General features: G+C 37.0%; 4 protein-coding genes and 1 long non-coding RNA gene across 8 annotated transcripts in view; 2 read left to right on the top strand and 3 right to left on the bottom strand.

Annotated features, from left to right (window-relative positions):
• The window catches only part of LOC104448434 (3-deoxy-manno-octulosonate cytidylyltransferase, mitochondrial), a 4,382-nt gene extending 400 nt beyond the window's left edge, over positions 1 to 3,982 (top strand). Inside the window, exons 1-8 of the mRNA XM_010062248.3 lie at positions 1 to 44; positions 1,510 to 1,555; positions 2,246 to 2,332; positions 2,410 to 2,534; positions 2,652 to 2,791; positions 2,936 to 2,987; positions 3,074 to 3,184; positions 3,653 to 3,982. The exon at positions 1 to 44 is cut by the window's left edge and continues 400 nt beyond it. Of these exons, the coding sequence (XP_010060550.1) occupies positions 1 to 44; positions 1,510 to 1,555; positions 2,246 to 2,332; positions 2,410 to 2,534; positions 2,652 to 2,791; positions 2,936 to 2,987; positions 3,074 to 3,184; positions 3,653 to 3,745 (698 nt within the window). The 3' untranslated portion in view covers positions 3,746 to 3,982. The remainder of the gene's footprint in view (positions 45 to 1,509; positions 1,556 to 2,245; positions 2,333 to 2,409; positions 2,535 to 2,651; positions 2,792 to 2,935; positions 2,988 to 3,073; positions 3,185 to 3,652) is intronic.
• An 859-nt stretch (positions 3,983 to 4,841) lies between these two features.
• Positions 4,842 to 5,777, bottom strand: LOC108960647 (probable disease resistance protein At1g61310). Its single transcript, XM_039314353.1, has one exon. It carries the CDS (start codon positions 5,775 to 5,777, stop codon positions 4,842 to 4,844), a length of 936 nt encoding a protein of 311 aa, XP_039170287.1.
• A 10,677-nt stretch (positions 5,778 to 16,454) lies between these two features.
• On the bottom strand, positions 16,455 to 22,576 carry LOC104448433. Of its 3 annotated transcripts, none has more exons than XR_726297.3 (5): positions 22,360 to 22,576; positions 21,401 to 22,098; positions 20,712 to 20,857; positions 18,236 to 18,363; positions 16,455 to 16,798 (listed from the first exon to the last, which is right to left on the bottom strand). It is a non-coding gene; the product is annotated as an uncharacterized LOC104448433 (long non-coding RNA). The 3 variants fall into 3 exon arrangements; XR_005552218.1 differs by having other exon boundaries at positions 21,401 to 22,070; XR_726295.3 differs by having other exon boundaries at positions 21,401 to 22,065.
• A 23,878-nt stretch (positions 22,577 to 46,454) lies between these two features.
• LOC104448432 (disease resistance protein RFL1) lies at positions 46,455 to 50,039 on the bottom strand. Of its 2 annotated transcripts, none has more exons than XM_010062247.3 (2): positions 49,851 to 50,039; positions 46,455 to 47,644 (listed from the first exon to the last, which is right to left on the bottom strand). In XM_010062247.3, the coding sequence occupies exon 2, from the start codon at positions 47,547 to 47,549 to the stop codon at positions 46,719 to 46,721; it is 831 nt and encodes a 276-aa protein (XP_010060549.1). In that variant the 5' UTR covers positions 47,550 to 47,644; positions 49,851 to 50,039; the 3' UTR covers positions 46,455 to 46,718. The 2 variants fall into 2 exon arrangements, with proteins under 2 accessions (XP_010060549.1, XP_010060548.1); XM_010062246.3 differs by having other exon boundaries at positions 46,455 to 47,641; positions 49,851 to 50,038.
• An 8,006-nt stretch (positions 50,040 to 58,045) lies between these two features.
• LOC104451508 (3-deoxy-manno-octulosonate cytidylyltransferase, mitochondrial) lies at positions 58,046 to 62,660 on the top strand. Its single transcript, XM_039315005.1, is given in 9 exon segments — positions 58,046 to 58,313; positions 59,773 to 59,818; positions 60,501 to 60,587; positions 60,665 to 60,789; positions 61,016 to 61,097; positions 61,100 to 61,154; positions 61,298 to 61,349; positions 61,437 to 61,547; positions 62,051 to 62,660. Coding segments are annotated over 9 exon segments (651 nt in total). The 5' UTR covers positions 58,046 to 58,304; the 3' UTR covers positions 62,135 to 62,660.
• The last annotated feature ends 9,429 nt before the right edge of the window (positions 62,661 to 72,089 follow it).

The raw sequence follows: 72,089 nt of genomic DNA, 5'->3' as shown, positions 1-72,089 counted from the left end.
AGGGCAAGCCTCTGGTCCCCATTCTGGGCAAGCCCATGATCCAGGTTTCTTTTTTAATGTGGTTCATTTTGAATTGTGGATCGACTCTATCTCATTGCTTTGCCCATGTTCGAACCGATTACAGTCTTGATCCGGTGTTCCCGTCTCTTCGTTTCGAGTCCGTGCTATGTAATTGCAATCTCGATGGACAATCTTGAATGCCCGAGAAGAATAGGAAGCCTCCATGTGAAATTGTTGTTACCTGTCAGAGAAAGAAGCTGTTACGCAGTCTTTTTCTCAGTCGTGCGCAGAATTTCAATGGATAAGCACATATTTGTTTTACAAAAAAAGAGAAAAAGAAAAAAAAAGCTGAGGGTCTTTGTGGAATTAAGTACATAGTTGTCTCAGTTGGAAAAATGGATTCTTGGCCGGTAAAGATATAATATAAATATCCCAAATTTACTGAAATCTTATGCTTCTCTTGTTTGATTTGTCACATTTCCGTTTTGCTTCCTTTTCTTATATCTGTTTGTCTTTCTTCCTTGTTTATAGTAATGTAACTAGAGAGGAATTTTGATGATGCTGGCTGAAGTACAAATTTTTACGTGCCCTCTTTTGTGGATCTTCATTGGATGGATCACTCTGTCAGGCCTTTTGTATTACGACTATAATTGATTGCATGCAAGAATTGAGTTTGAAGTTGTTAGGCAGTGACTGGTATAGTGATCAGGATACATGATGATGCACGTGGCCAAATGAAGGTCAAATTTTGCGTGTATTTGATCACTGGATTTACAAGACAATGGCAGAACACAGGAACTTGTAAATTTCCAAAAGACTTTCAAATAAATTAAATTGTAGATCCTATTGCATATGTGTATGTATATATTATTTTTTCCAGTTTCCTGTTTCAAGGAAGCAGGCAAGATTACAAACCTGCTCCTTGCCATTATCAGTTTTAAGTACTTGCTGGAGAATAATTTTCATTTATATCCATGAATAAGTTGGATTTGAGAAGATTGTCTTGCATATGCTTGAAAGTAGCCAAGTTTTTGGTGCTTACTGAAGCAACGGATCAATAGAGAGGAACGATTAGTGGCAACTTGATTCTAAAAGCCATGCCAACTCAAGAAAGAAACAAAGGATATCTCAAGACGAGCTATCTCAAATTATATAGACATAAGACTGGATGGATTAATTGGCCTACGTCATTTATTTATAGTTGTGAAATCTCTTGCTAAGTTAATAATCTCATTATACAAATGTAATACTTCTACTAAAGTAGATAGAAATATTCTCTATGCTGTGGGCTAAAAGGCAGATGGATGTGTCTTTTAGATGTAGACGACCAATTTGCGGTCATGTCAACTACATGAGACTTCCAATATGAATAAGGAAAAGGACAATTCTCTGAGCCTGTTGTGATTGGATAATTTGGTTCTGAAAATTGATTTGTTCATTTTCAAAGTTAGATAGTGATTTCTGCTTTTTCCATATGGCTTATTGAGCTGCTGTTTGTTTGCATGGCAGAGAACGTGGGAGAGAGCTAAACTAGCTGCTTCTTTGGATCATGTTGGTATGTCTGGTCCCTGTACATTAGTACATCTGATTTGATTTCTATTTCATGCAATTTTTTTGCCCAGATAGTTTCACAAACCATCAAGTTGGTGTGTTATGAAGGATTTTCGCCTTTCTTTCAATAGTTAGATACTGCATTTTTCTTGAGATCTCAATGCTACACATAGGGCACCGAGCTATTTTCCCTAAAGCATTTCTTCTCCTCTTCATTGCACCAGTAATCTATCAGGATTACACCATTTTCCTGGCAACTAGTTTTAATTTTTAAATGTTTCATTTAGGCAAAACTCATTTAGTTGGCTTCTGCAGTAAAATATCGTGTTTTATTCCTGAACTTGATTACATATTTAACTATTTTACTTGACTACAAAATTTTCTGCTTCTCTCTCTCTCTCTCTCTCTCTCTGGTTTTTCATTTTTTGTTTTGGCTCAACAGCTAGTTTTTCGTTCTCCATGTATGACTTTGAGAAACTGGTAAAATAGGATCTTGCATTGAAAAATTGTAGTTAGTTGATCCAGTTATGAACTTGTAGAATTGGTGAAATTGTAATTCTTTTCAACACACTACTCAAATGCTGAAATTCTGCATCTCTGTATGGTATTCATATGTAGTGTCTCATTTGTTTTCGTACTAGTCATACATGCATGCACTTGTTTTTTTCCTCATTCTTAATTCCTTTGGGTGTAGTTGTGGCAACGGATGATGAAAAGATAGCAGAATGTTGTCGAGGATTTGGTGCAGATGTGATAATGACATCTGAATCATGTCGGAATGGTGAGATTTTTGGTTGTTACTGTTGTTGTGATGTTGACCTACTTGGAGAGTAGTTATGTTATTGTAATTATTTCTAGGCACTGAACGCTGCAATGAAGCTCTACAAAAGCTTGACAAAAAGTATGACATAGTTGTCAACATCCAGGGGGATGAGCCTCTTATCGAACCCGAGATAATTGATGGAGTTGTTAAAGCTCTGCAGGTAAATGGACTTCTCTTATTGCTACTATTTCTTATGGAAGGTTGCTACCAACTGCTACAAATTAATTCTTTGACCGTAACTGAAGTTTTCTTCTTCTAACACTTATGGTGTTTGCAGGCTGCTCCAGATGCAGTATTTAGCACTGCAGTTACCTCGTTAAAGCCTGAAGATGCGTTTGATCCAAATCGTGTTAAATGTGTAGTAGATAATCGTGGCTATGCTATTTACTTCTCTAGGGGGTTAATTCCACATAACAAGTGAGTGTCATTTTATCCCTGTTATCACCCTTATGCTCTACTATGATTGTGTGTTGAGATCCTATACTCATCTCTCTATTTCTCAGAATTATCTGTGTATATAATTGTTTGTCATGATGGCACTCATCTCCCTGAATCAAACAGGTCTGGAAAGGTCAATCCTAAGTTTCCCTATTTGCTTCATCTTGGAATTCAGGTAGATTTTCAGTTTGCTTCTTTAAGTTTGGAGAGGACAATTGTTCAATGTGGGCTTTGATGTATCTTTGTTTCTGATCTCCACAGAGCTATGATTCAAAGTTTCTAAAGATATATCCAGAGCTTCAGCCTACCCCACTCCAGCTTGAGGAGGATCTAGAACAGCTTAAAGTTCTGGAGAATGGTTATAAAATGAAGGTATACCGGACCTTTTCCTCTCTTTTGATTGGTAAATCCTCAAGCTGCTTGGAGAAGACAAAGAAGTAATGTTGTCAATGTTATGAAGATCATGAAACAAATTGCCAGTTTTGGTTTTTTGGCCAAAGTAATAAGTTATCAGTGAACAACTTTGAATGTCATCTCATTAGCTAAGGGCATTTGGTGCAATTCTCTATTTTTGTGGATTTCCTCATGTAATTTGAGGCTAAAGGAAGTCAATCTCACACCATTTTGGGGAAATCTTCATCTTCAAGATAAATATTTCTCTTGCTAAAATTTCAATCACGTCTCTTCTTGAGACTATCGGGATGCCTTTTGTCCAATACCAGAATTTGTATGCTAACATTATGAATCTCAGACGGGTCACTGCTAATGAAACACAAGCAAGTTGTCTCTTTTCTGGCATTCTGATTGAACGGCTCTTTTTTCCTTCTTTTGCTTAAACAGGTAATAAAGGTTGATCATGAGGCTCACGGTGTTGATACTCCAGAAGATGTTCAGAAAATAGAATCATACATGCTTGAAAGGAACTTGTCCTAGGTAGGTGAGATTTCTTCTTCTTTTTTCTTTCATGTGGTTACCATGTACTTGTAAGTTGGAGATGTCAGACTTCATCTTGCTCAAAGTTAGTTCCGCCTTGTTCAGCTTTAGTGTGAGAGAATTCGTGAGACGCAGAGCACTGATTTTGTGTGGTGCTTTGCTTCGTAAGATAGTGTAGAGCTATTTACTCGTTTTCGGATGATTTACAAAATACGGGGATTACAAGCATCTTGTGGCGGATGGTAGTATCATTTGATTGTAGGTTCTGGTTCTTTACAGTGCATAGAGTCAAGATGAGTGCTAATGTATGCGGAAACATTGCAGAATGTAGGCGTACCTGTGGCTCCTTTTAAGGAAATGATTATAGATTGAAAAATGATTAGTTCTCCAATTATCGAATCTGAAATGCCTCCAAATGAGATTATTAAAATTCACCCCATTGTTGTTGTTAATAAAATGGATGTCACTGTGATATTTGGACCACTTTCGGCTTGTTTTCTTCAGAGGATGTATTATGTGGGGATAAGTCGTTAGAGCTTATTAGACATACGAAGGAGCATATGCATTTTGTCCACTATTACCATGGTTACTTACGAAGAAGTAATTTTCTTGCTCAAAAATCTGTTTCACTTCTCCATGAGATGGTGTCGGGTAATGAGAGCAGAGGGTGCGCGAGATGGTAAATGTGTCACAAGAAAAAAGATTAGGATAAATGTGTCAAATCAGTATAGTTGGTTTTTTGCTATACCAAAAGCACTTAAATTCGAACATGAATAAGCAAAGGGAGAAGCCAATTGGTGGATCCCCCAACTTTCAAGCTGAGCTTGGTCAATGAAAATGCCATCAAGAGAAAACCCCCCACCCAAAAAAAGACAACAAGAAGAAAACTTTTCGTCCAGATGTCCAAGTTTAGACATCAAACTTGTTGAAATGCTGCAAAGATATGGAAAATAAAAGAATGAGAACTAAGAATTCCCTGTGATTTACATAAGGTTAAACGTCAATGATGTGAAGAGAGGTGCTTCTAAAATCCTCGAACCGGAGGCATCTCCAGATCCCGGGCTGCTCAATGGAACCGCAGATGATCGCGCCCCTCTTAACGTTCCCAGGCATAATCATCGACGGCCTCATACCCTAACCATCTCTCTTCCTCTGACCAGTGAGGCACATGGACAAGCTCGTGGCAATTCATTTGCTTGCACACGTCCCTCGATCGTGACGTCACTATCAATTTACATCCATCTCTCGCTAGGGTTATACCCACTTCTTCCAAAGAGTAAGGTCTCCCAACATCGTCCAAGATAATGAGGAGTCTCTTGCCCTGCAATGCCTCCCTCAGTCTTGCGCCCCAGTAGACGGCGCTCACCACCGTCAAATCTAGTTCGAGATATTTCGCGATGTCAGTTTGTATCGTGCCAATGGTGCCTTCTTGCGATACATTGACCAAACAAGCACCATCGAATCTTGGACAGTCTCGCACTATCCGATCATGTATGTGCTTCGCGAGAAAGGTTTTGCCCGCTCCCTCCTGTCCCCAAACACCCATGCGGGGCACCTCTTCCTTCATCAAGCGATCCCAGATCTCATTACTTTTTGTTTGAGAAGCTTGTCCCACTAGTTCACCTGGCCGCAGTTCATAGCCGCGGGCCGGTTTCACATCCTGCGTAAGACCGTGATCAAATCTACCCTTCTCGTGCAATATGTTCAATTCAGTCCAAAGACTAATCACCTGACTCGCCAACATGAAACGAAGAAGGAAATGCGTCTCTTTGACTTTTCGTCCTAACTTGTGGACTCGATCCTCCATCGATCCTGCTCTTTGAATCCACAAATCAACTTCTCTCTTCCTTTTCTTTCCCGGTCTCTGCTCTTCGAGCTCTAGCTGGATACTTATGTCCGCCTTCTTGGCCGACACCATTTCCATATTCCTTTCCAGAGCATGCATAATCGTTTTGACTCTGCCGAAGTCTTTGACCTTCGGAACAATACTCGAGAGATTATCGGCAACTCCCAAACATTTGTTGACATCCATAGTAAGACTGCTGCAAGCATTGGGGGAAAATGTTGTTAATTAGTACTTCTGTGTACATAACTTTTTAGAGGTTAGAAAATTCAATTCAAAGAATTAAATTTCTATGTGAAGGGAGACTACAAGGATATAAAGGGCATATAAATTAGACAGACAAGCTATCTAGATATATCAACATTAGCTTTCGCCAATTATATTTTTGACTGTTACCGATAATTGAGTACCTCAGTTTACCTTGAGTGTTAATTAATTAGATTTCGAGGGGCAAGACAAGAATGAAAACGGAAGGACTGTAGAGAAAGAAAAGAAGCATGCAGCCACGATTTTGGGTTGTCTTGGTGGAATTTACTAGTGGAAAACCTGCGGGGAATCAAAGGACAACTTCATTCGCTTTTGTCGCTACTATAATTTGAGGTAGGGGTACTGAGCATCGGCCTAACCAGCCTTACCCGGTCGATTTAAAGCTGGTTCACATGGAGATTGGTTCGGTTCTTCGATTCTAAAATCTGGGAATTGGTCTTGACTGATTTAATTCCTGGTTCAGGGCCCTTAACCAGCTGGTTCTACTTAGGAAACGGACTTGCAAGGTAGAACTCGAAACTGAACTGATATTGACCAGATTCATCGCTAACCCTAAGTACTTTTTACTTTTTTGTCTTTATCAGTCTGTTTTGAATATGTTTGACGTATTATCCTCAAGCATAAAGAACTCTAACAGCGTCACTTACAAAAGCGGGGAACTATACCCTTCCTGGATCTCCCTAAGTACTTTGTTTCCTTTATCAGTCTGTGCTTGGAATATGTTTGACGTATTATTCTCAAGCATAAGGAACCGGAATAGCGTCATTAGGGTCGGTTCTCAGTTAACAGGTTCGCGGTTACAAAAAGCTGGGAACCATACCATCCTGGATCTCCCCTAATTTGAGGCAAAGAAGCAATTGGCAAGAGTTGGAACGTCCGAAGCACGTGCTCTTCCTTCGTTCAGAAATTCCAAACACATGAGCTACTTCACCAGTCCCATTAAAGGACCCTGATAAGGGGCAAATCGAATGATGGTTTTCTATAAGAGATGTTTGGCCACTCGGCCAAACTCGGCTCGTAACTCAAAAAAGGGCCCATAAGAGAAAGCGGTTATTTTTGTGTGAAATAAACTGTAATATAAAAGAACGTTAAAAAGATAATAGATAACGTTCTGCTCATTTGGTTTTTAGTGGATTCTCTCTCTCAAGCAAAAAGAACTTAGAGGCTTCAATTGACGATTGAAGGATCGATCTCCATGAAAAATAAGGTATGTCTGTCAAGGTGATGTGCTTTACGATAAGTGTTATAAGGATCCTTGGTCACGTTTCTGCATTTGTATTTTAGTACTACTTGATAGTTCGAGTATCCGTTTTATTAGGAATCCATTTTCCAACATCGTAACTTGGGCGGCTGACTCCACATGCTCAAGTCTTTATGCGGTGGTATGAATTATGTCAAGTAATCACACGTACAAAAATAACCCATTTGAGATCGGTTTTCAAAGGAAAGCAAGGAAATATTATCCTTAAAATTCACTTAGACTGAAAACACGGTGCTATTAGATATAAACAAATCGAATGAAAAGAGGCAAAACTTTTAGCGTAGTCTGGGGAAACGAGGCCGTTCGAAATAGATTGCTTTTTCCTTCAATAAACATCATTTCAGTAGCTAATACAGGAGCAATTCGAGATACTTCTAACGTGCCGAGGACATCAACAAAAAGAAAAAAACATTCAATACAGGACTAGAGAGAGTGAGAGATGCTTTATGTACTACGAGCAACGTACTCCATTTTGTTTAACGAATCTGGTTACAATTTACCAGTATTGGTTACAAGGAGAGCGCATGAAAAATTAGGAAAAAAGAGAGCTCTAAATATACACTAAACTAAAGCAGTCTCACCTGATAAAAACTTGCTGATGGTCCTCCCAATAAAACACCGCAACCAGAGGTTGATTCCACAGGGGAACTAAGAGACCAAGTAGGCAAAGCAGAGGAATGGCTGCCGGAAATGGCAATGGCGAAGTGACTAGAAATAGAGTCTCAAGTCAATGCCCGAAGCAAAAGTCTTCTTGCTTGCGCGCGATGTCTACGGGAAGACACCTTCTTGGAAGATGGTTTTAGTTCATTTACGTTTTTTCTCTCCCTCATCCTTCTCTGCTTTACTATCACGTACGCGCCCGGCATGAACTTACCTTGCATTACCGTCCGAGACAGACAAAACCGTGGAATGATCTTCGAGAGTCATGCACACATCTTCTTGGAAAATAGCTAAAGACTTGGGGTCGCACGGGAGGGATCCTCCCCACTCCCCCGGCCCCAAAAAGCAAACAAAAAAGTCGCTTTCATGGCAAAAACTGGTCGACCCCTTGTGCACTGTGCCAATTAACACATAATTTGTAAAAGATAGTTGAGAATATTTCTAGTCCCCTTTTGCTTTTCCACTTTATCATCATATTATATCGCACGAACCATCGTTCTTGGAAGATGAGGATATTTTTGTAATCAAATGAATTTTTGGAGTGTGCTCTTTGCAAGAAATATCAACAATTCATAAAAGATTCTCATAAAAATGATTGCTTATAAAATTGATTAGTGCAAAATATTTTTCTTGGCGACAATACTATTTATATATAAACTATTATTAATAATGAAAATATTTCCTGTTAACTAATAATAGTAAGTGGCAAACGGACAATAATTTTCATGAAAAAGTCCTCCAAATCATTGATTTCAGCCAGAACAAACGCATCGTTGGTTGAAAAATGAAACCCCTCCTTTGTCATAAGAGCTATTTATAGCATAATACCATTTTCATGGCAGATTAAAAATTATAGAAAAACGATAGAATTTATTTCGAATCTTGGGAGTGTTTCTGCACAACTCACACCGGAGGCTTTTCTTTTTTTTTTGGGAGGGCGGGGGGAATAACTGCCAACAGTACCTTACTTTAGACTATTTATCCCTTTTGCTTCAGAACAAAAATGAAAAATTATTGGAACAAACAAAGTTAAGTATATGGCCTAGTTGCACGACTCCATTTAGAAAATGCAATACCAAATATGTTTACACAAACCAATGATTTTAGACAATATCATCATGACAGCCGATATTGGATAACTAAATGATATTAAAGGATACAAGGGAAATTATTGCATAGGTGTTGCTTCACCAAAAATGAAAAACATACATAAATATTAGATTGACGTCTAACCAACCTAGTTACATTTGTAATGATAACTAAGATTTCATGTTTTTTATTTTATCATGAGTTTTGCTTCTCTAAGAAATATATCAGAACAATTAATATATGCTTGCACTCATCAAAACAAAAAATGAGGCAATTCTGATGAATCTTCTAAAGCAATCAAGACAATGCCGACCAGCATTTAACACATTGAATAGAACTCATTCACGCACTAAAATTATTTTTGCACCTCACCTCAAATGAAGTAGCATTTGGCGATTAAGATGAAATACAAGATATGATAAAATTGATCATATCTTGCGTTTGGTGCATACTTAAGATAGGATATAGTTGAATATAAAGGGTATATAAGCCGTATAAAATTATCCCATGGAAGAGACGAGATAAAGGTGGATGAGATTTTTAATATTTATAATAGAACAGTTATTTTTCTCAAATAACAAACTTTCTTACATTAACAAATCTAAAATTACATTAATAAATAATATTTGAATTTTAATATAAGAAATTCAAAATGACAAAAATAAAAATTTGGTTTGCTAATTTAATCTTTTTTTGTTTATATATTCAAATTCACTTCTATCTTATAATATAAATTCGATATATAAATATATATTTATTGCATATTTTAGGCGATTTAGTATTTTAGATATATTAGTACAGTTTTCAATTTAATGAAAGTTTATTAGAGAATGATGGAAGGGGAAGAAAGAAATAAAAAATTAATTAAAAAGTAAAATAAAATAAAATAAAAATAAAGTAGAAAAAATTGTCGCGATAGATTTTCACCATATCCATTTGTAAAATTTGTGGTTCATTTATATTGATATATCGTTTATACTAAATAATATATATGATATAATATGAATATATTCTACTTTATTACTGCAATCACAAAACAGTGGACAAGAGATAGTAAAATTCCCCGGATTTCATATTCTATTATATCCAATTTTATCCGGATTAAAAATCTAAACGACCAAATGTAGCCTAAGGGTATTTGTGCTTTGCATCCTCCATGAGCACTCAAGTAGCCTCTATTTTAGTGTGGTTTTGCCATTACATCTGCACATAGGGAATAGAGTTGTTTGGCGGCACTTTGTCATTTATATTGACAATGCGAATAGTTGCTCCTCATAAGTTAATTTTCCTTTAATGTAAAATCTAGCACCTGTTTAGGATTTGACAATATATCCGCAATAATGATACATGCAAGTATGTACGTACCAAGTTGGCAACAAAGTGTTTAAAAGCAAATCACCAATCTTCTCTAAGACTATAAATGGTGCCATGTATCTTGAACTTCATGTATTGTGCGTGCCAAATCTCATAGCACCCTTTGTAGAAGAAGTTTTCAGGAATACGTGATCCCCAAATTCAATTCCATTGCACCTTTTAAGGTATGCATCACATTTTCAGAAATCCCTCCAAATATCGCCTATAGAAGCCAGTTAACCTAAGAAAATTTCTCCCTTCTGTAACATTAGTAGGGTAATTCCATTGAACAACCGCTTCAATTTTCTTTGAGTCAACAAAAATATCATCGTTTGAAATTACGTGGCCACTATAGAAGAAAGCTAGAAATCTCATTTACTAAATTTAGCAAACAATTTCTTTTCATTTAAATTATGCAAGACAACTCTCAAATGTTGCTTGTGTTCCTCCAAACTCTCTAACTATTCAAAAATGCCATCAATGACCAATAAAATAAATCTATGTAGATACTCCTTGAATACCTTGGTCATCGAATCCATGAAAGCAATAAGCACATTCCTGAATCCAAAATGCATGATTAGAAATTCATAATGACCATACCTTGCTTTGAAAGTAGTTCTAGCCATGCTTTTATTTTCAATTGATGATACTAAGAATGAAAGTCCACTTTGAAAAAAATACCTTAGCTCCATGAAATAGATCAAATACATCACCAGTTCAATGTAAAAGATATTTGTTTATTGTCATCTTACAAAGTTTTTGATGGTCTATACAAAGTCTCATCATACTGTCTTTTTTCACAAATAAGATAGGAGCTCCCAAGGTGAAACATTGGGTCTAATGAAACATTTATCCAAAAGCTCTCCATTTGTGTTTTCAATTCTTTTGGTTCAGAAAATGCCAACTGATATGGTGCTTTAGATATAGGTGTTGCAACAGTCATCAAGTCAAAGTAAATTTCAATCTTTTGATAAGGAGGCAAACTCGGTAGATGCTCACGAAACACATCAAGAAACTCTTTGACAATAGGAAGACTTTACAGATCTATAACATCTTTCTTTCATCCTTTAGACAACCCAAATAACCACGGCAGTCCATTTCAAAAGTCCCCTCATTTGCAAGGCTGAGATTAATGTTGGAAAAGTGTCTATTCAATTTCTTGAAAAAAAATTATTCAAGCTGATTTGAAAGTCAAAAGGCAATTTTCTTTAAAAAGCAATCGAGAGAAGCATGATTATATGAACCAAACTATCTCTTAAATAACACTTAAATGGAGAGAAGCAATTTTCTCTTAAAGTCAAAAGTCCCCTCATTTGCAAGGACGAGATTAATTTGGGAAAAGTGTCTATTCAATTTCTTGAAAAAAAAAAAATAACTCAAGCCGATTTGAAAGTCAAAAGGCAATTTTCTTTAAAAAGCAATCGAGAGAAGCATAATGATATGAACCGAACTATCTCTTAAATAACACTGAAATTGAGAGAATAAATTTTCTTTAAAGTCAAAAGTCCCCTCATTTGCAAGGTTGAGATTAATATTGTAAAAAAGTCTACTCAATTTCTTGAAAAAAAAAAAAGCAATCGAGAGAAGCTTAATAAGGGTGCATTTGGTTTAGCATTCCCAATGAGCTTTCGGCTTTCAAAGCACTTTGAGGAAATGCTGGACGGTTGAACAACCAATTTGAAATAACTTTCCAGTTAAAGCTAGTATCGGGAAGGCTAAAAGCTCAATACTAGTAGGAAGGATTGAGCTAGTATTGAGCTTTCAACATTTGACTAAATGCTGAAACTCCTTTTTCTTCCAAAACTACCATCACCTATTTTTCAAATTTTTAATTTTGCCCTCGTTAATTTTTTTAAATGCTAAAAATTTAAATATATATTTTTAAAAAAGACCAACCCTTCATCAATCGGCAAAGGGTTACAACCGTCGACAAGCCAGATTTGGCATCGCCGACGGTCGATCAAGGTCACTCGAGGTCAAGCAACCTCCGGTGAAGGTTGTGCAACCCTAATGAGGGCCATTGGAGGTTACACGACCTCAGGCAATCTAGGTGGCGCGTGACCTAAGTGACCGCTGCCTAGGTCTTGCAACCTCAAGGGGCCTTCACCTGGATCTTGCAAAGGTCGCACAATGACGACCGCTTGGGTCGCGTGACCCTTGAGGGTTGCCCGAGGTTGGGTGACCTCCAACAGCCTCGCCAAGGTCACGTGACCCTTGCCGAAAGTCACTTGTCCTTAGCGACCTTGACCAACGACCGTTGGCGCTAGGTTTAGCTCGCCGGTGGTTGTAACCCTTCGTCGATCCGACAAAGGGTTTGGTTTTTTTTTTTAGGGATAAGTGCTATAGAAGTCCTAAAACTTGTCACGAAAATACAATTGAGTCCTAAAACTTGCAAAAAAATGCAATTAAGTCATAAAACTTGTCAAATTGTTTCAATCGAGTCCTAAACTTAACACCGTTGACTTTTTTAATGGAAAATGCTGATGTGACATTTAAAATTAATTTTTTTCCCATGTGGTGTTTTAAATTTTTTTATTTAAATTATATTTAAAAATTAGAAAAGAAAAGTTAAAATTTATTTAAAAAACAAAAAAGTCCAAAAAAAAAAAAAAAAAAAAGAAAAAAAAAAAAAAAATGGTAGCCGCCGCCCATCGCCGGAGGGGCTAGTGACCCTCGCTTGAGCTTGGTGAGGGTCGCCGGCCCTCGCCTGAGGTCGGCGAGGTCTCGCCTTTGCTTGGCGAGGGCCGGCCACCCCACCTAGGGCTAGCGATTGTAGCTGGCCCCTTTGGCGATGGTGGTGGCAGGTGAGGGAGGAGCTGCCTTTAAATTTTTTTTTTTTTTTTTTTAAAAATAAATTTTAACTTTTCTTGTTTAGTTTTTAAATCTATTTTTTTAAATTGAATAAAAAATAATTTAAAAGCCACGTGGAAAATGAAAAATTATTTAAAATTCCACGCTTGTGCCACATCAACATTTTCCGTTAAAAAAGTTGACGATGTTAACTTTAGGACTCAATTGAAACAATTTGACAAGTTTTAGGATTTGATTGCACTTTTTACAAGTTTTAGGAATCGATTGCATTTTCATGACAAGTTTTAGGATTTATGTAGCACTTATCCATTTAAAAAAATTGATTTTTAAAGCATTTATATATATTCGACTTTTTAGCATCATTGTCAAAATTCATATTTAAAAAGTTGCATATATTATTTTTTCAATTTTAACAAATAAAATTAAAAAAACTAATATTACTTACTCAAAGGGCTTTTCAAATGTGTTTTCTAGTAAACGACATTTTTCTCAAAATTGCTTCTCAAAGCATAGTTTACCAAATGACTTTTATCTTTATCCAAAGTTTTTTAGGCTAAATTGCTTTGCATTTTCCTAATGGGTTTTCAAAATGCTCAACCAAATGCACATTAATACGAACCGGACTATCTCATAAATAACACTGAAATCAAGAGACAATTTTCTTTAAAGTCAAAAGTCCTCTCATTTGCAAGGTTGAGTTAATATTGAAAAAGTGTATTCAATTTCTTGAAAGAAATAATTCAAACCAATTTGAAAGTCAAAAGACAATTTCCTTTAAAAAGCAATTGAGATAAGTATAATGATATGAAGCAAACTAATCTCTTAAATAACACCAAAATCCTACATATTCAACTTCACTAGATTTGTAGGCAATTTTACATGATCAATTTGCACACATTTCTTGAACACACAATCACCAACTAAAAAACACTACTAGGTGTATCAACATGCAATTCACATAAAAGAAAAATCAGGCAATATATCTTCTTAGCAAATCTATTAGAGATAAAGGAATATGTATCACCAAGATCAATCAATGCAAAAACATATCGTGATGCAATAGAATCATCACTTGCAACAATTGCAGTGAACCCTACTACATCCTACCCCTTTATAACGAAAACTTTCGCAGTGGCTCTATGCTTTTGTTGGTTCCCTTGTTGTATACAAAGGTAAATCTGTCTAGATACTCCTTGAATACATTGTTCATCAAATCCATGAAATGAGAAGGCACATTCGTTAATTTAAAAGGCATGACATGAAAGTCATAATACCATACCATGCTCTGAAGGTAATTTTAGGCATACTTTCATTTTCAACTAATTATACTAAAAATGAAGGTCAATCTTGAAAAATACCAAAGCTCCTTAAAATTGATCAAATAAATCATCAATTCAATGGGAATAATATTCGTTTTTATTGTCATTTTATTGAGTTCTCAGTAGTTTGTACAAAGCCTCATGGTACCATTTTTATTTTTTCACAAATAAGACGAGAGCTCCCCAAGAAGAAACATTGGATCTATTGAAGCATTTATGCAAAGGCACTTCCAATGGGGTTTCAATTCTTTTAGTCCAGAAAATGCCATCTGATATGTTGCTTTAGATATAGGTGTTGTATCAGTCATCAAATCAATGCAGATTTCAATCTTTCAATAAAGAGGCAAACTTGGTAAATACCAATGAAACACATCCAGAAACTCTCTAATAATAGGAATACTTTCTGGTTTTAAAATGTCCTTTCTTTTGTCTTTTAAAAAAGCCAAATAACCATAGCAGTCCATTTTCAAAGTGCCCTAGCTTGCATGGCTGAGATCAATATTGAAAAAGTGCATTTACAATTACCTAAAAAAAAAAAAAGAAATGATTTGAGTTGATTTGAAGGTTAAAAGACAACTTTCTTTAAAAAGCAATCAACAAAGTATGATGTGATAGGAAGCAAACTATCTCTAAAATAACATCAAAGTCCTATATATTTTACCTTCACTAGATCTATATACAATTTTATATTATCAATTGCACACATTTCTTGAACACACAATTAGATAATAAAAAAATATCACTAGGATTATCAATGCGCAATTCACATTCGAAAAAAATTAAAATCCGATAACACATCTTCTTAGCACATTCAGTAGAGATAAAGGAATATGTAACACCGAGATCAAATAATGCAAAAGCATATCACGATGCAATAGAATTGTCACCTATAACAACTGCATTGAATGCTTCAACATCTTACTCCATAACAACGAAAATTTTCCCACTCACTCTATGTTATGTTGGTTACCTTGTGGCATATAGACGATAAATCTATTTAGATATTCCTTAAATATCTTGTCCATCAAATCCAATAAAATAGTAGACACATTTTTTAATCCAAAAGACATGACAAGAAATTCATAATAACCGTACCTTGCTTGGAAAGTAGTTTTAAGCACGCTTTTATTTCAATTGATAATACTAAGAATGAAGGTCAATCTTTGAAAATACCTAAGCTCTCTGAAATTAATCAAACAAATCATCAATCCAATGTAAATGATATTTGGTTTTATTATCATTTTATTAAGTGCTTAGTCATGTATACAAAGTCTCATGGTACCGTCTCTTTTCACAAATAAGACGGGAGCTCCCCAAGATGAAACATTGGGTCTTATGAACCATTTTTTTCCAAAGGATCTTCCAACTGGGTTCTCAATTCTGTTAGTTCAGAATACCATCCAATATGGTGCTTAAGATATAGGTGTTGTACCAATTAGCAAGTCGATGTAGATTTTGATCTTTCTATAAAAGGAAAACTTGTACCAATCAGCAAGTCGATGTAGATTTCAATCTTTCTATAAAAGGAAAACTTGGGGAACACATCTAGAAACTCTCTAAGAATAGAAATACTTTTTGATTTTATAACATCCTTTATTTTGTTTTTAGACAGGCCATATAACCATAGCAGTCTATTTTCAAAAGTCCCTTTGCTTGCAAGGCTAAGACCAATATTGCAAAAGTGCCTTTAAATTATCTTGAAAAGAAGAATTCAAGTTGATTTGAAAGTCAAAAGCCAACTCTCTTTAGAAATCAATCAAGATATATATATAATTCACACATATTTCTTCAACACAAGATTAGCAACTAAAAAACACTACTAGGATTATCAATGTGCAATTCACATAAAACAATTAGGCAACACATCTTCTTAACAAATCTTATAGAGATAAAGGAATAAGTAGGGCCACGATCAAATAACTTAAAAGCATATTACTGCAATAGAATCGTTACCTATAGCAACTGCATTGAATGTTGCAGCATCCTACTCCATTATAGGGAAAGCTTTGCCAGTCGCTCTATGCTTTTATTGGTTCCTTTGTGGCATGCAAACAGTACATCTATCTAGATATTCCTTAAATGCCTTGTTCATCAAATCCATATAAGTAGAAGACACACTTCTTAATCTAATAGACATGACAAGAAATTCATAATGACCATACCTTGCTCTGAAAGTAGTTTTAGGCATACTTTTATGTTCGACTGATGATACTAAGAATGAAAGTCAATCTTTGAAAGTACCTGAGCTCCTTGAAGTTCATCAAATAAATCATCAATTCAATGTAAAGGATATAGAAATATCCTTTACAATACTCTCTAACTATAGAAATACTTTCCAGTTCGTCCTTTCTTTTGTCTTCTAGACGAGCCATATAACCGTAGGAGTCCATTTTAAAATCCCATCACTCGCAAGTTTGAGACTACTATTGCAAAAGTGCCTTTACAATTTCCTGAAAAAAAAAAGAATTCAAGTTGATTTGAAAGTCAAAAGCCAACTTCTTTAAAAAGCAATCAAGAGAAGCATGATATGATATGATATGAACCAAATTATCTCTTCAATAACACTGAAATCCTATATATTTTCCTTCACTAGATCTATAGGCAATTTTACATTATCAATTTGCACACATTTGTTGAACACACGATCAACAATTGAAAGAACACCACTAGTAGTATCAACATGTAATCCGCATTAAAAAGTAAAAAGGCAACACTTCTTCTCAACAAATTCAGTAAAGATAAAGGAATGTATAGCATTAAGATAAAATAACCCAAAAGCATGCTATAGAATTGTTACTTGCAACAACAACATTGGATGTTGTGACGTCCTTCTCCGTTATGACGAAAACTTTTCCAATTACTCTTTGCTTTTGTTGGTTCATTGTGGCATACAAAGGTAAATTTGTCTAGATACTCCTTGAATTCCTTGTTCATCTAATCCATAAAAGCAACACACATATTTGTTAATCCAAAAGGAATGACCCTTCCTCACTCCAAAAGTAGTTTTGGACATCCTTTTATGTTTAGCTAATGATACTAAGAATGAATGTCAATTTTGGAAAATAATTGAGTTCCCTAAAGTTGATCAAATAAATCATCAATTCAATGTAAAGGATATATGTTTTTATCATCATCTTGTGAAGCTCTCAATAGTCTATATAAAGTCTCATGGTATTGTCTTTTTTCACAAGTAAGAAAGAGCTACCTAAGGTGAAACATTGGGTCTGATGAAACATTTATTCAAAAGCTCTTCCAACTAGGTCTTTAATTCTTTTAGTTTAGAATGCCATCCGATATGATGCTTTAGATCAATCATCAAGTCAATGCAGATTTCTTTCTTTCTATAAGGAGGCAAACACGATAGATACTATGGAAACACACCTAGAAATTCTCTAACAATAGGAATACTGTCCACTTCCATAACATGCTTTCTTTTGTCTTCTAGACAATCCATATAATCATAGGAGTCCATTTTAAAAATCCCCTTGCTTGCAAGGCTAAGTTCAACATTGCAAAAGTGCATTTACAATCCCTCCCCCCCAAAAAAAAACAAATTCAAGTTGATTTGAAAGTCAAAAGTCAACTTTCTTTGAAAAGTAATTAAAAGAAGCGTAATGTGAAATGAACCAAACTCTCTCTTAAATAACATCGAAATCCTATGTATTTACCTTTACTAGATCTATAGGAAATCTTACACTATCAATTTGCACTCATATCTTGAACACATGATCGCCAACTAAAAAAACACTACTAGGAGTATCAACGTGCAATTCACATTGAAAGAATCAGGCAACATGTCTTCTTAGCAAATTTAGTAGAGGTAAAGAAATGAGTAGCACAAAGATCAAATGACACAAAAGCATATCGCAATGCAATAGAATTGTCACCTGTAACTATTGCATTGATTGTTGCATCATCCTACTCCATTATGGCGAAAACTTTCCCAGTTGCACTATGCTTTCGTTGGTTCCGTTGTGGCATACAAACTTTAAATCTGTCCAAATACTCCTTGAACCTTGTTCATCAAATCCATGAAAACAGTAGACAAATTCGTTAAGTCAAATGGCATGAAAAGAATTCATAATGACCATAATGACCGTATCTTGATTTGAAGTAGTTTTAGGCATGCTTTTCAACTGATGGTACTAAGAGTGAAGATCAACTTCGGAAAATATCTGACCTCCCTTATGTTGATCAAATAAATTATCAATTAAATGTAAATGATATTTGTTATTATCATCAACTTATAAAGTTTCAAGTAATCTATAGAAAGTCTCATGCTACTGCATTTTTTCACCAATAAGATGAGAGCTTCCCAAGGTGATATATTTCGTCTGATGAAACATTTATCCAAAAGCTCACCCTACCAACTTTTCAATTCTATTAGTTCATAATGCCATATGATATGTTGTTTGATAGGTGTGAGTGGTTTCAGATTTTGTATAGGTTCCATATAGAACCTAGAATCTACTCGTTGGAACAGATTCCTCATTTTTTGGAACTTAGATTTTACTCTGCAGATTTTGAAACTTGGAATCTACCTTGTCACAGGCTCCGGAGTCTACCCATATTCCACTTGTATTATTAATTGAACGATTTCAAACACCTTTAATGACCACCACTTATTACTAATCCACCGACAAAACTTATATTTAGACACGTGACGAATATGAAATATTAACAAAGTGTTAAGCACAAAATGGAAACTCAGACTTGTAGTTCCAAATTATACAATCATCATCGGACCATGGAATACCATAGGATCGTATGAAGACACAGGCTGAGAAAAACATAAAAAACTTGTTACAAGTTACAGGTTTCAAGTTGCAACTACTTATAACCTTAAACCTATTCGTCGAAACAAGTTCTCCAATTTTTGGAATCTGGAACCTATCCAACGTACATTGAAATCTAGAACTAAATAGGTTCCCATCAATCTGGTTCTTTAGTTTTAGGTTCCACCTGAAACCATGCTCACCCCTAGTCCTTGAGATATAGGTGTTGTACCAATCATCAAGTCAATGCAGATTTCAATCTTTATATAAGGAGGCAAACTTGGTGGATGCTTAGGAAACACATTTGGAAACTCTCTGACAATAGGAATACTTTCCAGTTTTATAACATCATTTCTTTTGTCATTTAGACGAGCAAGATAACCATTGCAGTCCATTTTCAAAAGTCCCCTTGCTTGCAAGGCTCTAATTACTATTGGAAAAGTGTCTTTACAGTATCTCGAAAATAAGAATTCAAGATGATTTGAAAGTTAAAGGCAACTCTCTTTAAAAAGCGATCAATAGGAGCATGATGTGATAAAACCCAAATTATCTCTTACATACGACCAAAATCCTATATATTTACCTTCTCAAGATCTATAGGCAATATTATGCTATCACTTTGCACGGGCTAATTCTATAAAAAAGCATCATCTTTAGGTTGATGGACAAATTTAGCCAAATTTTTTTTTTGTCTCATGAAAAAGCACAAACTTTAGGTCGAGGGACAAATCTGGCCCGAACTTTTTTTTGTCTCGTAAAAAAACACAAACTTTAGGTTAAGTGACAATTCTGGCCCAATTTTTGTTTTGTCTCATAAAAAATAACAAACTTTCACTCCTATCCAAAATCTAACCCTTACCATTAACTTTCTATTTGAAGTTAACCTTATTTCAAGAGAAAATGTTCTAGCTGTGAGGTTGGTGGATCTCATCCATGGTTTCTCTTGACAAGCGGTGATCTACAGTTTCATATTATGACAAAACAATAAAGTCTAGCGAGAGAAATTCAATCGGGAGATTTTTTTACTTGCTAGTGAAGTATAGGAGATGGCATAGTTTCACTGTTATTCTTCAAGCTATGGCTCAAACAAGAAGAAAATGGATGGTGTTAGCCAACAAGTGCACATGGATTAAGGACAATCAATGAATATAAGTTAAGGGTGGCCAGATTTAGAATTTAAGTGAAAGTTGATGATTTTTTTCCAAACAAAAAAAATTTGGGCCAAAATTGTCACTCGACCTAAAGTTTGTGCTTTTTTACGAGACAAAAAAGAGTTTGGGCCAAATTTGTCCATTGACCTAAAGTTGGTGCTTTTTTTCGAGACAAAAAAAAGTTTGGGTTAGATTTGTCCATCGACCTAAAGTTGGTGCTTTTTTTTGGAATTAACCCCATTTTGCACATGTTTCTTGAACACACGACCAACATCTAAAAAAAACACCAATACAAGTATCAAGTATCAACATGTGATTTGCATAAAAAAATAAAAATCAGCACACATCTTCTCAGCAAAATTTGGTAGAGACAAGGGATTGCATAGCACCAAGATCAAATAATGCAAAAGCATATCGCGATTAATTAGAACTGTCACCTGCAATGACTGCATTGTGCTGCAGCATCCTACTCCGTTATGGCAAAAGCTTTCCTAGTCGCACTCTGCTTTTGTTGGTTCCCTTGTGGCATACAAACAGTGCGGACATTCCTCCATACGGAACAAGTGTATGGTATGTGTCCAAGCTGCCCACATAAAAATAATGATGTACTCTCAGCTAGAGCAGCCCTTTGCATACAACAACCGCATGGTCTATGTCTAATGTTCCCACATACAAAGCACGCCCTTGTATTTCAGTGACATTTACCACTGTGATGTTTCCCAAGTGTTGATAGAAATCTGGTTATTTTGGTTTTTGAACCTTCCAGGTCGGCTCTATCCGACATATTTATCATTTGCTCGCTCGATTAAAAGTTTAGTAGTACTCTTTTATTGTATGGAAAAAAAAATCCTCCTCTCTTTGAACAAAGGGTCTTCTTATGTGCCAACAATATTTGAACTGATGAGAGGAACTAAGGTAATAAGGCGGTATACTATATGCATATATATATATTAACGCTCCTTTTAGCTACCTATGCAATCTGTTATCAATTCCAATTGAAAGATCCATTAATACAACTAACAGAGAATTATAAATGGATTAGTCTTTTTGTAACTCGATATCAACAAATGTCATAAACTCTTCTACCTACACAAGTATAGGGTAATTGACACAGCCGTCATCTTACCCAAATGATGAAGCTTCAAACATAGATATGAAACTGTTCTTCCTACCCTGCAATGCGTCCTTCCGTCTTGTGCCAAAGTAGTTACCTCTCACCTCTGCCAAATCTAGTTTGAAAGAGTTCACCATATCAGTTTGCATCGTACCAACAGAGTCTTCCTGCGATCAGTGACCAAACAATCACCACGGAGCCTTATAAAATTCTGCACTATTTGATCGTGTATATGCTTCACGAGAGAGGTTTTATCCAGTTCCCCCTGTCCCGAAACGCCAGTACAGAGCATCTCTTCCTTCATCAAGCAATCCCAAATCTCTTCCCTTCTTGTTTGAGAAGCTTGTCCCACTAGTTCACCTGGTTGTAGTTCATAGGCTCAGGCCAGTTTCACATCCAACGTGAGACCGCTATATCTTCCCTTCTCGTGCAATATTTCCACTTCCAGCAGATGCGATTGTGTTCCTTTGTATTCGAATCAGAAATCCTTTGAGCAGTTTGAATCTATTTCAGTGGAGCGTGTCATTAGGAAGTCCAATAAAAGTGCCAACTGGGTTTTACTGGCAGCTACTGCTTGTAGCAAGATGTGTTCTCGGAATCAGATCCGGGACCCCCACTTCGTTTAATGTCTCTTCTCCTCGATGATGTGAAAGCTTTGCCCCATTAGCAGGATTGTTCTGTACTGGAAAGTTTATGGGAATGAAGCGATTCTTTTCGTGCAAGAAAAAAGGAAAACGAGCATAAGAAAGGATCCTATAATGGTAGATTTGTTCATGAACTAACAGATCTACAAAAAGAGAGAACAGACAAACGACAAGACACAAGATCAAAATTCTTTTCATGTTCCTTGTGTGCAAGGATTTGCGGAATAAATCTAGGAAAATCGGAATCAAGAGACGTGGATTGCGCAGGAAAATTTAGGGAAGGAAAAAAGAAAGCCCGAAGTTTCCACTAAACTAAAGCAGTCTCACCTGGTCAAATCTTGCTGACGACCCTCCAATGGAAATAGCGCAGCAAGAGATTAATTCAACAATGGAACCGAGAGACAACATAGGGAGAGTAAAGAAAGGAATGGATGCAAGAGAGAAGCCAAAGTAGAGGAAAATGAAGTGTATAGAAGCAGAGGAAACTTCGCGGTCGCTCTGGTCTTTGTCAACGCCCGAAACAAGAGTCTTGACGCATGGGGCCTAAGGGGGACGCCTTCTTGGAAGATGGGTTCATTTTCTGCTTTATCATCACGTATTCACGTTGTCCAAAAAGATTATTCTAGATACTTGCGTACACCTTCCTGGAAGATAGCCAAAGACTTGGGGTCACATGAGAGGCATCTTTGTTCCCATGTGAAAGTCGCTTTCATGTCAAAAACTGGTTGATGCCATGTGCGATGCTGATAAACATATTTGTAAGAGGTCGTTTGTTTGATAGAAAATTACTTTTGGAAAATTATTCTGCGACTTTCCCATGTATGGATTGCAAAAATGAATTGATCTATGAAAAATGTTTTTCGTGAATTTAAAACAACAAGTTTATATTAGGGGAAAACGATTTTTCCTTCTAGCAAGAAAACTAACTATTTACCTTGAACAAAAGAAAGCTAACTAGTTACCTTGGAAATGATTTTCATGGATAATATTTTTCTATCTCATAAAGTTTTATTTGCTTTTCTGCTTCATCATCATATTACATAGCATGTAGGATAATTTTGCAATCAAATGATTTTCATGGTGCGTTTGTTTCACATAAAACGTTTTCCTTATTTTCTAGCATTTGGTTTGTTTAAACGCGAGTCAACATAAATTATTTTTCTAGTTAATGAAAAATATTTTCCTACAAAAGCTTAAATTCACAAAAATGATTTCCTTTTTTGAAAGAATGAGAAAACATTTTCCAAAATGTTTCATAGTTTTAGGGTCCTTGATTATAGAAAAATTTATTCTTATAAAAATATTTTAAAGAAATTGATTTTTTAATTATTTTTAAAATTTTTGATTTTTTTATTATCATTCCTTTTCTTTTTGTTTTTTTTTTTCTTTCTTTCTTTTTGTTTTGTTTTGTTTTTTTCTTCTTTCCTCTTATACTTTTTTTTTTTTTTCTTCCTTCTTCCCCCTTCTTCCTTCGCTAGAGGCGTAGCCAAGACACGGGTTGACGAGCTCAAAGCTTGACTAATCCAGGTGAGCTTGAACTTCGTTGAGGCCGGCAAGCTTGCTACTCACTAGATCTAGGTGAGCTCGAACTCAACCAAGGCTGGTGAGCTCGTGGCTCAATTGATCCGGCGAGTCGAGCTTCGTCAAGTCCGGCAAGCTCGCGGCTCGCTCGAGTTCGCCAATTCCAAGTGGGCTCTACTCCGCTGAAGCTGGTGAGGTGAAGTTGTGGCCGTTGCCGGCAAGTAGTGGCGGAGAAAGGGAGAAAAAGAAACGGAAATAAATGAAAAAAGAAAAAAATTAAATATTAAAAATTTCCATTTTTAGAAAGAAAATGAAAATAACAAGGAGAGAAATAACAAAATTAAAAATTCGAATTTTCAAAAAAATTAACAAAATTTAACTTTTTTTTGTGTGTGCATGAAATGAAGTTATAAGATTAAAATCATTTTCCAATAATATCCAAACAACATAAAGCATTTTTGATAATATATCACCAAACAAAAGAAAACTAACTATATTTCTCGAAAATGTTTTACTGGAAAGTATTTTCCTATATCATTCAATTCTCTGCGAAACAAATGTGCCCTCACAAAAAATCAATATCTCGAAAAGAATTTATTTAGAAAATATTATTTATATTGCTTATAGAAATAAATTAGTGAAAAATATTTTCATTGATGATAAAAATTGAGACAATTTACTATTCATGTTAAAAATATTTCCCTTCAACTGATAATATCAAGTGACACATACAATCGTTTTTACGGAGATATCATCCGAATTAATGATTTCATGTGAAACAAACCCACAAAGTTAGAAAACGAGCTCTCTCCTTTGTCATAAAAACCTAGCTATTGGGGAATACCCTTTTCAAGGAAGATTGTAAGTTGCAGAAAATACCATAGAATTTTCACGAATCGTGGGAGTGTTTCTACGCAACTGACCCAGAGGCCTTTTCTAGGGGAAAAGAATTGCAAACAGTACCTTACTTCGGCCACGTTTGTTTCATGTTAAGAACTAATTGAGAAATAGCGCGTTGCTCTAACATACGTCTAGTCTATAAGAGATAGTCTTATAGTATTCATCCTTTTGTTTCAAAGCTCGAATGAAAATTAATTGAAACAATATATATATAATGACCCAATTACCACGACTTGATGTTATTTATACAAATAAATTAATATTATCAAATAATGGGGAAATTCCAAATAAGGATCCGAAATATCCTTATTTTCTCAAATAAGGACTTGAAGTGATTATGGTCGTTTTAAATAAGGGCCTAGCTTCACCGGCTGGTTAGAAGTATTTTCATCTAAATATAATTTAAATTAAATTTGTTATATTATAAATTAAAAAATTAAAAAAGAGGAAAAAACAAAGAACAAACAGGCGAGAGGGCACTCGCTCATGCCTGTGGCCGTTGCCCCATTGCTGGTGGGGCGACGGCAAAGGCTGCGGGGTCGCTAGCGCTTGGGGAGGGCTGATAGCCTTGGCCCGACTGTAGGCAAGAGAGGATGGCGACTCTCACCCAAATCGAGGTGAGGGCGGGCGACCCTCCCCTAGATATGGGAGACGATTGCCACCCTTCGGCCCTCACCTCTGGTTAGTTAGGGTTGCCAGCCCTCTCCCAGGCCCCACCAGCCTTTATTGCCACCCCACCGGCAATGGGGTGGTAGCCAATAGGCGGGAGGGACAACCCTCTCGCATATATATATAGTTTTTTTTAAAGTTTTTTTGAAAAGCAAAAAACATAAAATATAGAAAAAAGAAAATTTTAAAAAATTTTAAAAGATAAAATTGCCCTTCACATTTGGTGAGTTTATGCCATTCTTTAAAACTAATATATGCACTTTAGGCCCTTATTTGAAATAAGGTTTATTTCAGGCTATTATTTTCTCAAATAAGGGTATTTCGGGCCTTTATTTGAAATAATATTAACTTAAGCCCCTATTTTGAGAAAATGATGATACTTTAGGCATTTATTTAGAATTTTCCCTCAAATAATTGAAAAAAATTAAAAATATATACTCGAAATTTTCATATTCTTGTTTATAGAGGAAAAAAATATATTTCCAATATAATATATAGTTTCCCAAATTTCATAAGTTAATACGACTATTGCATAGTTAGTTGATGATTATTTTTTAAATATTTTTATCTAACAATTAAATGTCAATGAAGGGCCTCTTAATCTAAAATTTTAAAATAATTCCAAGATAAATGAATTATCAAAGATAATTCCTATCACTTTGCAGTTGTTCAAGATAATTCCTACCACATTATAATTGATGAGAATCAATTTTAATCAAGAATTACTGTAATTTTTTTAAGATACATAAAACTTTTTTATGCATATTGGGTAGAGTTGGCGGCAAAGCAAGTTTATAAGCAACACTGCCAATCTTCTCTAAGATAAAAAATAATCCTCGATTTGTCACACGTGTTGAATCTCATAGCATCCTTCGTGGAAGAAATTTTAGGAACATGTGATCCCTTGCATTAATTTCACTATGCCGTTTAAGGATTGCATGATCTTTTCTTGACGATTCTATGTTGTATTGAAATGTTGTAGAATTAATCCGACTTTCTATCCTGATAGCTAAAATTTTTTTGGACGAGGCAGTCTCGAATCACCAACATCATCTTAAAATAGGAGTTTTATATTTTCGATCATACAAATCTTCAAAAGAAACCATCTTAATACTGGAATGATGGCTATTGTTATAACAAATTTTTTCCAAATTTTTAGTTCCTCCCATTGCGGGATCTCAAGATGTTCTCCAAAGTCCAAGTCTTCTATTTGACCATCCATCTTTCTGCGGGAGAGCACAAGAAACGTTTAGGAAAAAGAAGAGAGCTCCAGTTTTTCAACAATGGAATCAAGAGACAATATGGCAAGAGCAAAGGAAGGAATGGCTGCGAAAGAGGAGCCAAATTCGAGGAAAACGGTGAGGTGAATAGAAGCAAGGAAACTTCGCAGGCGTGCCTCTCTTCTGAGTCAATGCCCGAAGCAAAAGTCTTGAGGCATGGGGTCTACGAGGAACCACTTTCCTGGAATATGGCTTTTATTAATTTTAAATTTAAAGCCCCCTTTACCCTTTTTGCTTTACGAACACTTGCTCACATTGCACCAACTTACCTTTGGATAATTGTCTGAGCCAGACAAACAATATAATTATTATAAAGAGTCTTTCATGCACCTTCTTGGAAATAGAAAAGTCTTGGGGTCATATATATAGTTAGTCCTACTCTACTCCTACTTTAACTTTCAATCTTAGACTTTTGTCTTGTCTTCTTACCGGGCGTGGGAGTCAAAACCCATATTTGAAATTAAATCATATCCACCCGTTTCATGCGCTCAGTAGGTGAATCCAGTGCTGAGAAGATCTCTTCATATCATGACTGATCTAGAAATACTAGAAGCACTCGTCTCCCTCACCTCGTCTCCATTTCTATTGTGGAAAGTTCAAGAATTGCGTTGTTGGATACTTGGTTCCTAGAATACCAGCATACTTGTATTGGTACTATCCAAACCACTTTGAATGCTTGAACAGTTTTTGTAACCTTATATCCAAACTTCAATATCGCTCTTTCAGACCCCCAGCTACTTTTCTTTCTAAAAGTCCAAGTCTAGCTCACCGGAGTCCCTCAAACTACTAACTCTGTAGTAGCAACATTGCATTATCAGATGGTTTATATTTCCATGCAAAATAGAAATGAAGATGCTTTATATTTCCATGCAAAATGATCAAGTATCCTGCATTCATGTTCCTAGACATATTCCAAAGGAAAAGTTGGTCAAGCTCCTTCTGGAGACATGGATCACCAACTATGAAAAGCTACATCAGAATAACAAGCATTTCTAGTCCTCGGACTTCGAATTTGTTAGAAAGAAAGATGGAATTGTTTTCATCAAATTTGGCAAGGAAAATGAAGAAAGTCCTTCTATCTTCCAAACTCTCTTTATGATTGAACCATGTGTTTTTGAATCAATTTCTGAGCCAGATCCAAAAAAGTTTGTTCAATATTTCAAAAGTGATGGACACCCTGTCCATTATTACAAGGACCAGTATGGTCACTGCTTCTGGGATCATTTTTGTCAATGTTCTTATTGCACAAACTCTCTCGACGAGGTAGACCCATATGTAAGACATCGACAGAAACACAAGAAGCCAAAGGATGCTATGTACCAAAGGTACTTGAACGGAGACCCCTTCATTGATACTCTTGGTGAGTGTAATAAATTCCAGTTTATGGTCTCCTATGCACCAACTCCACCACTAGAGTTCACTGCTCCTCCCTCCGTTTCACCAACTCCACCACCATCACCTCCTCCATCTCCTCCTCAGAAGAAACCAGCTATTTCCCAATTCTATAAGCCAATTCTAAAGTGGGTGAAAAAGCATTTCTATCCACTCGAGACTCCAAAAGAAACGCCACCGAGTTCTTCCATTGCCATGTTCCACGAGACAAAATTTCCTCCTCTTGTTCGAGAAAGTTCAAAACTCTCGTTTCCTGCTCCTAAAGAATTCATTGACCCACAAGGCAAATATCAACATGCTCCCAAGATACCTGCCTCCACTGATGTGGATGAACATGGAAGACAGAAAATGACTCTTGTTGTTGAAGCCGTCCTATATTGGCAATCAAAGACTTTTTCAGCACATAACAATGCGTTCAAAGCAATTGATTCCAAGATTGTGAATGTGTAATAAGATCTTCGAAGATATGATGAAACCGCCAAGAAAATGCTTTTGGACTTCCAAAAGAGGCTTTATGCCTTAGAATCCGGACAACATTTGGGATATCATCATCTTGAATGTTCCAAGGCGGAAATAAAAAAGCTCAAGAGATAGATCTAACTCCTTGAAGAAGGAAGGTTCAATCCTTTCAATCTGTTTTCTACTACATTACGGACAGAACATTCGCTTCCACCACCACTCAGACGTCTATTTTTGCTACCCTTACAGACGCTCCTATCAAACAAGATAAGACAGATGTGGTAGAGATGCGAAATCACCTCAAGGAATTGGACTGAATAAGGAAAGAAAAGGGAAAGAAGAAGATGCCTGCAAAATCTTCGCTTGTTATAAAGGAAAAGCTAGACCAAATGATGCCGTCAAATCCGTTAGAAGTATTCTTGAAAGATTTGGGCAATCAAGAACCACAACCCGACCCTGTTATTTAGAGGGTGCATGACAAACTACAATTTCTATTCCAAAAAAAAATTTTCTATTCCAAACTTATTTCTAAAATAGAAATCCGTTTGATAAAATTATTCAATTTTTCTATTTCTGAAATAGATTTTTGTTCCAGAAATAGGTTTGGAATAGAAATCAGAAGTAAAAGTTTTCTATTTTTCTATTTCTGGAACAAAAATGAGAAATAAAAATTCTTCTCATCGTTCATCTTTGCTATGAATCGGTCATTCATCCGTTGCTGCCGACCACCATTCGCCGGTCATCGGTCGTTGCCACCATCGTCTACCGTCCACCATTCACCGGTCGCCGGCCGCCACCGTTGTTGTTCGCCATCTACCAGCCACTGCCTCGGCCGTTGGCTGCCATCACTATTGCCAGTCGCCAGACGCCATCGCCATGACAGAATCGAGTTATTGAGGGTGCGAATGATAACCATTTTGGCTAGAATTTGATTTTCGGAAGAGAAATAGAAAATTCTATTTCCTTTTCTATATGAGTTTTTAAGCAAAAATACCCATTTGATAATAACACAAAATTTCTACTCTAAAAATAGAAATTCGTTTGATAACGACACAAATTTTTTTCATTTTCGAATGATTAGCGGTGGCATTTGGTGTCCGGCGGCTGATGGCAGTGTCTGTTGTCGCCGCTATTCACTAGTCGTCGGTCGCCGTTCGCTGGTCCGCCACTGTCATCCGTCATCCACCGCCATTTGAAAAGGAAAAAAAATCTTGTGTCGTTATCAAATGAATTTCTATTTTTAGAGTAGAAAATTTGTGTCATTATTAAACGGATATTTTTTCTTAAAAACTCATGTAGAAATAGAAATAGAAAATTATATTTCTCTTCCAAAAATCAATTTCTTGCCAGAATGGTTATCATTCGCGCCCTCAACAGCCTGATTTTGTCATTTCAACATATTAGATTCTATTTCCATCAGAACCAACTTTTCCAAACAACTTTGATATTGAATCAGATTTAGTATCACTCTCATCATCATCATCCTTCTCAATCCCTATCATTAATTCCTTTCCTATTGTACTAGTAACTTTGTTAATATTCATGGCTAATCCTCCAAACCAAGATATGGAATCAAACCCTTTTGAACCCAAGGTTGTTCAGCCAAACAATTATCCTCAGCATGTGTCTACTTCATCTAAACATATTTTTACTGTTGATGACATCCCTTATTCCAAATGGCCAAAAAGATTTGAGGAATTTCATACTTGGTTAAATGCCCAAGCGCTTACCAATTAGGATAAGTATGATGTTCTCTTTGGTTTTGTTACAAGGTTCACAGGTAGCCTCAAACATTGGTGGCAATCTGTGATAGAACAAAACTAGGTTCAATTTTTACTTTCACTTGATTTTGGCCATGCCATTACCCTTCTATATCATTTCTTCATTGGAAAACCTTCTAACCTCCAAGAGTTCAAAAGGAGAGAATTTTTTTGAAAGAAATTGTTGTTCTCTCCAAAAAAGGCACTTTGATAAGCATTATCGAGAAATGCTTAAACTTTTCTATGGTATTGGAGCTGATCCAAACCTGAAACATGTTTTCTCGACTTCCATCCTTAAGGAATTATCCTAATAGGTTGAGAGATCTTTTCTCAACAGACAAATGAGAATTGCAGATATTCCATTAGGAGAAATACAACAAAAAATCCATTTGTGCCTTGATGATTTGTGCTTAAAGTGCCAGATGGTCCAAACTTATCTCACAGATAACAGAGAACTTGATAAGGCCTGTTCTCGCCAAAAGCTAAAAATCAAATGCTCCAAGCAAGATTGCGATGGTTCATGTGGAAAATCTTTTAGGAAAAAGAAACACTTTAAGAAGCTCTGGATAAATAAATCCAAACATGACTCTAAGCACTTTCGGAGAAAGAAGAAATGGTGATACCTATGCAAAAGGAAGGATCGCTCAGGCCACAAGAAATCAAATCGATGCTTCATCTGCAATCAGAAAAGACATTTTGCCAAAAATTGTTTCCAAGCGAGAAAATGTTAGATACATCGATACATCATATAAAGAATGAAACTGGTATTTCTCTTGAAAATGATGATATTGAATCTTTATTCTCTACAAAAGAAAAACCATATGAACAAACTTTTTGTATCATTACTTGTTACCAAACTCCTAGTGAGACTGATTCAGATTCAAAGTCTGAAGACATTTTTCACATATCTCTCACTTCTTTAGAACAAAATCCTAACATATTTTCAAGCCAAACTCATTGTCCCCATTTTCCTGTGAAAATCTTTACTTCCAAGTTTGCCAAACCTATCATTGTCATTGCTCTCATAGACGTTGGTGCAAGTTTTTCAATCTTAGACACTAAGGTTCTTCTTGAAGAATATTGGACGTCTTGCGTTCGATATTTCAATTATGCTTCAAGAGATACTTTCTCTACGAATGTAAGAACTACTCTGATAACTATCCAGTTTTTTTCCCAGTGTTCTATAACCACAAAAATCTTCGGATCTAGTCTCCCCGACAAAGATTTGATCATTGGTTAGGACATCATGACTCAAATTTCTTAGCTTCGTATCATTCCCGGAAAAAAAAAAAGGTCTTAAGTATAAGGACCAATTCTCTGAATTTGTCAATATCTAAAGACTTTTTTCGATTCAAATGAGTCTGTTAGATCTAATCATGCAGAAGTTGTTAGAATCCTATTTTAAATCTCATTTTGAATTCGCTCAAAAATGTTCTCATCATTTATGGAAAATTCTGGAATTCTTTGTTTGCTTTCCCTTCAAGAAAAATGAAAACATCAATCCAACCAAGGCAAGTCACATGGGAATGAACCTAGAGCATCCGATTGCTACTCAAAAGGAATGCTTGGAATTGTTGCAACAATGTCTTATTAAAATTTCAAATTTTCAATGGGTTTGTGAAGCCTTCTATGTTAATAAATGAGTCGAGCAAAATAGAGGAAAGATGCGGCTGGTAATAAACTATCAGCCTCTTAACATTTTTTTCCAAGATGACAAATTTCCTCTACCTTCTAGAAATTCCCTTTTTACCGGATTATCAAAAGCTCATATCTATTCCAAGTTTGATCTCAAAGCTGGATTTTGGCATTTGGGTATACATCCTGAAGACAGACCCAAAATAGGGTTATGTATCCCAAACCAACATTTCCAATGGAAAGTTCTTCCTTTTGGTCTAAAGCTTGCACCATCCCTTTTCCAGAAGGCCACGTGTCGAATTTTCCAACCAATATTATCAAGCGCATCGATATACATTGATGACATCCTGCTTTACAGCCCTAATGAGGAATCCCACTACCAATTTCTTGGGCAGTTTGCAGAAATTGTGAAAAAACATGGGATTATGCTCTCAAAGGAAGATGAATACTGCGTAGATAGAAATTGAATTTATTGGTATGCACCTTAAGAAAGATACATATTATCCAGGGTCCCATATTGCTCAGGAACTGTTAAAGTTTCCTGAAGAGAATTTTATGACAAAGCAAGTTCAGCAATTTATTGGGATAATTAATTATTTCAGAGACTTTATTTCAAATATTGCGAAATTGCTTATTCCACTACAACCAATGCTGAAGAAGAATCCCCCACCTTGGGGAAAATCTCAAACTAAAGCAGTCACTGAACTTAAAGAGATTATGCAGACTCTTTCTCCATTACAAATCCCAATGACAAGAAAAAGAATTCTCTAGAATGACGCCAGTGATGAATACTGAGCAGCCACCCTATTTGAAGAAATTGATGGTAAGAGACACTTATGTGCCTACAAGAGTGAAAATTTTTCCCAATCTGAAATGCATTATCACTCAACTTTCAAAGAAATCTTGGCGGTGAAGAATGGAATAAAAAAGTTCGAATTTCATCTTATCGGCTATCACTTCCTGGTAGAACTAGACATGACATATTTTCTTTAGATAACCAAGTTCAAACAGAAGCATATTCTAAATTCCAACTGCTTCGATGGGTTGAATGGTTTTTAAAATACTATTTTGAAACCAAACATATTGTTGGGAAGAAAAATGTGCTTGCTAATTTCTTGTCAAGACCAAAAGCATTGGTAAAAATCAACATGTACATTATGAGGTATGCTTTCCACACTCTTCATTACAATGAAAAGTATAAGATTGAAAGGATATGAAATTGGTCAAGTTGGCGATACCCCCAAGAGATTGTTGAACAAATCCAGAATGACAACCTCACTGAAAATCTGAAAAAAAAACTCATGTGGCAATGCCACACAGATATGTTCAAACTCAATGGATGTTCGATTCTTTATCATTTTGGATTAAATTCGAACTATCCATTCATACCTCCTCTAATCTGGAAAGAAGATGACTTTCTCGATCAACTTTGATGATTATTATGGTACTTAACCAATAAGTACTTAATAGCTATTGAAATTCTAACCAGAAGATTCATTGTCAACCTCACCAGGATATTCGGACTTGGTCGAAATATCGAAAAGGAGAGTGATAGAAATCTCTTAAACTTCCTTAATTGGTTTTATCCTCCCACTCATTTGGGACATCTCTTGCAGAAAGAATTGAGAATCACCCAACCGAACCCTGAGGTCCATACTATTTTGTTTTTCAACGTCCATAGGCTTTTGTCACAAATAATGGCAGCATTACCAATACCCCACAGTTTATAGGAACCACATCCTATAAACCTTAACCGCACAGCATAGAAGCTCGGATTTACAAATCTTTTCCAAGACTTGTTGGTTACTGTGAACACTAGTACCGAGAACTCCGAAGAGTTTTGTGCCAAGAAAATAAAACCATTTTGGAAGATGCATGGGACTATAAGGTACCCACTGCATGGGATCATTATAGCCTAACACTAAAAAGCTTAGGAAGCACTCAAGTAATTCAGACAAGCTGCATCATCATAGGAGTAATAAATGATAGATACAGATAACCCTGCACAATCTTCTCAAGACCCCTATGCACAATGGGGAGGTCCTCTTTCTCAAGACCTCTATGATCAATGATATTTGTCCTTATCTCTAGGCATGGACACATCTTACTATACTCAATCATCCAATTGGCCTCAACCAAACATTCCTATCAACATTACCGGCTACTCCCAGAATCAAGAGGAAGCATCCTCGTCGAACCGGATTCTCTCACCAGACTCCCTTGCAGGACTTGAGTAAAAGTATGAAGAACATCTTCTGCCAACAATGCATAGTTTTGATGACTTAGACTATGACTACAATACTCGTGATGGACGAGACTTGCTGACTATAGCGGCCTGTAGCAGATCACTGTAGCATTACTGTAGCAGTAGGCTAAGGAAATTACTGTTCATTGTCTCTATTCATATCACCTAAATAATTTCCTACAGGAAGTTTCCGGAACCTCTATTTGTTTCAGGACCTGTGAGCTTGGTCCTTGTTTGTGTGTGATCTCCTAATGTCTATAAAAGGCAAGGATGATGTAATGTGTTGGGCAGAGTCCCTTGAAGTAAAGTGAGTGTTTTGTGAAACTCTAAATGGCTTTCTAAACTCTTTCTTCTTCTCTAACCTGGTAGGATCATTTGAGAATGCAGCTCGGATAGTTAGAATTGTTATTATCCTGGCATCTCTGAGTGTCTCTAGGCTCTGAACTAAAGGTCTTAGTGGTTTCTTGCTAAAACGCTATCCCTGAAGGGCTTGAATGAAAGAGGTTCGCCCACTGTGAGAAGGCATACTTACAGGAAACTGGAGCAAACCTCAGTAGTTACCCTTTCTACTTTATGGCCGCTTGCTCACATTACACCAACTTACCTTTGGATAATTGTTGAGCCAAACAAACGATATAATTATTATCAAGAGTCTTTCATGCACCTTATTGGAAATAGAAAAGTCTTGGGGTCACATGGGAGGCACTTTTTCCCCCAAAAATGTCGCTTTTAGGTAAAAGACAAGTAAATGCCTTGGGCATTGTGCTGATAAACATATACCTCAAAAGATTGAGACTATTTTTTTTTAGCTTTTCTGCTTTATCTTCCCGCTTTGGAGGCACTTTCCCTCTTAAAACCTAGTTGATGCCTTGTGTGATGTGTTGACATCCTCAAAAGATTTTGAGACTATTTTTTTTTAGCTTTTTAGCTTTATCTCCCCGCATTCACATGACATCAACATCCCTTGCATCACAACTCTGAGCTAGACAAATGATGGAGGTATCATCGAAAGTCTTGCATATATTTTCTTAGAAGATAGCCAAAGTCTAGGTTCACTTTAGAGGCATTTTCCCCCTCAAAACCTAGCTGATGCCTTGTGCAATGTGCTGATATCCTCAAAAGTTTTTGAGACTATTTTTTTTTAGCTTTTTTGCTTTATCTTCCCTCGTTCATATGGCATCAACATCCCTTGCATCACGACTCCGAGCCAAACAAACGATGGAAGTATCATCGAAAGTCTTGCATACACCTTCTTAGAAGATAGCCAAAGTTTGGGTTCACTTTGGAGGCATTTTCCCCCTCAAAACCTATTTGATACTTGTGCAATGTGCTAATAAATATGAAAGATACCGGAGACTATTTCTAGTCCCCTTTTTCTTTCTACTTCATCATCATATCACATCATATGAATCAACTTTTTTGAAAGATAGGATAATTTTGTAATCAAATGAATTTGCAGGGTTCAGCAATTTTGAAATGACTTTCCTCAAAGTGATATTTTGTATCACTATCAAAAAACAATTGAGCGAAAGATATTATCATCCACGACGGAATTGTTTAGACATTGTTGTTAGTGATGATAATATTTTCTATCTAACAATAATTATAAGCGATATAGACAATCATTTTGAGGAAAATATCTTCCAAATCATTGATTTCATGCAAAAAAATGCAGAAAATTAATCCTTTGTTGTTATTTCCTCTATATTGTATTGTTGACGAAATATTTTTCACAAAAATTCATTCTTCAATTTTTATTAAGAAGAGACAAGTTTTGTGGCAATTTTGGATAGATATTTCAAAGAATCACAAGGAATGGATATGCTTTGTTAGGATTAAATCAATGACGAAATTCAAAAATTTTGTTAGAATTTAATCAACGACAAAATATAATGACAAAGATACAACATCGAAATTTCATTGATGACGAAGGTATATGAAACTATGACTAAAGTACAAGAATTCAAAGACATTTAAATTGTGGAAAACTAATGATAAACTATAAATATACAAGAATGTTTGGTTCTTTGATTGATTGTTCGGGGTTTAAAAAAAGTTCGATGTAGATATTTATAGCCCACAAACAACGATTACATACATTGGTTACAACTTTGGAATATAAATAACTCCTTAATGGTAGTCACAAGAAGTTATAATTTCCCCAAATTAGTGGCAACAAAACATAACTACCTAGTAGTTCGTTTTTGTGTCGATTACCTATTGTTGATTACTTTGTAGATCAACCTCTCAAGTCTTGAAAAGGGCTTCCGTTAAAAATTGATGTTGTCGATGACTTCCTTAGCGAGTTGTCAAATCCCTTCGAGTTGTTGATTGTTATATTAATTGTTGACTAAACTCTTCTGTTATTGACTAAGCTTGATTCTTGTCGATAATAACAAAAAAGATAGTCATTTTTGGGTGTCAACATATGCCCCCATTAAAAGAATGGAATTTTTCATGGATCATTCGATTCTTTTAAATTAGATTATCGGGAGTCATCTTGTGCCCCCTTGTCATAGGCCAATTCAATTTTACTTTGCCGAATGTTATCTTGGTTGGATTCATCATTTGACATGCTTTCCACGAAAGTCAAGTTTTGTGCAAAAGTCTTCATGTGGTCTTTTATCTCTATCATTAAATAGTTGCTCATACTTAGACACTTGCATTGCCAATTAAATAAATTGGCAAAGTTTTTGTCTTTGAATTTTTCTTTTACATTGAATTTCAATCCATTGAAAACCAATTTGTGAATTCTTTCTCCAAGAGTGAAGTAAGGCATCTATTTCTAGCCTTTTTGAATCAAGCAACAAACTGATCGGTTGACTCATTATTGTATTGATAGAGTGTGACCAAATTAGTAATTGATGCCTCAAGTGTTGTTCTATAATATTGAGAATGGAATTGTTTCTCCATCTCTACCCAATTACACACTGAATTAGGTGGTAAATCAATGTGCTAGGTAAAAGTAGTTTTTGACAAAGACAGGAAATAACCCAAGTCTTAAAAACTCATTTGTCCTTGTTTCTTACATTGAGCTATAAATTGATCATTGTGTGAATAGTTAGATTGTTAAAATTCGCTAGTAAAAATGGCAAATTCAGGGATTTCAAAGTTTCTTGGAAAAGGAGTTTAGGACACATGGAGTGTCAAAACTTGGCCTAAAGGGACACTTAAGCGCCAAAACTTCGAAAATGTACACTTAAGTGCCAGTTTCAGAGTAAAGTAGAATACTTAAGTGCCACTCCGACCAAAATTCGGCCAAATGGCTGACGTGGCAATTTTCCAGCGAGTTGGGTGCAAAACGGTGTCGTTTTGCACGCGACGTGGCGAGAAAATGCAAAAACGACGTTGTTTGTGTCGATGTATAAATAAATAAATAAATTAAATTTTAAACTTAATTTATTTAAAATATTCTAAAAAATTTAAAAACTTCAAATTAAAAAAAAAACTTCAAAATTAAAAAACTTAAAATTTAAAAAACTTAAAATTTTAAAAAAATTAAAATTTAAAAACTTAAAATTGCCACCTCAAATTGCCCTTCGCCCCCTTTTTTTCTTTTTTTTTAAATTTTAAGTTTTTTTTTTAAGAATATTTTAAATAAAATTAAGTTTAAATTAAATTTAATTAATTTGTATATTAATTATTTACACATCGATATAAAATGACATCGTTTTTGCATTTTCTCGCTACGTTAGCGTGCAAAATGACGCTGTTTTGCACCCAACTCGCCGGAAAATTGCCACGTCAACAATTTGGTCGGATTTTGGCCGAAGTGGCACTTAAGTGTTCCACTTTACTCCGAAACTAGCACTTAAGTGTACCTTTTTGAAATTTTGGCATTTAAGTGTCTCTCCATGCCAAGTTTTTCTGCCCTTGGAAAAGACTAGTTATCAACCCATTTAAAATGTGATTTCCTACAAACTATTATGATAAGACCCCTTTATAACCCCAATTGTTGTGAACTTCTTCGACAAATTGTGCTAGGTTCAATTGTGGATTTAGTTGACCATTTTACTCCCTAGGTGGTAATGCTGGTCTTGCAAGATTATCAACGTTTATCGGCATGTTCGGCTATAGCAATATTCACATTGAGTGGAACTGGCCTTACATCTTCAACATTTGGCAATTGATTGGCTTGTTGACTAGTTTTTTTTTTTTTTTTTTTTTTTTTTTTTTTTTTTTTTTTTTCGGATAGAAAAACATAACTATATTCATTAGAATTGAGGATTACATCGTGCGCCTAAAATATTAGCAATTAACAAATCTAATATCAGAGGGGGAGGGGATATGGGCCACACATCAGAGAGAGCCCCAGTTCGATGAAGTTTTGCGACCCAATCCGCTACACGGTTAGCCCCCCTTTGACAATGAACAACCCTAGCGCAGGGAAAACTTCTCAGCAGGAATTGAGCGTCTGCAAAAACCAAACGAATCTCCCACGGCGGCAAGGTGAGTTCATTCATCGCTTCCGCCAAAATCAAACTATCCGATTCGAGGATAAGTTTATTTTGCTGTCTACCCGTTTGTTGGAGGTGGCGAAGAGTGAGCAACAGTGCCATAAACTCGGCCTGCAATGGCGAAGAAACGGTGATTGTCCGGGTAAGTCCATCAAGCAGGGTACCTTGCTGATCTCTGCAAATAGAGGCGATTGTGCCGCTTGTAGATTGTGGATCAAAAGCCCCATCAAAATTAACTTTGAGTGTATCTTGTTCAGGTGGTCTCCATAGTTCGCCACCACTGATCCGTTGTTGCGCTTGTGCTGCAGAAGAAGGAGAAGATAACACAACTGATCGGGCATGTATCAGGGCGGAGTCCACAAGCTGGCGTGGATTCAACTGCTGATGACGGAAAATAAAGTGATTCCTCGCCTTCCAGAGATTCCAAAGAACATAAGCAAGTGTAGCTGAAGCAAGTGTGTTCTGTTGTTTAAGTATGTGAGCTGCTACCCAATGTTCTATACTGTGCGTAGTGTGTATATGAATGTGCATATGTTGAGCTAGCATGGACCAAACAGGGACTGCTTTTGGACATAATATGAACATGTGGGTTGATGTTTCAAGTAGGGTATCCTGACAGAGAGGGAAAATCGGGTCTGAAGTAATATGTCGATGAAACAGGTTATCTCTGGTGGGTAAAACATTATGGCATAAGGCCCAAATAAAAAATTTAACCTTAGGGGCTACTTGTAGTCTCCAAATATGTTTCCATGATGCTTGAGGTAGAGTGTGAGCAGGCAAAACTTGAGGCTGACTTTGATCTAATGCAGTTTGCCTCAGATAATGGTAACCACTTCTAACCGTATATTCTCCATGAATAGATTTTGTCCAAATCAGCTTATCCTCAGTATGTGAGGGGCTGACGTGGATTGCAAGTATCTCCTTCACTGTATGAGAATCATATAGTTCATTAATAACAGAGAAATTCCAGCTGTTTGTGCTGGGATCAACCAGATCAACAACCTTAAAAGGTTCATCTTGGTTTGCTGGACCTCCTAGAACTCCTTTGGGCAGCCAACAATCTTCTCTTATTCTGATTTTTCGGCCATCACCTACTGACCTCCTGAAGCCGTGACTAATGGAATTCCGACCTAGTAAAAGACCCTGCCATCCCCAAGAAAGCCTAGAGCCTCTAGCAGCATTAAGAAAGTCCGTAGAGTGGAAGTAAATACCTCTGAAAAGCTGGCTCCATAGAGCCGTTGGATTTTGATGCAGTCGCCAAGCCTGTTTACCTAGTAGGGCTTTATTGAAGTGCAATAGGTCCCGAAAGCTAAGACCCCCTTCAGATTTACTACCCTTTAGGTACTCCCATCGTGTACAGTGAATGCCTGATTTTGAAGAGTCATTCTGCCACCAGAAGCGTGCAATTCTCTTTTCAATAGCTGTACAAATGGAATGCGGGATTTTGAAGATAGACATAGCGAACTGTGGGATCGCCTGGACCACAGCTTTGATAAGAACTTCCTTCCCCCCCTTAGATATGAGTCTTTCTTTCCATCCTTCTAATTTTTTGTTCACGCGGTCAAGTATCCAAGTGAACATTTCCTTCTTAGAGCGTCCCCAATGCGAGGGGATTCCCAAATATTTGCCAGTCTGAAGAAGAATTGGAACTCTCAAGGCATTAGCTAAATTGTGCTGTAAATGTAGATGACAAACCTTAGAGAAATAAAGCCTAGACTTGTTTCGGTTGATTGCCTGTCCTGTAGCCAAACAATACTGGTTGAGAATATTGGCAAGATTTAGACATTCCTGTAGTTTGGCCTCTAGAAAGAAAATTGCATCATCAGCAAAGAATAGATGAGATAGAACATGACACCACCTATTGAGCCTAATGCCTTTGAGGTTTCTCATGTTGATAGCCTGACTAATCATAGTCGATAACATGTTAGCTAGAAGGATAAATAAATAAGGGGAAAGAGGATCGCCCTGTCGGATACTGCGGGTCGGCAGGAAGAAGGGTAGTTGTTCACCATTAAATTGCACACTATAAGACACAGTGGTAATACATTGCATGACCCATCTAACCCAAATGGGATGAAATCCCAACTTTAGTAGATAAGCCTCTAGAAAATCTCATTCCACCCGGTCATAAGCTTTTTGCATGTCCATCTTTAAAACTGCATGGAAATTCTTCTGGCTTTTCCTAGTGTGCAACTGATGTAGCACTTCCTGGACGAGGAGAATATTATCCTGAATTTGACGACTACTAACAAAAGCACTCTACTTAGGGGATATCAATTCAGGGAGCCAAGGCTTAAGTCTATTTGCAATCACTTTTGAGATAATCTTATAAGCATAATTGCAAAGACTAATAGGGCGGTACTGATCTAAACTTTCAGGGTTTGAAACTTTGGGGATCAGGGTAATAGTGGTCTGATTTAGAGCTAAAGGCATAACCCTTGAGAGAAAAAACTGTTGTATAAGGGGGATAAAATCATCACACAAAGTGTTCCAATAAGTTTGATAAAAAAGACCATTCAAACCGTCAGGTCCAAGTGCTTTTGTGCGTCCGAGCTGAAAGGCGGCTGCCTTGATCTCATCTTCCATGACGGCCGCTATCAATAAGTCATTCATAGCAGAGGAGACTATTGGCTGACATTGTGCAATAATCGGCTAAAAATCTCTAGGACCAACTGATCGATACAAATCAGAAAAGTATTGGATAGTTATATTTTTCAAAAGACTGTCTTCCCTAACCCACTCCTGGTCACCATCTCGGAGCAAACGAATTCGGTTTCGCTGCCGTCGTTGAATAATCGTAGCATGAAAAAACTTAGTGTTTTTATCGCCCCATGTAAGCCAACTGATTCTCGAGCACATGGCCCAAAATTGCTCCTCTTGCTGCCATAACTTATGGATTTCTTCCTTCAGTTTACTTTTAGCCCTTTTATCATATTGATGCTGTGGTTCGTTGATGATATCCTGAAGCTGTAGTTGATAGTTAGCTATTTGGTTTATGGCTGGAGAGAACCTTTGGCGACTCCATTTACTAAGTGCAATTGAAACTTGTTTGAGGCGTTGAGGTAGAGTCTTAGTAGTACCATGGCTGGACTTCCAAGATTGATCAACAATTGTACCACAGTCGCCTTCTTGTAACCAAAAGCTTCAAAAGTAAAAAATTTATGACGACGCCGCAGGCTGACCTCAGTAGATAGAACTAAAGGGCTATGATTAGAGCCCACTGCAGGAAGTGCAACCACCTTAGCTTCTGGGAAAACAATATGCCAGTCATAAGTACAAAAAACCCGATCAAGTCTTTCTTTCACATAATCAGCCCCTACTCTGTTATTGGACCAAGTGAACACACATCCTTTACTATCCATGTCCATAAGTGCACAGTCCTGTACAACCTGCCTAAAAGAATTCATTCGATGAGCATCAGCTGGTCGCCTGCTAACCTTCTCCCATGAGTACATTACTTCATTAAAATCTCCAAGACAGACCCAAGGTAGGGTATTTGTAGCAGCAATCTGCCTAAGAACATTCCAAAAAGAAAGATGAGGATGAAGCGCAGCAGGTGCATGGATACACGTGATGCTTATAGAGGTGTTGCAATTAGAGTCCATACAAAAGAAGTCAAGGAAATCTTGCGAAGATTAAAACATAGTGACTGTTATATCATCTTGCCACAGAAGAGTTAGCCCACCTGCTATACCTGCTGGATTTACAATATAAGAGTGAGTAAATTTCAAACGACGCTTAAGAGGGGTGATCACTTCCTCTCTATTTTTTGTTTCCATCAAAAATACAACATTGGGCTTTTCTTTGGCCACTAGGGCCACGAGGGCACGAACTGTCAGGGGGGAGCCCAACCCTTGGCAGTTCCAACTTATAAGCTTCATTTGTCCAGCGACTGTTTAGGGCCAGTCGCCATTGCCCTTGGGTTTGCCTCAGGAGCCAACAGAACAAGAGTATCTAACAACGTGCTATCATCAATCACCCCTTCAACCGGGCTACGGGTCTCATACGGGGTATAGCGCTTAGCCTTCTTAGCTACTCCTGCTGTAGTAGTAACTCTGGAATGTTTGACTTTCCCGTGACTTGATGTAGCTGTTGCCTGGTGTTTGATTGTTTGTATTTCAACAGGACGCATACCAGTAGTGTTATAGTCTGTAGTCATATGAGGTTGGATGTCATAAATGTCATAACATGGATGCTGATGATGGGCCACTGGAAGGGGAGAAATCTTGGTACACTGAACCTCAAGTGTCTGTTCTGGTGCAGGTATTGGCTGCTGGTTGTCACTTGCTGACGCAGACGTGGTGCGTAGGTTTTGAGGCAGCAGGGTTGTTGGAGGAGTTTCTGGTACTATCTCCTCCTTGGTAAGTTGATTATCCTCATAAAAAGTCTTCCAATATGAGCTGCATTCCTTTACTTCAGCTTTTAGCCAGGGGCCATAGGCCATTTTCTCTTTCCCTTCCATTTTAGCATCAGTAAACGGGATATCTGGGCAATACGTAGCGTAGTGTCCTAATTTCCCACATGAATAATAGAAATGGGGGAGTCGTTCGTAACGAAAGTCAAGCCAAAGTAGTTTGTCAGCAACTCTAATTAGCTTTCCTTGTTTGAGAGGTTGGCTGAGATCTATATCAACACGGGCTTTTGCTGATTTCAACGATGTACCCTCTTTAGCATCTAATTTGACTTCCAGGACCTTCCCTATAGATTGTACAGCTCGGGATATCATGGCATCAGAGTACCATTCCAAAGGCAGTCCATATATGTGTACCCAAAAGGCGCATGTAGAGAAGTCATAACAATGAAGTGGCGTAGCGGGAACCCATGGTTTGAAGATGACCAGATGCCGAGAGAACAACCAGGGACCCCCAGAGATAACTTTAATTTTATCATCTTCTGATTGGAATTTGGCTACATAGAAATCTCCCTCACGTAAAGTAATTTCTACATCGTAGACTGGAAAGCTTGTAAATTCAGTGAGGGAGCAGAGGGTACTTTACCTATGAGCATTAACTTACATTCATCTATTTGTGCCGGAGTTGTCAAGTCATTCCAGTCTTCAATTTCCTGAGGATTCCAGAGACGACCCATTCGGTGGCACAAAGCAATAAGGCGAGGATCTTGATTGTCGCCTGTCGGATCCATAATCACAAGAGTGGTAAAGACCAAATCACCGTCAACGAAGAGAAATGGCAACCAAATTGGGACCATCGGACGCCATGCATGAAGGGGAAAAGCGAAGATAAGGGGTGCGGCAAATCGGAAGAGATGATTGGGATGGCTAGGTAGCACAACAGAGCGAAGGATACGATTTAATCAGGGGATTGAGTAACGGGAGAACAGAATCGAGAAGTGCATCTCATGGAAAAAGATGGAGGGTTTGACGAGGGTTTTTGGGTGAAGCTACCATGGCGGTAGAAGAGAGCTCTACATCAGCGAGAGAAAATCGGACTAGTTGCCTTGTTGACTAGTTTGATTTGCCAAATTATTGTATCTATCTTATTATTTTGACCAACACCAACTTGATAATTCTTATCAATGTGACCTTAATTAGAAGATTCAAGCCTTTGCATTATTCTTATAAGGGGTTGACTACTCTAACCAACATTATTGGCATCGATAATTAAAAAGGGACTAAGAACGGACCATTTTACCACTGGATTTGATAGTGGTAGTTGATTAGATGAGCTAGGCCTTGAGAAAACATCATTCATGGCATTGATGATGATCAGCTTGATCACTTATGACATGTGACTCAAAATGTAATTGCTTGTGTCATTCAACTACTCTTCAAACAATATCTTCATGGTGGCCAGCATGTGAGGATTTGGTACAACTTCTTGACTATTCCTCAATGAGACGTAGAGGAAGGCATGCCCCTTCACGTTTGCCTTCTTTTGTCACTTGGTTAATGGCTGCAAATTTAGAGTGTGCAACCCGGTCACTACCATTGTTATAATTGCCCCTTGCGTCTTTAGAATTTTGATGATTCCTTGTTCTTGCCATTGTAAATCCTTAGATCGAACCACAAGTCATTCCATTGGGTGTGCCAAAAATGTTTCACTAAAATTGTTTCATCAATGAAATATTTTCCATTAAGGTTTGTTCTTCGACTTTTTTTAATAGAAGACAGGTTCCGTGGCAATTCTGGACTATAGTCTTAAGGAATCACAAGGAATAGATATGCTTTGTCAATATTTAATTGACGATGGAGTATGAATCACTTTGCTGATTTAATCAATGACAAAGTAAGATGACAAAGATACAACATTAGAATTTTAATTAATTTTTATATTAAATTCAAATCCATGCCAAAACGACCTTGTTCTTACGTTTCTTTGTTGAATCAGCTCTCCAATGAGCCACGTAAGTAAGAAAAATAATAAAAAAAAATTGCCACATTGGATTTCCGGCAGGATTCACCAGAAATGGCACTTAAGTGTCCCACTTTTTTATTAAAAAAAACACTTAAATGTCACTTTTATAACTTTTGGCACTTAAGTGTCATTTCGTGTCAAGTTTTGGTACTTGAGGTGTATTTCTTCCGAAAAAAATGTATTTGTATATTGTGAATCTGATCATTGTATTTGTTTTCGTAAGTATGACAATAGTGATATTGTGTATCTCTCTTTATATGTGGATGACATGCCGGTGGCTAGCTCTAATATAAAGAGAATTGCAGAAGTGAAAAATATATTATTATCACAATTTTCTATGAAAGGTTTGGGAGATGCCAATAATATTTTAGGCATGAAAATTATCAAGGACAGGAAAAATATGAAATTATGATCATCATAGGAAAACTACATGAATAAGGTGTTAAAGAGATTTAATATGGACAAAGCAAAGCCGATTGCGACTCCTCTAATGAGTTATGTCAAACTTTCGAAAGATACGTGTCTGAAGCACTCACATTTTGAAAGATGATAAAGCGACAGTTTCATATGCATCAGTAGTAGAGAGTTTGATGTATACTATGGTGAGCATAAGATCAGACATTGCATAGCCAGTGGGAGTTGTGAGTAAATTATGCAAAACCTAAGTAGAGAGCATTGGAATATAGTGAAATAGATATTGAGGTATCTAGTAGGTACATCAAATTAACTTTTTTGTTATAGTGGTATATTTTTAGAGTTGCGGGTTATGTAATGCAAATCACTTGGGTGATCAAGATAATGATAAGAGTATCACTAAATATACTTTTACAATTACAAGTACAATATTGAGTTAGATATCTCAATTACATAAAGTAGTGGCTCTATTAATGACATAAGTGGAGTACATGGTGATCACAAAAGCCTCCAATCATGTGGTTACAAGATTACAAGGAGGAGTTATATCGAAAATAGTCAGTCAGTACATTGTGAAGTGATGGTTAAAGTGTAATGCACTTAGTAAAGAATGTAACTTATCACTCAAGGAGTAGACATATTGGGAAGCGTTATCATTTTATCATATTAGCATTGAAAGATAAGAAGTTAACGTTATGGAAGATTTGATAGCTCGAAGAATCCAATTGACATGTTGATCAAGACATTAGACATTGGCATTACTCCATGTTAATTGATGCTGGATATTGTAAAAACACAAGTTTTTCAATTACTAATTTTTGAAAAGATGGATGCAAAGTTGCTTAGTGCATTGGGTATATTTGTCTTCAAGTGGAAGATTATTATAGATAAAACCAAATCTTTTTTAGGGACTTTTTTGTCTTTTCTATTAGATTTGCTTTTAGTTTAAAAGCTACGCATTTATATTAGCAATAACAAGACGCCAGTCGTCAAGACACTAAGAAAAGAAATGAGAAAAGCAAAAAATGAGTTTCTTCTTGTAAAGGGTTCTCAATTTCTTTGTGAACTAATCTTAACAAAAATCATCATTATATTCTGACTTTCTTTGAAATCTAGTAAATTTGTAAAGTGTCTCTATGCGAAAACGTAATCCAAATTTAGGCGAACTTTGATAATAAATTTTTTGGCGTGTTCTTCTTATTTTGCCTTTTTATTATTATTTTCTGTCCAATAGATTGTTTATTTGTGATTTTTTTTTTTAGGGTTGGCGTGCGATTTTGTAATTGAAAATGCCAACAAGATAAACCCCCCAAAAATAAAGGCAAAAAAGAAGAAACAAACCCTTTATAGTCTTATATCCTCGTTCAGATATCACTTGTCAAAAAAGCTGCAATATTATGTTAAATGGAAATGATGAAGATAAGTCTTTCTAAAGTCCTCAATCCCAAGTTGCTTATTGAAATCACAAATGATCTTGCCCCGCCAACATCATCCCAGTCAAATTCATCAAGGCGCCGCAAAACCCCCAATCAAAAACACCTCCTCTCTTCCAACTTCCTTAACCCTTCTAATTCTAGTTTTTACACTTCTTCTTCTTCAAACTCTTGAGGTATCTCCTCGGGAGGAGTTGGTATATGGACAAGCTCGTGGCAATTCATTTGCTTGCACACCTCCTTCGATCGCGACGTCACGATCAATTTGCATCCATTTCTTTCTAGGGCTATACCCAGTTCTTCCAAAGAGTAAGATTTCCAAACATCATCCAAGATAAGGAGGAGTCTCCTACCCTGCAATGCCTTCCTCAGTCTTGCGCCCCAGTAAACAGCGCTCACCCCCGTCAAATCTAGCTCGAGATATTTCGCAATGTCAGTTTGTATCGTACCAACTGTGCCTTCTTGCGAGACATTGACCAAACAAGCACCATCGAATCTTGGACAGTCTCGCACTATCCGGTCATGTATGTGCTTCGCGAGAAAGGTTTTGCCCGCTTCCGCCTGTCCCCAAACACCCACATGGAGCACCTCTTCCTTCATCAAGCCATCCCAGATCTCATCCCTCTTTGTTTGAGAAGCTTGTCCCACTAGTTCACCTGGTTGCAGTTCATAGCCTCGGGCAGGTTTCACATCCAGCGTGAGACCGTGATCAAATCTACCCTTCTCGTGCAATTTGTCCAATTCAGTCGCAAGGCCACGGACCTGATCCGCCAACATGAAACGAAGAAGGAAGGGCGTCTCTTGGACTTTTCGTCCTAACTTGTGGACTCGATCCTCCAGTGATCCTGCTCTTTGCATCCACACGTCAACTTCTCTCTTCCTCTTCTTTCCCGGTCTCCTCTCTTCGTGCTCTAGTTGGATACTTATGTCCGCCTTCTTGGCCGACACCATACTCATATTCATTTCCAGAGGACCCATCTTCGCTTGGACTCTGCTTAGGTTGCCGACCCTTGAACAAGACTCAAGATACTTCGACGAATCCCAAAAATTAGTTGACAGCCATTGTCAACCTGCTGAGAGCATTAAGGGGAAAAATGTGGTCAGTTAGTATTCCAGTTCCAGGCACAAAACTTTTTAGCTTTCGGCATTTATATTTTGACTTCTATCCAATAAATAAGTACTTCGGCATTTCCGAACTGTTAATTGTTATCTAGTATTCGAGGTGTGAGACCAAGAATGAAAATGGAAGGACCCTAAAGAAAGAAAAGAAGCATACAGCCATGATTTGGGTTGTTGTATTGGTGGAATTTGCTTAAGGGGAAACCCACGGGGATTTGAAACAGCAACTTAATTCGCTTTCAACGCTGCTATAAATTTGAGGCAAACAAGCAAATTGGCAAGAGTCGGAACGTCTTAAGGACATCATGTTCTTCCTTCGTTAGGAAATTCAAAGCCCATGAGCTGCTATACCAAATAACCCTGACTCTGGTAAGGTGCAAATCGAAACTTCGGTGGCCACTAGCGATCTGGTAAGCCTCGCTCCAGCGTCGGTGAGCTTCGCATGAGCGTTGAACAGGCTACCGGAGGCAAGCATCAGTGAGGGGGTGACCAAGCAAGTGTCTGCAACCCTCGCATGAGGGTCGACTTGGCGATCGTTGGCGGGCTTCGCGAGGGAAGGCTATGACAGGTTTGAGTGGGGTATTTCTCAAAAAGTCATGGTAATAAGGGGTCTTGATACTTCTTTTTTTTTCTTTTTTGTCAGAGTTTTGATGCGATTTTTATAAAATGGATCACGACTGACCTTATAGACTAGTCATAAATGGGAAAGAGTCCAGCATCATACGATCTTCTTAGGTGAAAAGCCAAGGAGACCCCCATATTCATTTCTATTCATAATTCTCACAGATTGCTTGTCTGCCTAACTCAATAAAGCCGTCGTCTGCATTAAAGTGAAGGGTATCAAGGTGAAAAGAAGCTGCTCAATTATCCCACTCTTTTTTAACTGATGCTCCTCTGTTCTTTTTAGAAGCTTCTGTTTCTAAGTGTAGGACATTGAAGGAACTTTTAGAAGGTTAACCTCGCATAAGGTCAAGAGATTAGTGTGCAGAATCTGCTGTGCTACGGTCCTGATTCTTCTCAGAACACTAAGAAGTGTGTAATGCTCCAGGCATGCCTATTGGCTGAAAATTTTGCTAAAACGGAGGGTTTCCTTCAATGTGGACCTATGAGGGAGATCTAAAAGTGAGGCCGTAAACATTTTAAGGGAAAGCGTGGCTAGAAATATGAGCGGGTGGAATGAATTAATAACATGATTTTCAACTACTACTGGGGACATAGGAGACAAGAACGTAAACTCACTGGAAGACTTGGCAGTGTCGTACTCAACCCAAATTCACGGGAGGATTAGGTTCATAGGACCTTGCTAATGATAGTTCATATTTGCCTCGAGAATAACTGAAGAACATCATGCTTTATGGGTGAAGGTGCTGAAAGGAATTTGTTATCTTAATTGCTCCTTCTTTTTAAAGCTAAACAAAGGGGCAAGAGCTTATGGGGGATGGGCCAGTCTATTAGAAGGAATGGAGACAGTCGGACTGCAGCAAGTTCATAATGGAAAGAATCTCAGCACATGGAATAAAGATGGCTACAGAGGGAAGTCGATCAAAGATCAGCAGGCAGAGTAGATGTCAATGGAAGCATGTTAGTGGAGCGCCTAATCGACAAGGCTACAAATGCATGGGGACTTCTCACCCATCCAGCTAACTCTGAGCAGGGATAAGAAGTTGACTACTCTAGGTATACTATGGGCGGGCGACTTCCGGCAAAATCTGCCAATTACTCTTTGGAGTTGTGCAGGAGAGACCATGCAAGAAGGGACATCCAAGCTCAACAGAAGGCATGGGAATGCCGTTTGCAGTGGGATAACAGGGTTATTGATGGTTCTCTGTTCCTTTTAAAAGCTTCTATTTCTTTTTGTTCTGTTCTGGGAAGTATATTAGAACGAAGTAATCCTTTGGGCAAGGAAAAGAAACGTAAAGAAAAACAAATCTAACCATTTATCTTAATTTGCTCGAGAATTAACAGATCTACAAAATAGAGGACAGACAAACAACACAACACAGGATGTAAATTTTCTTTTTCCTTGAGTGAAGGATGTTTGGAATAAACCAAGGAAAAATAAGCATGACAATTCACCGGCGCCAGTTACATGAAAAGAGCAGGAAATTTGAGGAAAGAAAAGAGAGCTCCAAATATTCATTTAATCTGAAGGAGTCTCACCTGGTAAAAACTTGCTGATAATCCTCCAATGAAACACCACGACGAGAGATTAATCCAAGGATGGAATTAAGAGACAAAGGAAGGAATGGATTCAGGAGGGCAGCCAAGGTGGGGGAAAACAGGGGAGTTGGGTAAGCTTATATAAGAGCGAACAGAAGCTACTTGAGTCGTGTATTCAACGGAGAGAGATCCAGAAGTTGGACCTTCCTGGAAAGGAGGACAGCTTGTATTTCCCTTTCACCAAGCTTTACTCTGTTTTAACCCAATTCCGTTTTGTTTCACATTATTCTTCTTGCTTAGCAAATGTTCGTAAGGAAATGAAATTGTAATGATTTAAGTCAACTTCATTGAAGAGACAATCAAGCTATATACCTTGTTAATGTAATGGAGAGTCTTAATTGAAGAATCAATTGTATTTATTTAGTATTGCGTTCATAAACGTTTTAATTCCGCAACTGGACCAAATTATTAGGTTTCGTAGATCACAAGTTAATATACCATCAATGCTCCTTTTTTTTTCCGCGTTCTTGACAGTGTATCAGATGAATTTTAATGAGTTTGTATATGGCTGGATAATACAAGTTATACAACGAAGGAATAAGGAACTTTATCGAATGTGCCACTATATCTTTCCATCCGCTTCTTTTAATCGAGTCGTCCTTCTTCAGTTCAACAGGGAAGCATAACGACGAGACAAGGTGGAGACTGAACTTTGGAGATGGAGGTTCGGCCAAAAAGACAAAAAGAGAAAAAGGAATTATGGAGAAAAAACTTCCCAATATACTTTGTCGTGCTTGCTGACACGACATGATTGAAACAGTAATTCGCGATAGTTCCAATGCCGTGTCGAGGTTGTCGGAATGAAGGACATTAGCAAAAAAATAAAAAAAATAATAAATAAATAAATAAGGGCTTAGAAACTGGACGGGAGAGGGTGAGAAATGCAATGTGTAAAGAAAAAAGTAGGTGATTACTGTGTTTATACATTATTGGTGAATTAAAGTGATTTTAATCTTTGCATCAAATCTAACTTTTAAAATATTGAGAAAAGTTGACATAAGTGATACTGTGATTATACATTATATACTAGAGAGACTATAGTATGGATTCATTCACTCTAGCCCTATTCACCAACATTACGCATGGAGCCAGCCAAGTTCAGCGGTACATACGGATTCAAAGTCCTCGCACCTTGCACCTGAGCTTTGCAATAATTTCGAGTTTGATGGCATCTATTTTCGATAAAATTATAGGTGAGGATATGAAGCGCGCACTAATAGAGGATGGGACAGAGGAAGAAGAAAGCAAGTCATGTTCCAGTTGGGTTGCCTGGAAATCTCCTGTACTTGATGGCTTTGCAGGAATTTTCCTTCAGACTTCTCGGGATGTAGTGAAGTTGGGCCTTTAACAGCTAAAGAAGTTACCCGTTTCTTCCACGCAGGTCGTCTTCCTTCTCTAATTAACCAGTCATATATCATTTTGATTTTCGAAAATTGACTCCCTTGGGAGTTTTATCGCTTTAGACCAATTGGTTCGTGTAGCTTTAAGACATCATATAAGAAATCATTGCGAATGGGGTTAAATCTTTTTCTTCTTGACATCATCTCACCTAATCGATGTACCTTTTGTCAATGTTACGCAATTCCAGGAAAACATGCTGATTGCTCATGAATTTTTTCATCAGATGAGGATTAAGAATAGGGGACCGAAAGAGTGGTGTGAAGGGTGTGTGGAATAAATGAAGGAACCCCAGGCATGACCATATTTACCAGCTCAGTTACCTGGAGAGCACCGGAAAATTTAGGTTAAAAAAAAAAAAAAAGCTCCAAGTTTCCACTAATCTAAAGCAGTCTCGCCTGACAAAAACTTGCTGATAATCCTCCAAATAAATTACCGCGAACGAGAGATTAATTCATAAATGGAATTAAGAGAAGAGTAAAGGGAGGGATGGCAGCGAGAGAGAAGCCAAAGTCGTGGAAATGGTCAAGTCAATAGAAGCACAGCAAGTCAATGCCCGAAGCAAAAGTCTCGCGGCATGGGGTCTATGGGACACCTTCCTGGAAGTTGGTCGATGCTGACAGGCGATGGAATCATCATCAAGAGTCTTGCACCCACCCACCTGGAAATAGCCAAAGTCTTTTGGGTCATTTTGGAGACGTTTCCTAGTCGCTTTCGTGCGGACTAGTTGGGGGCCTTGTGCATTGTGCTGCCAAACATATATATTGTACTTGGTATTTGAGACTATATCTAGTCTCTTAGCTTTCCTGCTTCATCATCGTGTCACAAGATGCTATAATTATATAATCAAATGAATTTCCCTGATGCATTTGCTCCGTGAAAGATTAAAAATTCGGAAAGTGATTATTTGTATTGCTAATAAAAATGAATCAATGATACATATTTTGATTGACAACTGAATTACTTAGACATATATTGTTGTGGATAATACGGATGTTTTCCGTTAATTAATAATTCTAAGCGATGTAGACGATTTATTGTTAGTAAAATGTTTGCAAAACAATTGATTTTAGGAGAAACAAATACACCATGGGTTTGAAAAACGAAAATCTCTCCATTATCACAAAACCTACTTATTGCATAATACTCTTCTCATGGTAGATTAAAAATTGCAGTAAAATGATAGAACTGATCATGGCAGATTAAAATTTGGAGCGTTTCTGCACGACTCGCATGGGAGGGAAAACTACTGCTAACAATACCTTTTCTTTGGCCGCGTTTGTCTCATGTTAAGAACTAATTGAGACTTTGTGCATTGCTCGGACGCACATTTGGTCAACGGAAGATAGTTTTTAGACTATTTTATTTCGGAACTCAAATGAAACTTTATCGAAAATACAATATGAAGAAATTATCTCCACATATAAATGATATTAGGTGACTATAATTTTATATATATATATATATATATATATATATATATAGTACGAAGACCCTATTTCATGAATACATGATATTAGATGATTATTGGAATAGTTACATGTAGTTTTTAGAGATATGTCAACGTAGACAATAAATAAATAATTTTAAAACATAAAAATGACATTCTCATATTAGTTCATAGAGGAAAAGTATATTTTCAACATAATGTCCAGTTTTCCAATTCATAAGTGAACATGGCTAAATGTCTAATTAGTTATCCTCTTACGATTAAATGCATAATTGTAGATAACCCTAATAATGTTATTTTTAAAGGTTTGCATCTGAAAAGTAAATTTCTACAAAAACTAAAACAAAATCAAAGGCCCGTTATTGTAAAATTTTGAAATTATTGCAAAATATGATTAAATAAATTATTGATGATAATTCCTATCACTTTATGATTGATGAAGATAATTCCTATTTTTTTTTTTTTTTTTTTTAAATTATGAAAGAATTGCAGTGAATTTTTAAAGGAGTTTCATTATTTTATGGATATCCATAAGTCTTGGAGAAATTCTCACAACAAAATATACTTTAGTTACCACAAATTGTATAAATACGTGATTAAATTGAATGAAGTGAATATGTAGAAAATAAGTTACCTATGAACCTCGGTGTTGCTTCACAGGAACAGTAGAAGAGGCTTTTGCTGGACTACCAGGAATAATGAGATAAATAAATATTATATTGGCATATACTCAATCTAGCTAAATTTGCTTATGTCTTTCATTCCAAGGCAAGTAGATGCGCTTCATATTATATTGGCATTTTTCTAGCTATCTTTGGGAAGTGACTTCGGGTGTTACATTTCTACGAAAAATCAGATAAATTGGTATATGCAAGGACTCTCTTTAGGTAAATTTAAGGTGATTTGGATAAATTTTCTAAAGCGATCAAGACAATTCCAATCAACATTTAACATATCTAGTAGAATTTGTTAATGCATTAAAAATATTTTTGATCAACTATTGGTTTTCTGGTGATTTTTGTAAACATTCAATTTTTATTTTGTTTAGCTAATATAACTATCACATAGCTTATTTTTACGGTTGCAAGAGTTTCAAAGTATAATTTGCATCATACTTTAGCATATATCTTATTTATATTTCATTGTAAATTCTAAGAAATTCATTCTCCTATTTTCCCTTAATCTTGAAATTCATCCATCTATTATTTTAATGAAAAAAGAGTCAGCAAAAACTCTAAATTATATCTATTATAACATATTTACCCAAATCTTTCTTTTTATAATACCAAAAACTCCAAATTTATACCTGTGTGGCATATTCACAATACAAAAAACTCCAAACTTATATTCTCAAATTTGTATTTATGTGACAAATATATCCTAACTTTTGAGGTAAACATGTCATATGCATATAGGTTTAGGATTTTTTAACATCACAAGAAAAAGTTTAGGGTAAATGTATCACATTGGCATAACTTTGAGATAAATATATCACATGAGTACAGTTTGGAATTTATTGTGTCACAAAAAAATGTTGAGGATAAATGCGTTATAATGTGCATAATTTAGAATTTTTGGTGACTCTTTACTATATTGATTAAATGTAGTTCCACAATATCTATCTCTTGATGCAGTGAAAAACGTATTAAGGCAATTTGCTAACTGGTGTCAGAGCCAATGAAAAACATCATAAATCAATATGGTGAAGCACATAATTATTGATAACTTTTATTATTAAAACTCTGCCTCTAGTAGAATTGTGATAACTTTGTAGTTGATGTGAATAAAGCCCTGCATTCGATATCATTCCTAAACTGTTCAGTTAATGAGAACAAAATAAGTTGAATAATATATGAAAATCCGTATGACAAAGCATTTCACCAATAAATGATATCAATGTCTAAATGTAAAATTTCTCGACACGATAGCCCATATTTGACAAAACGAGACAAATACGATCAAAATAAGATGATACATATTTTATGTACAAATGACATTAAAAAATAAACAATAAATTACTCTAAAAGGAATATGACACGATTCCCTCTGTTTGACAAATAATATGATGTTAGAGGATCCACACAAAAATAAAAAATAAAAATAAAAATTCATCACTAAAGCATTATAACAATGTCTTCCAGATAAATGACTACCATATAACTAATAAAATAATTACATTGAATATTACATAAATAAGCTAATCCATTAACTACTAAAATTTATAGAATATTTTTCAAGGGTCATATTACATGATTATGCACATTTCATGAATAAATATTAAAAACAAAATTAGTTATGATCCTATGGTTAAATGCATAATCAAAGATACGTCTTTTCATTTTGCCATTTAGCTTCTTCTTCTTTTTTTTTCAAAATTTGAATAATAACGATATATAAAAAAAAAACGATATATACAATGTTTCCATGTCATCTTACTAGTTAAAAGTATTTGGTGCAATTTTTCTATTTTGTGGATTTCCTCATTTAAACTGAGGCTAAAACGGGGAAGTAGATCTCATTCCATGTTGGGGATATCATCTTCAATTCAAATACTTTCCAAAATTTCGATCACTTCTCTTCGTGACTCTCCAGGATGCTTTCATCTGACAAAAAACTCTGTATACTGACATACTGGATCTCAAACGGGCACCAATGGAACAGAAAGCAAGCTGTTTCTTTTTCTGGTATTCTGATTGCACGGCTCATTTTCATTTTATTCATGCAGGTGATAAAGGTTGATCATGAGGCTCATGGTGTTGATACTCCAGCAGATGTTGATAAAATATATTCATTTATGCATGAAAGAAACTTGTCCTAATTATACGGGATTTTCTTGTTCCTTTTTTACTCGGTTAGTACGTACTTGTAAGCTACAGATGTCAAACTTAATCTCGTTCGAAGTTAGTTAGCCTTGTTTGGCTTCGGTTGATCACTCTTGTCGATTATGTGCAAAACCATTTTTCTTTCCGCTTAAGTTCTCGAAGAGTTGTATCATAAGTAGACATACAAAGGAGGATTGCGCATATCTTCTTTCACCTTTTCCGTAATTAATTATGAAGAAGTCGTTATAATCTCACTCGAAAATATGCTTCCACTTATCCCACAGATGGAGTTGGATGAAGGCGAGCAGAGCATGAGGGGACGAGCGTCGAAAGTGAGTCGTTTCATTATTGCGTTTAGTTATTATTCCAGAAGTTGGACAAAAGGGAGATTAGTTTAAAAAAAAAATGAAGAGTAACGTCAACTGCGCCCGAACATGTTAACATTTGAGGAGTTTCGGAATAAGTGTAAAAGAGCACTTGGGCTGAACATAAACAAGAAGCACTTGAATTTGAACGCGAGTAGGCAGAGAGAAAAGTCATTCGGTGGACACACAACTGTCAAGCTAAGCTCAGTCGACAAGATAAACCCCCAAAAATAAAGGCATAAAATTCAAGATGGAGTGAGAGGGAGCCACACTGCGGAAGCAGGTTCCCTGTTTGCGGAAGTGTAATTATGCACCCAAGAAGGCTTTGTGGGCAAGTTTTTCACGGTTGCCTGTACTGAGACAAGCCTGTCGGAACCAGAGGTGTGCAATAAAAAGTACTTAGGACAGCAGATTTTCAGTCCTAGGGAATACACCAGTCACGATAGCTGTGAATTGATAATTTTATGACCCCAAGTTGTTTAGCAAATCTCTTTCTTGTATTATTAGTCCTCTTAGCAGGTGTAATTTATTCTTTTACATGTCTTCCCAGAAGAAAAAACATGCATCTTTTTTAACTCTGGTTCCTTTTTCCGATCTCGTTCCACAGTTTGTTTTATGTCTTCACCTTGGATCCTTAAGGGGACGGGGTGAGAACAAGGTGACGGAACTACAAAGCTTTCTGAGCCGCTTTCTGTTTATGCAGCGTGCAAAACTTTTCGAGAGTGATTTTAGAACTATCAGTAAGTGCGACCGGTCCGGTATGGTGCCCTTCCCGTAATGCCGCGCTTCTAGCCCATCGCCCGCAAAAATGCTTCTTCCCTTGATGGTTCTCGATATGTTTTCTCCCCTATCTTTTCCTCCCATGCTCGCGTATTTGTATGCTAATTTCGTCCACGAGAACACAGGACTTCATGTAGAGCAATTGCACTCTTTGATGACGCATGGCTTCATTCTACTCTCTATATATAAGCCAATTTAGCCAAGCATGGTCAAAAATTTATCCACACTGAAATCTACCAAATTTGAGCCTTTAATTGATGATCTATCTTTTGTTTTAGTTCATTCATGTTCATCGTTGCTCATTTTCAACTCAAATTTTCTGCACAAAAAAGGAAAATGGATTAATATTACAAAAAATCCTAAATAAATTTATCATAAATTAATTTTTTGATTATTGAAAATTCTAAATTGACATACTTATGATATCCATTAGTTTTTATTAAATTTCGATTTACCACACCATTTTGGAATTTGTCATAAATGTACCGATTTATAATTTTTCATTATATTAATTCAATTTAGCGAAATCTAATTGATAATTAATTCGTTAGAAATATATTACTTTGAGGTTTTTAGTGATATATCATACATTTATCAATTTAAGATTTTTCGAAAAATAAATCATTCCAATCACAGCCAGATCGAAGCAATCTACTCAAGCCCACGCTCCGGGCATAAGAGTTATTTAGGGAAACATTTCTTGTTATTTCTTTTCGAAATAGTTCTTTTCTATTTCTATTATGGGGAACAATTTCTATGTAAAAACTCGTTTGATAACTACACAAAATTTTTACTTTAGAAATAAAAAAAATAGAAATGCGTTTAGTAAAAAATAGTTTCTTTTTATATTTATTTGTTTTTTTATTTTTTTCTGGTAGACCGCCGCCGCACGTCGTCGCCGCCGACCGCCGCCGACGTGTGGCGGCGGCGGCGGTGGCAGCGATCGGCGACGGCGACGACAACCGGCGCGAAACGGTTGGTCGGCGGCGATCGGTGGCGCGACGGTCGGTCGGCCTCCGGCGGCGGCGGTGGCGGCAGTGACGGCGGGCGCGATCAAGGGCGATCAATGGTAGTCGGCAAGAGAAGAATAAAAGAAAAAAAAAAAAATTCACTTATTTCTTAAACTTGTTTCCGGAAACAAGAAGAACTTTTTTTTTTTTTTCTCATTTCTATTCCAAAATCATTTCCGGGCTAACTTTTTGTTCTCGAACAAAAACTAAGTTCTTAGCCGTTGTTAAATAGGTTTCTATTCTTTTTTGTTTTGGGGAAGAGAAGAATATAAATTCTTGGGCTGGGAAGATTACCATTCGCACCCTAGAGTCTCAAATCCGACGAAGACAACGCACGTGCATATACCGGCTAACAGCAACGTGGGTCTTCGTCTTCTTCGTATCCAAACGCCAAAGCGTGGATCGTGCACGGGATCGTCGCGGGAGCGGCGGTCGCGGCGGCGATCGGCTCCCGGGCTTACCTCGGCAGATCTGCCAAGTGCCGGAGCCGGGTCGTGGGCATCATACCGGCCAGATTGGCTTCGTCTCGGTTTCAGGGCAAGCCTCTGGTCCCCATTCTGGACAAGTCCATGATCCAGGTTTTTTTTATGCGGTTCGTTTTGAACTGTCGATCGACTCTTATCTCATTGCTTTGCCCATGTTCGAACCGATTACAGTCTTGATCCGGTGTTCCAGTCTCTTTGTTTCGAGTCCGTGCTATGTAATTGTAATCTCGATGGACAGTGTTGAATGCCCGAGAAGAATAGGAAGCCTCCATGTGAAATTGTTGTTACCTGTCAGAGAAAGAAGCTGTTATGCAGTCTTTTTCTAAGTCGTGCTCAGAATTTCAATGGATAAGCACATATTTATTTTACACAAAAAAAGAAAAAAAGAAAAAAGCTGAGGGTCTTTGTAGAATTAAGTACATAGTTGTCTCGGTTCAAAAATGGATTCTTGGCAGGTAAAGATATAATATATATATCCCAAATTTACTGAAATCTTACGCATTTCTTGTTTGATTTGTCACATTTCCGTTTTGCTTCCTTTCCTTATATCTGTTTGTCTTTCTTCCTTGTTTATAGTAATGTAACTAGAGAGGAGTTTTAATGATGCTGGCTGAAGTACAAATTTTTATGTGCCCTCTTTCGTGGATCTTCATTTGATGGATCACTCTGTCAGGCCTTTTGCATTACAACTATAATTGATTGCGTGCAAGAAAGAGTTTGAAGTTGTTAGGCAGTGACTGGTATAGTGATCAGGATACATGATGATGCAAATGGCCAATGAAGGTCAAATTTTGTGTGTATTTGATCACTGGATTTACAAGACAATGGCAGAACATAGGAACTTGTAAATTTCCAAAAGACCTTTGAATAAATTAAATTGTAGATCCTATTGCGTATGTGTATGTATATATTATTTTTTCCAGTTTCCTGTTTCAAGAAAGTAGGCAAGATTACAAACCTGCTCCTTGCCATTATCAGTTTTAAGTACTTGCTGGAGAATAAATTTCATTTATATCCATGAATAAGTTGGATTTGAGAAGACTGTCTTGCATATGCTTGAAAGTAGCCAAGTTTTTGGTGCTTACTGAAGCAACGGATCAATAGAGAGGAACAATGAGTGGCAACTTGATTCCAAAAGCCATGCCAACTCAAGAAAGAAACAAAGGATATCTCAAGACGAGCTATCTCAAATTATATAGACATAAGACTGAATGGATTAATTGGCCTACGTCATTTATTTATAGTTGTGAAATCTCTTGCTAAGTTAATAATCTCATTATAGAAATGCAACACTTCTACTAAAGTAGATAGAAATATTCTCTATGCTGTGGGCCAAAAGGCAGATGGATGTGTCTTAGAGATGTAGACGACCAATTTGCAGTCATGTCAACTGCATGAGACTTCGAATATGAATAAGGAAAAGGGCAATTCTCTGAGCCTGTTGTGATTGGATAGTTTGGTTCTGAAAATTGATCTGTTCATTTTCGAAGTTAGATAGCGATTTCTGCTTTTTCCATATGGCTCATTGAGTTGCTGTTTGTTTTCGTGGCAGAGAACGTGGGAGAGAGCTAAACTAGCTGCTTCTTTGGATCATCTTGGTATGTCTGGTCCCTGTTCATTAGTACATCTGATTTGATTTTTGTTTCATGCAATTTTTTTGCCCATATAGTTTCACAAACCATCAAGTTGGTGTGTTAAGAAGGACTTTTGCCTTTCTTTCAATAGTTAGATACTGCATTTTTCTTGAGATCTCAATGCTACTACATAGGGCACCAAGCTATTTTCCCTAAAGCATTTCTTCTCCTCTTCATTGCACCAGTAATCTATCAGGATTACACCATTTTCCTGGCAACTGGTTTTAATTTTTAAATGTTTCATTTAGGCAAAACTCATTTAGTTAGCTTCTGCAGTAAAATATTGTGTTTTATTCCTAAACTTGATTACATATTTAACTATTTTACTTGACTACAAAATTTTATGCCTCTCTCTGTCTGGTTTTTCATTTTTTGTTTTGGCTCAACAGCTAGTTTTTTGTTCGCCATGTATGACTTTGAGAAACTGGTAAAATGGGATCTTGCATTGAAAAAATTGTAGTTAGTTGATCCAGTTATGAACTTATAGAATTGGTGAAATTATAATTCTTTTCAACACGCTACTCAAATGCTGAAATTCTGCATCTCGGTATGGTATTCATATGTAGTCTCTCATTTGTTATTTTTCATACTAGTCATACATGCATGCACTTGTTTTTTTCCTCATTCTTAATTCCTTTGGGTGTAGTTGTGGCAACGGATGATGAAAAGATAGCAGCATGTTGTCGAGGATTTGGTGCAGATGTGATAATGACATCTGAATCATGTTGGAATGGTGAGATCTTTGGTTGTTACTGTTGTTGTGATGTTGACCTACTTGGGGAGTAGTTATGTTATTGTAATTATTTCTAGGCACTGAACGCTGCAATGAAGCTCTACTGAAGCTTGACAAAAAGTATGACACAGTTGTCAACATCCAGGGGGATGAGCCTCTTATCGAACCCGAGATAATTGATGGGGTTGTTAAAGCTCTGCAGGTAAATGGACTTCTCTTATTGCTACTATTTCTTATGGAAGTTTACTGCCAACTGCTAAAAATTAATTCTTTGAACATAACTGAAGTTTTCTTCTTCTAACTCTTCAATGTCACCGCATGTGGATATTGAATTCTCTGATTTCTTGAAGGTGCAGTATTTCTTCTACAATGAGATATAGTACCTTCTTCTATGAATCTGCAGTCATTTACCCTTATGGTGTTTGCAGGCTGCCCCAGATGCAGTATTTAGCACTGCAGTTACCTCATAAAAGCCTGAAGATGCATTTGATCCAAATTGTGTTAAATGTGTCGGGATAATTGTGGCTATGCTATTTACTTCTCTAGGGGGTGAATTCCACATAACAAGTAAGTGCCATTTTATCCCTGTTATCACCCTTATGTTTTACTATGATTGTGTGTAGAGATCCTATACTCGTCTCTCTATTTCTCAGAATTATCTGTATATGTAATTATTTGTCATGATAGCACCCACCTCATGCATGAAACAGGTCTGGAAAGGTCAATCCTAAGTTTCCCTATTTGCTTCATCTCGGAATTCAGGTAGATTTTCAGTTTGCTTCTTTAAGTTTGGAGAGGACAAGTGTTCAACTTGGGTTTTGATGTATCTTTGTTTCTGATCTCCCACAGAGCTATGATTCAAAGTTTCTAAAGATATATCCAGAGCTTCAGCCTACCCTGCTCCAGCTTGAGGAGGATCTAGAACAGCTTAAAGTTCTTGAGAATGGTTATAAAATGAAGGTATACCAGACCTTTTCCTTTCTCTTTTCGTCAGTAAATCCTCGAGATCTTTGGGGAATACAAAGAAGTAAAGTTTTTGTTGTTATGAAGATGTAAGAAATTGCCCTTTTTCTTTTTTGTCCAAAGTAATAAGTTATCAGCAAACAACATTTTTTTGAGAAAATCAGCAAACAACATTGAAGGTCATCTTATTGGTTAAGGGCATTTGGTGCGATTTCTCAATTTTTGTAGATTTCCTCATCTAATTTGAGGCTAAAGGAAGTTGATCTTATACCATTTTGGGGGAATCTTCATCTTCTAGATAAATAATTCTCTTGCTTAAATTTCAATCACCTCTCTTCTTGACTCTATCAGATGCCTTTGTCCAACACCAGAATCTGTATACTGACATTGCTGAATCTCAGATGGGTCACTGCTAGTAAAATACAAAGCAAGTTGTTTCTTTTCCTGGCATTCTGATTGGATGGCTCTTTTTTATTTTTCCCCTTCTTTTACTTAAACAGGTGATAAAGGTTGACCATGGCATTGATACTCAAGAAGATGTTCAGAAAATAGAATCATATATGCTTGAAGGGAACTTGTCCTAGGTAAGTGAAATTTTCTTCTTCTTCTTCTTATTCTTCTTCTTTTCATTTGGTTTGTGTGTACTTGTAAGCTGGAGATGTCAGACTTCATCTAGCTCTAAGTTAGTTAACCTTGTTCAGCTTGAGGGTGAGAGAATTCACGAGACATGGAGCATTGATTTTGTGTGGTGCTTTGCTTTGTAAGGTACTGTATAGCTATATACTCGTTTTTGGATGATTTACAAAATACTGGGCTTACAAGCATCTTGTGGCGGATGGCAATACCATTTGATTGTAGGTTCTGCTTCTCTGCAGCGCCTGGAGTCAAGATGAGTACTAATGTGTATGTGGGAACATTGCGGAAATGATTATAAATTTGGAAAATGATTAGTTCTCCAATTATTGAATCCGAAAGGCGTCCAAATGAGACTATAAAAATTCACCCCATTGTTGTTGTTAATTACATGGATGTCACTTTGTGGTATTCGGGCCACTTTCGGCTGTTTTCTTCAGAGGATGTAGGATTACTATTGTCGATTATGAGCAACAATTTCTTCCGGTTTATGTGGGGATAAGTCGTTAGAGTTTACACATACAAAGGAGGAGCATATGCATCTTGTCCACCGGGCCGTGGTTACTTACGAATAAGCCGTAATTTTCTTGCTCGAAAATCTGCTTCACTTATCCAATAGATGGGGTTGGATAATGATAGCGGAGGGTGTGCGAGATGGTAAATTTCAAAATTTTTAGTGTTGCAAGAAAAAAGATTAGGGTAAATGTGTCAAAGTGAGCATGGTTGGGTTGTTTTATTTATTTATTTTTGGTCCATACAAAAAGCACTTGAATTCGAACATGAATTGGCAAAGAAAAAATAAAAAATAAAAAATAAAAAATTGGCAAAGAGAGAAGCCATTCGGTGGATCCCCCTAACTTTCAAGCTAAGCTCGGTCAATGAAAATGCCATCAAGAGAAAACCCCTCACCCAAAAAAAGACATACAGGAAGAAACCCTTTGGTACAGATGTCCATGTTCAGACATCAAATTTGTTGAAATGCTGCAATTATACGGAAAATAAAAGAAGGAAAACTAAAATTTCTTCTAATTTACATTAGGTTAAATGGATATGATGTGAAGAGACGTGCTTCTAAAATTTTCTAACTTTCACTATCTGTAGATCCCGGGTTGCTCAATGCAACTGCAGATCATCGCGGTCCCCTAACGTTCCCAGGCATAATCATCGACGGCCTCATACCCTAGCCATCTCTCTTCCTCTGACCAATGAGGCACATGGACAAGCTCGTGGCAATTCATTTGCGCGCACACCTCCCTCGATTGTGATGTCACTATCAATTTACATCTATCTCCCTCCAGGGCTATACCCACTTCTTCCAAGGAATAGGAGTTCCGGACGTCATCCAAGATAAGGAGGAGTCTCCTACCCTGCAATGCCTCCCTCAGTTTTGCGCCCCAGTAAACAGCGCTCTCCCCTGTCAAATCTAGTTTTAGATATTTCGCAATGTCCGTTTGTATCGTACCGACAGTGCCTTCTTGCGAAACATTGACCAAGCATGCACCATCGAATCTTGGACAGGCTCGCACTATCTGATCATGTATATGCTTCGCAAGAAAGGTTTTGCCCGCCCCCGCCTGTCCCCAAACACCGACACGGAGCACCTCTTCCTTCATCAGACGATCCCACATCTCATTCCTCTTTGTTTGAGAAGCTTGTCCCACTAGTTCGCCCGGTTGTAGTTCATAGCCTCGGGCCGGTTTCGCCTCCAGCGTAAGACCGTTGTCAAATCTGCCCTTCTCGTGCAATTTGTCCACTTCGGTCGCAAGGCCACGCACCTGATGCGCCAACAGGAGACGAGAAAGGCAACACCTCTCTTCAACTTTTCGTCCTACCTTGTGGACCTGATCCTCCAGCGATACTGCCCTTCGCATCCACAAGTCAACTTCTCTCTTCCTTTTCTTTCCGGGTCTCCCCTCTTCCTGCTCCAGTTCCAAAATTATGTCCGCTTTCCTGGCTGACAACGTTTCCACATTCTTTTCTAGAGCAACCGTCTTCGCTTCGACTCTGCTGAGGTCGCTGACCTTTCGAACGAGACTGAAGAAATTGTTGACAAATCCGATCATTTTGTTGAAGTCCATAGTAAGACTGCTGCAAGCATTGGGAGAGAAAAGTTGTCAATTAGTATTTTCACGTACAAAACTTTTTAGCGATTAGAAAATTGAATCCAAAAAAGTAAGCTATCTAGATATATTAACATTAGTTTTCTAGTTGGACTTTAATCCGATAATTGAGTACTTTAGAATTTCTGTACTGCCAATTGTTATTTACTATATGAGGCGCAAGACGAACGAAAATGGAAGGACTCTAGAGAAATTAAAGAAGCATACAGCCCATGATGTGGTTTGTCTTGGTGGAATTTTGTTAGGGGAAAACCTGCGGGGATTCAAAACGACAACTTAGTTCGCTTTTGACGCTGCTATGATTTGAGGCAAAGAGGCTAGTGTTTATAGTAGGAACGTCCCGAGGACATCATCTTCTCCCTGCGTTGAGAAATTCAAAAGCCCATGAGCTACCCCGAATCACCCTGACCACATGCAGTAGTTTTTCGGTGCGTTGGGAGAGCTTTGGGGAAAACTGAGCAAAAGAAAGAGAGCTCCAAAATTTGCCCACTAATCTAACTCAGTCTCACCAGGTCTGCTGGTATTCCTCCGAATGGTGTACCGCAACAAGAGGCTAATCCAACAATGGAGCCGAGAGACAGCGCAGGGAGACTAAAGGAAGGAATGGCTGCGAGAGAGAGAGAGAGAGAGAGAGAGAGAGAGAGGAGGGAGAGAGAAAGTTCAGTCGAGATAAATATGGAAATAAATAGAAGTATAGTGCTTGTAAGACGATGCCTGAACCGAACGTCTAGAGGCCCGGGGTCTACGGGGAGAATCTCCTGGAAAATTACATGGCATGAACTTACTTTGCACGATTAGCCGATGCAGGCAAGCGATAGAATGATGATATAGTCTTGCACACACCTTCTCGGAAGAAGAGCCAAAGTCCAGCGGCCACGTTGGGAGATATTTTGGCCACCCAAAAAGTTAGCTTTTATGTAATGAACTAGTTGATGCCCTGGGCATCGTGCTGATAAAATGCATAAAGATATTTGAGATTATTTTCAATTTTATGATCATATCATATTGCATAAACCAACGATTCTGAAAGCTATAATTTGGGGAAAATATAAAAAATTTCATAAATCTATTACATTTGTACCAATTCAGTCTTAAATTTTTAAATATATCAAATGAATCATAAACCTTTTAATAATTTGCCATTGTAATCCATCTGATTAATTTTGGTTGGGAATCATTTACATGGACATTGGCCGTCTTATATTCCTATATAGCACGGTTGATACTGATGTGAATGGTTTTCCAATTGTAGGCTGGTGAGGGCATCGAGCCCTCACCTAGATCCAAAAGAGGACTACAATCCTTTTGCCTATTGATTAGCAAGGGCCATGACGCTCTTGCCTAGACCAAGTGAGAGTATTGCAGCTCTTGTTGGCCACAAGCGAGGGCACTAGGCCCTCACTCAAATCTAGGCGAGGACCATGACGCCCAGGTGGCCAACAAGGGATATGGCAAGGGTCTTGCAACCCTCGCCTCTGCCCCACTATGGCATCGTGACTATCACCTAGGCCAGGCGAGGGTGTCATGGTTCTTGTCGGCCAATAGGTGAGGGTTGTGGGTTTCTCTTGGATCTGGGTGGGGGCCCAACACCCTTGCCTATGGCCGACGAGGGTCGGACGACAACCTAGCCAACCCTAGTTGGAGGAAAAAAAGGAAAGAAAAGAAAGGAAAGAAAGAAAAAAAAGTATTTGACAATATTTAGAAAATTAAAAATAAAATAAAAATTATCTAAGTCAATATTGACTGTACCATGTAAGATAACTATCATTTATGTCATTGATTTTAGGCTAAAATTGGCTGAATGAACTACATTGGTAAATCGTCAAAAGATTTAGGACTTAATTGATATAATTGAAATGTTTATGGAGTGCAACATATTTAGAACTTTTTTGATACTTTTCCTTAATAATTTCGCAATCTTATGATTTTTGGATTTGTTAGCAAATCTCGAATTTGTGAAAAAGTTTCTCAGAAATGATTGCTTGCATCATTTACAAAAATAAACTGATAAAATTGTTTAGACATGGATTATTATTGATGATGAGATTTCTAGGAAAACTTCCTTATTGCATATATTAAAAATCGTAGAAAAACTGTCGGACTTTCCACGAATCTTGCATTCACCTTCTCGGAAAGGAACCAAAGGACTCGGGAGTGTTACGGCACGACCTGAGACTTCAGGCTCAGCGAAGTAGCTCTGACGACTATATAGACTTAAGACTATTTATTTATATTTTCAATAAACATGTAATTATGACTAAATTTGAAGTTATAGATAACTCTAATGATATTACTTTTAGAAATTTATATCTGGAAGTTGACTGTTAACAAAAAAGTAAAACAAAATTAAGGGCCCGTTCATTTAAAATTTTAAAATTACTCAAATATGATTAAATAAATCATCAAATATAATTCCTATTGCTTTATGATTGATGAGAACAAAGTGTGAATTAAGAATTACGGAAATTTTGTGAAGCAGTTTCAGTATTATATGCATATCGATCAGTCTTGAGGAAATTCTTACAACGAATTATCTTTTGATCTGCGAAGAACTTACAAACAAATGAATAAAATTAAATGATGAAAATGAATAGATATAGCCTAGGTTTTGTTTCACCGAAAAAGACGAGATAAATTAATAGTAGATTGATGTCTGATCAACCAAGCTACATCTGGTAACGATAAGTAAATTATCATATTTTTATTTTCATCATAGGGGTCGCTTCTCTAAGAATTATAAGATGAATTGCTAAATGCTTTTTTTTTTTTTTTTTTTGGCTAAGGATTCGGCCCAGCTCACCGGCCTAGCTTATCTTCGGGAACATAGTACATACTATATCTCGAGAAAGACTGGCCTAGCAACCCACCGCCGGGCCCCCCGCTTAAATCATGGAACTACTCTAAGAGTCGTGAATGACTCATGGAGTCGAACCCCTGACGTGGTGCCAAATCGGGCACGCCTCAACCAGCTAGCCATGCGTGGGTGTAAATGAATTGCTATATGATTGGACTCAAAAAAAAAAAAGGAGAAGAAGAAAGTAATCCCGATGAATAATTTAAAGCAATCAAGACAATGCCAATCGACATTTAATGTTTTCCGACAAAATTCTTTAATGCAATAAAAATATTTTTGTGCCTTACCTCAACTTTCGAACAAATAAAGATTTTTGCGTCTTGTAACCTCCTCGAGCTCCCAATCGATTGCTTTGAGTGTGGTTTTTCCAATGAACATCACATAAGGAAGAGTTCGGTGGCACAACACTTGCTCCTTTATTTCCAAGTTACAAATAGGTTACTTCTCATAAATATGCTTGACCTGGTTTCTCAATTCTCACTTTTCACTTGTTAATATCATTTTTCATGTCAATCCACCATAAGTATTCTCTCAAATTCCTAAACATTTTAGTGTGCCAGGATGTATTGAGAATGTAAGTTTCCTGCTTTTTCAATTATGAATCATCAGGATCACACAGCCAACCACGAATTGGACCCAACGGTGGATAGTGAAATTTACTTGTCCCCTTAACTTCTTACACCTTCTCTGATTTTCTGCAACGGAGGATCGTCATTCCGTTTAGACTTGATTTTGCCAATGAAGGTCAGTTGTACACGCATATCAGCTAACCGAACACTAAATATCTCAAGATCCAGCTTTCTCCTATCCTCGAGAATACATCTTGACATTGCTGACCTTCTGAACAAGAATGATGGCATTTTGGCGATTCCGAGAATTTTGTTGACATCCATTGTGAGACCGCTGAGAGCATTAGGGGGAAAAATTTGTCAGTTAGCATTCCAGGTACAAAACTATTAAGTTTTCAGTGTTATATAGTTTATGAGATAATCGACTACTTCAGCAGATATTTCCGAACTGTTAATTGTTAATTAGTGTTCGAGGTGCAAGACAAGAATGATTTGGGTTGTCATGGTGGAATTTACTTGGAAAAACCTGCGAAAGATTCAAAATGACGAGGCTCGACATGCAATGGTCTTCATGTGGTGGTATGAATTGTGTTGTGACATAACCACACATACAAAAGTAATCTTTCTGAGAACAGTTTTCAAATGAACACAAGGAAACATTATTCTTAAATTAGCTCATAGACAGAAAACAAGGAACTATTTGATATAAGAAAATCGAATAAAAAATGGAAAAGCTTTTGGCGTTGTTTGGGGTCATCAAGCCGTTCGAACTAAGTTGTCTTTTTCTTTAATAAACATCATTTTACGAGCTGCTGAATCGATTAGACAGCAATTCAAGATAGTTCGACTATGTCAAAGACATTAACAAGGGTGGACATTGACAAAAAGAGAAAAACACAGAAAGCAGGACTATAGAGAGTCAGAATGCTATATGAAATAAGAAAGACGTACTAAATTATGTTTACCAAATGATGAGGCATGTGAATATTGGTGAATTAAAGGGATTCACTCTTTGTATCATATCCAACTTTTATAATTACAAAAAGAAAAATACGACATAGGTAAAAACTGTGATTTTACATCATTTAGTATTAAGTCTATAGAAACAATTCATTTACCCTAGCCTTATTGACCAATTCTATCATGTAGTCCACCAAATTCATGGTATCAACGTCCGTGCACCTGTGATCTATGCGATAATTTTCTAGTTTTAATAACGATATAACTGAGGATAAGAACCGTGCACGAACAGAGGAGGTGACAGAGGAAGAAGTGAAGCAAGCTATGTTCCAGTTGGGTGGCCTGAAAACTCCTGGACTTAATGGCTTTGCAGAATCTTCTTTCAGACATTTTGGAACGTAGTGTAGGCCTTTAACAACTAAAGAAGTCATCGGTTTCTTCCATGCAGGTGAGCATCCTTTTCTAGTCAACTTGACAAATATCCTTTTGATTCTGGAAAATCGATTCCCTGTGGAGTTTTATCACTTTAGACCAATTGGTTTGGGTGGGTCTGTGTCCAGAATCCTGCAAAAGTCCTGCAAATAGGCTGAATCTTTTTGTGCAGACATCATCTCCTATAATCAATTTGCCTTTGTCCATGTACGTTATTCAAGACAATATTGTGATTGTTCATAAAAGTTCTTGTTAAATGAGGATTAAAGACTAGGAACTGAAAGAGTGCTTTGCTGCTAAGATTGGTATGAGCAAGGCTATGACAGGTTTGAGCAGGGTTTTGAGCAAAAAGTCATGGGAAAAAGGGGTTTTGATGCTGTTTGGATCAAATGGATCATGACTTGCTTATAGACTAGTTATAACTATGCGACCAAAAGAAAAAAAAAAGTAAAAGAAGACTAGTTATAACCGGGAAGGAGTCCAGCATCATAAGATCTTCTTAGGTTACTACACAAGGAGACCACCCATATTCTTTTCTATTCGTAACTCTCACTGATTTCATGTCTGTCTAACTCAATAAAGTCAGTCTGTCTGCATTAAAATGAAGGGTGTCAAGGTGAAAAGGAGCTGTTCAAATATCCCACTCTTTTTTTTTTTCTTTTGCTGATGATGGTTCTCTGTTCTTTTCAGAAGCTTCTGTTTCCAGCCGGAGGATGTATAAGGAACTTTTAGAAGGCTAACCTTGCATGAGGTCAAGAGATTAGTGTGCAGAATCTGCTGTCTTTCAGTACTGATTCTCCCCAGAACCCTAGGGAAGAAGTGTGTAATGCTCCCGGAATGACTGTTGCGGAGAATTCTGTTAAATACCTAGGGTTTCCTTCAATGGGGACCTCTGAGGGAGATCTAAAAGTGAGGCTGCAAACTTCTTAAGGGAAAGCGCGGCTAGAAATATGCACGGGTGGAAATGATTGTTTCTTTCTCGATCTGGAAGAGAAGTGTGTATATGAGATAATAACAGGATTTCCAACAACTAGCGGGACAGAGGGGACGAGCAACTTTGAGATTGTGCAGAGTTGCCATGCACGAAGGGACATTCATGCTCACATATGGTGAATCAGAAGGCACGGAAGGCCGTTTGGAGTGCTGATTCTCTCCTCCCAAATATAACAACTTTCTTTGGAGGGTTTCCGATGCACTAGCTACCAACGGTGCAGAACAAGAATGAAGCAGAAGGCTAGCTGTTGTCAAGGCTTTTCCTCCATTAACAGGGTTGTTCTGTTCTGGAAAGTTTATTCGAACGAAGTAATTCATTTGGAAAGGAAACGAAACGTAAAGAAAAACAAACATAACAACGTATCTTTGGCTCCGTTTATCACTTATATTACCTATAAAAATGAATTTAAAAAAAAATATTTTCATCGTCCAATAAAGTGTTAAGATTAATTATTCCAAGTGATACAAACAATTGTTTATAAAATTATTCATTTTCTGCGAAATAAACGCACCTTTAATTTGCTCGAGAATTAACATATCTACAAAGGAGGGAACAGACAAACAACACAGCACAGGATGTAAATTTTCTTTATGGTCCTCGTGTGAAGGATGTTTGGAATAATTCAAGGAAAAATAGATGTGACGATTTATTGGCACCAGTTCCATGAAGAGCGCAGGAAACTTTAGGAAAAAAAATCAAACGAGCTCCAAATTTTGCACTAATGTAAAGAAGTCTCACCTGGTAAAATCTTGTTGATAATCCTCCGAACGAAATACCGCAACAAGAGACTACTAGTTCAACAATGGACCTAGAAAGACAGTATAGGCAGAGAGGGAAGGAAGGAATGGCTCCAAGAGAGAAGCCAGAGTTATGCCATATATATATAACAATGGGGTCAACCGGGGGTGCTCACCTTCCTGGAAGAAGAGGAGAATTGTATTCCCGCACACCCAGATTGCTTCTTCCACACCCCCTAATTTGCTTCTTATACAACCTGCTTAACGAAAATGCCCTCGATAGAATCCCAAGCTTCTTCTAATTTGATTCATCCTAGTTGTCACTAAGGGTGAGCATGGTCTAGATGAATAGTTCCAAGGTGGGAACCGGGAATTGTCCATCAAGAACTCGGATTCGAAAAATTGGAATCAGAACCGTTCCTTGGTTTCATGGATCTACTTGGAAACCAGACTTTCATGGATCTACCTGGGAACTGGACCGCTAGTCCAATCCAGTCCGGTTCCCGGGTGGGTCCTGTCTAATTCCCGAGTGGGTCCATGGAATTTGTCCCCAATCCTTACAAAATTACATTTGTCAAGTAATATCATGATGAATCTAGTTTTTACATAGAGCACTAAAGCTTGTTTGGCCTTAAATTCAGATTGAATTGTGAGCCATTAAGTTTGTTTAAGAATTGAAACTTTCAAGGCAAAACGAATTAATAATACTCGTTAGCTAGGAACTTAATTTCTCCCGAAGGTCATTATGTGGTCCTCTTAGGGTTTCTCGACATTGAGTGGAGGATTAGATTTAAAGTTAGAAGTCCTAATCTCCACGTAAGTCAAAACATTAATCGTTTGATTCATCTTTTTTCAATGTCAACCTAATTTAATTATGAGGATGGCTAAGGAGAGATCATGAGAGATTTAATCATGCTATTGAAACGAACCATGGGCTCTTAATTTCGTATCCTAATGAGAAAGCGCCGCAACATTTATGGAAAGCAAGTAAATGGATTATTAAGATGAACAACAAGCAAGGGGACTTATCTTATTATGCACTCGAGAGACAAAATTAACCAATAATGTCCAACATATATATTGGTCGAAAAACTATCAAATAATTAAGTAATTTAGTTGGAATTTCTTTTTTTAGATATGTATATATATATATATCGGTTTGGTTTGGGTGGGTGGTTCCACATCTGAAATCGGGAATTGGACTAATATATTCACCAGTTCTTGTAAATTAGAACCAGGA

Source organism: Eucalyptus grandis, chromosome 6 (genome assembly GCF_016545825.1).
Source record: "Eucalyptus grandis isolate ANBG69807.140 chromosome 6, ASM1654582v1, whole genome shotgun sequence".
Lineage (NCBI taxonomy): Eukaryota > Viridiplantae > Streptophyta > Magnoliopsida > Myrtales > Myrtaceae > Eucalyptus > Eucalyptus grandis.
Note: the sequence above shows the minus strand (reverse complement) of the source record. Positions and strands in the feature narration are given on the sequence as shown.

Coding starts and splice junctions, on each gene's coding strand:
- LOC108960647 (XM_039314353.1), bottom strand. CDS start 5,777: ATGGATGTCAACAAATGTTTGGGAGTTGCCGATAATCTCTCGAGTATT.
- LOC104448432 (XM_010062247.3), bottom strand. CDS start 47,549: ATGGGTCCTCTGGAAATGAATATGAGTATGGTGTCGGCCAAGAAGGCG.